The sequence below is a fragment of the Bombina bombina genome, chromosome 6, assembly GCF_027579735.1.
Source record: "Bombina bombina isolate aBomBom1 chromosome 6, aBomBom1.pri, whole genome shotgun sequence".
Lineage (NCBI taxonomy): Eukaryota > Metazoa > Chordata > Amphibia > Anura > Bombinatoridae > Bombina > Bombina bombina.
In genome coordinates, this window is record NC_069504.1 from 376,116,271 (window position 1) to 376,188,359 (window position 72,089).

The window sequence follows — 72,089 nt, forward strand, 5'->3', positions numbered from 1 at the left end:
CCAACGGGTGTTGAATTCTGTAGAGAGCTTAATACAGTCTGTCGGAGGCTTATTGGTACGTATACCTGTTCCTGATGATAATATAGACCGTCAGTGTGTAGGGAAAGATCTCCTGTAGGCATGGTTCTGTCAAGGTTTTGTTCTCTTAAGAAGTTTTGTGTTTGGTCAAGTGTTAAAGCAAGAAATTTGCAGGTATCAAAGAATTTTCTTCAGGTACTCTGAGTGGATTATCAAGTTGTCGAGATAGGGCATCTGCCTTTTTGTTTTTTATCGCAGGTCTGTAAGTTATGAGGAAATTAAACCTAGATAAAAATAGATTACAACGTACCTGACGAGCACTGAGTGTTCTGTTGGTCTTTAGATATTCTAAGTTTTTGTGATCTGTATAAATCAGCACTGAAATCTCTGTTCCCTCGAGTAGGTGTCTCCAATGTTCTAAAGAAGCCTTGATTGCCAATAATTCCTTGTCTCCGATGGGATAGTTTATCTCAAGTGTACTCAGTGTTCTAGAATAAAATGCAACAGGGTGTAGAGGATCTGTTGGTGTTAGTCTTTGGGAGAGTATTGCACCGAGTGCATAGTTGGAAGCATCTACTTCTAGTATGTATTGTAGTTCGGGATTAGGGTAACGAAGGATTGGAGCTGATGTAAAAGCAGTTTTAAGGTAATTAAATATTTGCTGCATATTATCATCCCAGGTAAAACGTCTATCAGACTTTGTGAGGTTTGTGAGAGGTCTTGTTAATTCCGCAAAATTCCTTATAAATTTCCTGAGGAAATTGGCAAATCCCATGAATCTTTGCACATCCCTCTTTGTCTTGGGAGCAGGCCAATCTAAGATGGCTGTTACTTTATTATTTTCCATTCGAATACCTTCTGGGGAAATTTCGTAACCAAGAAATTTGATATCTTTAGTGTGGAAGATGCATTTCTCCAACTTACATATAGTGAATTTTCTCTAAGTCGTGTTAAAATAATCTTTACATGTTTTATGTGTTCCTCAAATGTAGAGGAATAATGAGAATGTCATCCAAGTATATGACTACGAAGAGGTCCAATAAGTCCCTGAAAACATTGTTTATGAAATATTGGAAGGTCGCTGGAGCATTGCATAGACCAAAAGGCATGACGATATATTCATATAATCCATAACGGGTTCAAAAAGCTGTTAGCCACTCGTGACCTGATTTTATACGAACCAAATGATATGCACCTCTGAGATCCAGTTTTGTGTAGTAAGTTGCACCTCTTAACCTGTCTATGAGCTGTGGAATCAAGGGTAGAGGGTATCGTTTTTTTATGGTGCGTTTATTTAATTCCCTATAATCGATGATAGGCCTAAGAGATTGATCTTTATTAGTTACAAAAAATATTCCTGCACTGACTGGGGAGGTGGAAGGACATATAAAGCCTTTCCGTAGATTTTCTTTTAAATAGATTTTAAGATGTATTAATTCAGGTTCTGACAAAGGGAATATATGTCCATAAGGAATGTCCACTCCAGGCAAAAGGTCTATCGGACAGTCATAGACCCTGTGAGGGGGCAAAACTTCTGATTCTTTTTTATTGAACACATCGGAGTAGGAGGAGTATTCTTTTGGTATAGTTTCAGGTTCAATAAGTAGTAACCGTTCATGGAACAAACAGGTATCCTAACAGTACTGGGAATTGAACTATACAATCGATGATGACCAAGTTATAACTGGGTCATGTTGCTTGAGCCATTGGATACCTAATATGACAGGAAACTGGGGTGATGGGATAACATCAAAACTAATGAACTCTGTGTGATATGTTTGTGTGGTGACTCATAATGAAATAGTGTGGTGGTGTATTGGACCTGAAGTAATTTCATTTCCATCTACAAAACGAAGGAAACTAGGCAATAACTTTTTAACAAGTGGTATTTTATTATTTTGGACAAAGTGTTGGTCAATATAATTGTGATTAACCTCTTGAGTCAAGGATTGCTTGAGATTCTATTCGGTGGTGTTCCCAATTGGAAGGGAACAGTGGTTAATATGTGTTTGTTTAGCTGACAAACATATTTGTGTCTTTCTTTGCTTACCATTCCGACGTTGGATAAAATTGGGAAAAATCTCTCACGGAATGGTCCAACCCCCCACAATATATGCAGAGGTCATTGGCTTTTCGCCTCAGCTTCTCTTGTGGGGTTAGTGGGCCTCTGATGAATCCAAGCTCCATAGGAACAATGGTAGTCTTAGTGGGTGCTTTGTTTGTGAGGAGAAGGTGGTGTTGGTATGCGGTGTTCTTAGAGTGGCATCTGTGTGCTGTTTCTCTGTGCGTCTTTCTCTTATGCGTCTATCTAAAGTAATGCATAAGTCAATCAGTTGATCTAATGTGTCTGGAAGGGGTTGTCTGGCGAGCTCATCCTTTAGAGCATCTGAGAGCCCTAAGCGAAATTGATTTTGCAGGGATAAATCGTTCCATAGCGTATCAGAGGACCATTTTTTAAAATCAGTTATGTACTCTTCCACTGGTCTCTTATGTTGGCTGAGTGAGCGCATAGCTGTCTCAGCTGATAGTTGTTTAAATGGGTTGTCATATAGCCATGCCATTGCTTTAAAAAACTGATCAAGAGATTGTAAAATTGGGTCATCTGTTTCAAAAAACATGTTTGCCCAAATACAAGGTTCACCTTTTAGGTACGAAATAGTGGTGAGAACTTTTACATGATCATTGGCATAGGTTTTGGGTTTAAGTTGAAAATATAAGTAGCAAGAGTTTTTAAATTCTCTAAATTCATGCCTATGACCAGAAAATGGCTGATGAGGGCATGGTTGGGGCTCAAGAACACTAAATGATAGTCTTAATGTGTCTATCTTTTTGTCTATGTAGTGTTTGAGGGAAGTGTTTTCTAGCTGTAAAGCTGTCATTCCTTTAGCTAAATTGTCAACAGTCTGTGTTAGGGCTTCCACATGGGAAATCAATCCTGCTGGGTCCATTGTACAGGCTTGAAATTAATGTCAGGATTTATATATGCTTTTCCTGGAATGCAGAAAAGAACAAAAGTTTGGACCTCAACTGCAGGGTTAAATTTATTTCTCTTAAGTGTTGATAGGCAGAATGTCAGATACAGTATTCAACTGAGATGGCAGCAAGTTTTAGACTGTATCAAGACAATTGCCTGGCAGATATTATAGGTTAAAGTTGAACAAGCATCTGAGTAACATGAGTGTGAAACTCTGCTCAGTGTAGTTCAATATACCAATGACTAAATGCAATTGCAGGAATTGAATATATTCAGTATTACAGAGGTTAATGTAATTTGTTTAGCAGGGGTTAAGTTTTAACCAGATTGAGCCTTAATGATTTTATTCCTAAGAGAGATTGAATAACTAAGTTTATCTTTTTAGCAATTGATATATACATGTGAGTAACAAAGAAGCCAAGCGTTTAAGTATTGCAAATCTGTAGGGCAATATTGTTACAAAAGTTAACAGATGGTAACGTAACTGTCTTTGTATTCTTACCAACTTGGAGTAGCAAGTGAGTCTCTTTGCAGAGTATGACGAGTGGCTGCTAGAGTTGTTAGCGGTTACCGGAGGAGGTTTTGCAGTAGTCAATCCGGAATTGCAGCGGTAAGTTCCGTTGGCGTGTGACGTCACAACCGCTTCGGACTGAGGAGAGAAAGGAAAGTCCTTCAAGTGTAGTGCCTGATAACGAATGCTTGTTCCTCAATGCTGTATTGCGGCAGAACAAAATTCCAAGCAATTAGCAATTGGCTTGTTGAAAACTTTATACGGTGGAAAGTGAGTGGAGTTTTAAGATAGGTGCAAGGATATGAACTTCAAAGGATAAACAGAGAGTTAGGACAACATAGAATTATGACAATTAGGCTATAACACTGATACCCATGTAATATAGATACCGTCTTGGAGCTACTGGGCCAATGATGCTTTGACAACACATCCTCTGAATTCCCGAAAAATAACCAGACACAGGAGCTGCACATATAAATACAGAATCAATAGACAGAAAGATGCAATAAAAGATCAGAAAAAAGAAGTGACAAAACACTGACTAATGCAAGTGGTATAATTCACCATTAGTTATATGACGGGTTGGCTACATGATACGTAGATCTGCCCTCTATTTGGAAATCCCCTCACTTTTCACCTGCTGTCTCCCAGAACACCAACTTGTTATGAACTTGGAGCTGCAAACACCTCTTTCATTTACTAGCTGACCTAAATGAACATATCCTGCTAGCGTGGCAATTGCATGCACATTTTTCTGAGGATGTATAATATTGTGCTTTTAGGGAATACAGTCTCTGGGGTTTATTTATTTGATTAGCATAACTGAACAGTTATATGAAGTAAAGTATCTATGTGATTAAGAAATGACTGCTGCCAACATATAGGTAAATAGACTGTTATGTATTGTTGTCTCACCCCAGCTTATATTATTTGTTGCTCCAATAACGTTTTATCAAACGTTGATGAATGAATCATTTTCATTTTTAATACAAAATGTAATTTATTTAAAATGTTTAAAATATGTAAAGTATTAAAAATAATTTGAAACCATTACACTAATCACAGAGAGTCAGAAGGAATTGGAAATGACAAGAAAATCTGAGTGGAGAAGGCTTATAGGAGAGTAAACATTTTCTAGGTGTGTTTCTCGAGGGCTGAAGTTATTAAATAGACTTATGCTGCACATGATTTTCTCACCAGCAGAAGGTTTGTTTATAATTTGTACACAGTGTATTGCACCACTATTAATGTGAATAAAGTCAGACAAGTTCCTAGAATATATTGAAGAACAACCTCATCTGCCAGCAGTAAATAACTTGTCAAAGTATTGTATATCAAAAGAACATATAAAGTAAAAGGAGCGATATACTGTTTTCTTTTTACCTTTTCTCAAATGTGCTCCCAGTCTCTATGTCCTTTTGGTCGGGCCTATGGTAATCGACCATGAAACATTGCAAGTCAGCAGGCGTAATCCATCAGTAAATGCTTATTACATTCTGCTTAGGAGGAAGAACACAGTCCGGCTACCTGGGTGTTTGGAAGAAATGTTAATCTATGAATACTTTTATACAAACTGCAGATATCATGTTCCCACCGAAGAAACTGCAGCAAAATGTTTTGATATTTGCGGACAGAACAAGGTTTTGGCTATTAAGGCTCACAAGGTGATAAACAGTATGTAACATGACATAATATTTATTCAATGTAAAATAGACGGCCTGCCTATGAATTTAGGTATGTAGCTGTATATCTGTCTGGTCTGTCTGTCTGTCTGTCTGTTATGCATTCTATGAAGAACATTACATCATAAATCTGTTTATATTGTAATCATTATCTGTAGATAATTAGATATATAGATATATGTGACTACTGGGATGGAATTCCATAGGTAATATCTGTGGATTATTAGTGGTGTATGAAAAATGGTTCTCTAATGTACTAATGTCAAAAGATATATGGATTTTGCGCTAGTGGGTATAGGCTTCTTTCACTATTAGAAGCTTCCTCTATGCTTCTCAGGGGAAATTTATGAAAAATATGTAAATATAAAAAATATAGGTGTCTCTTGTATTAATTAGTATTTAAAGGGAGGAGCATTCTGTAAAGAGCTCGTACCCTATCATGAATTATGAACATCAACATTTTATGAATTGCATTTTATTTTATAATATCCTCTTTTGTTTTATTTTTTTTGTTATTTTTGATATTCCCAAATATATGGCTAGATTTAGAGTTTTGTCGGTAACGACCCGCGTAGCTAACGCTGGCTTTTTCCCCCCGGCACCTTTTAAATACCGCTGGTATTTAGAGTTCACAGAAGGGCTGCGTTAGGCTCCAAAAAGGGAGCGTAGAGCATATTTACCGCCACTGCAACTCTCAATACCAGCGGTGCTTACGGACGCGGCCACCTTCAAAAACGTGCTCGTGCACGATTCCCCCATAGGAAACAATGGGGCTGTTTGAGCTGGAAAAAAACCTAACACCTGCAAAAAAGCAGCGTTCAGCTCCTAACGCAGCCAAATTGTTTCCTATGGGGAAACACTTCCTAAGTCTGCACCTAACACCCTAACATGAACCCCGAGTCTAAACACCCCTAACCTTACACTTATTAACCCCTAATCTGCCGCCCCCGCTATCGCTGACACCTGCATATTTTTTTAACCCCTAATCTGCCGCTCCGTACACCGCCGCCACCTACGTTATACCTATGTACCCCTAATCTGCTGCCCCTAACACCGCCGACCCCTATATTATATTTATTAACCCCTAATCTGCCGCCCCCAACGTCACCTCCACCTACCTACAATTATTAACCCCTAATCTGCCGACCGGACCTCACAGCTACTATAATAAATGTATTAACCCCTAATCCGCCTCACTAACCCTATAATAAATAGTATTAACCCCTAATCTGCCCTCCCTAACATCGCTGATACCTAACTTCAAGTATTAACCCCTAATCTGCCGACCGGACCTCACCGCTACTCTAATAAATGTATTAACCCCTAAAGCTAAGTCTAACCCTAACACTAACACCCCCCTAAATTAAATATAACGAAATAAATTCGGAAGAAAGAAGATTGAAGATGCCGCTTGATAGAAGACTACAAACAATGGGGCTGTTTGAGCTGAAAAAAAACCTAACACCTGCAAAAAAGCAGCGTTCAGCTCCTAACGCAGCCCCATTGTTTCCTATGGGGAAACACTTCCTAAGTCTGCACCTAACACCCTAACATGAACCCCGAGTCTAAACACCCCTAACCTTACACTTATTAACCCCTAATCTGCCGCCCCCGCTATCGCTAACCCCTGCATATTATTATTAACCCCTAATCTGCCGCTCCGTACACCGCCGCAACCTACATTATACCTATGTACCCCTAATCTGCTGCCCCTAACACCGCCAACCCCTAAATTATATTTATTAACCCCTAATCTGCCCCCCACAACGTCGCCGCCAGCTACCTACAATAATTAACCCCTAATCTGCCGACCGGACCTCACCGCTACTATAATAAATGTATTAACCCCTAATCCGCCTCACTCCCACCTCAATAACCCTATAATAAATAGTATTAACCCCTAATCTGCCTACCCTAACATCGCTGACACCTAACTTCAAGTATTAACCCCTAATCTGCCGACCGGAACTCACCGCTACTCTAATAAATTTATTAACCCCTAAAGCTAAGTCTAACCTTAAGACTAACACCCCCCTAAGTTAAATATAATTTAAATCTAACAAAATAAATTAACTCTTATTAAATAAATTATTCCTATTTAAAGCTAAATACTTACCTGTAAAATAAACCCTAATATAGCTACAATATAACAAATAATTATATTGTAGCTATTTTAGGATTTTATTTTTATTTTACAGGCAAATTTCAATTTATTTTAACTAGGTACAATAGCTATTAAATAGTTATTAACTATTTAATAGCTACCTAGCTAAAATAAAGAGAAATTTACCTGTAAAATAAAAACTAACCTAAGTTACAATTACACCTAACACTACACTATACTTTAATAAATTATTCCTATTGAAAACTAAATACTTACCTGTAAAATAAATCCTAAAATAGCTACAATATAATTATAATTTATATTGTAGCTATATTAGGGTTTATTTTACAGGTAAGTATTTAGCTTTAAATAGGAATAATGTATTTAATAAGAGTTAATTTATTTCGTTAGATTTAAATTATATTTAACTTAGGGGGGTGTTAGGGTTAAGGTTAGACTTAGCTTTAGGGGTTAATACATTTATTAGAGTAGCGGTGAGGTCCGGTCGGCAGATTAGGGGTTAATACTTGAAGTTAGGTGTCGACGATGTTAGGGAGAGCAGATTAGGGGTTAATACTATTTATTATAGGGTTATTGAGGCGGGAGTGAGGCGGATTAGGGGTTAATACATTTATTATAGTAGCGGTGAGGTCCGGTCGGCAGATTAGGGGTTAATAATTGTAGGTAGGTGGAGGCAACGTTGGGGGCGGCAGATTAGGGGTTAATAAATATAATATAGGGGTTGGCGGTGTTAGGGGCAGCAGATTAGAGGTTCATAGGGATAACGTAGGTTGCGGCGGTGAACGGAGCAGCAGATTAGGGGTTAAAACATTTTAATAGAGTGGCGGCGATGTGGGGGGACCTCGGTTTAGGGGTACATAGGTAGTGTATGGGTGTTAGTGTACTTTAGAGCACAGTAGTTAAGAGCTTTATGAACCGGCGTTAGCCCAGAAAGCTCTTAACTCCTGACTTTTCTCTGCGGCTGGAGTCTTGACGTTAGATTTCTAACGCTCACTTCAGCCAAGACTCTAAATACCAGCATTAGAAAGATCCCATTGAAAAGATAGGATACGCAAATGGCGTAGGGGGGTCTGCGGTATTGAAAAGTCGCGGCTGGAAAGTGAGCATTAGACCCTTTCCTGACTGACTCTAAATACCAGCGGTAGCCCAAAACCAGCGTTAGGAGCCTCTAACGCTGGTTTTGATGGCTAACGCCAAACTCTAAATCTAGCCGATAGTAAATACCTGTTTTATTTGGGTACTCTAGTTAAGACTATATGCACTTTTAGTGTCATATATATTTGATAGTATTAGTACATATATATATATATATATATATATATATATATATATATATATATATATATATATAAAACATCCTTTTTAATAAGCCCCCATGAAAACCTATTCTAATAGCAAAGTGTTTTTTTTAAAAATAATATGGAATTTTAAAAATAATATGAATTTATTTTTTAACTAAATATATTATTTTTTGTGTAGTTGTGTGTAGGATAACAATGGTCTATTTACTGACAGGTATGATGATTTATGTATTTTTTATATGGTGTTAGGGTTTTTTTACAAGTTGTTTATATATGGAGCTTTTAGCAATTTGAAGTATTCTAAATTATATTATGGTATGTTTTTATAAGTGTTTTATAAGCATGGATTTAGGTGTATATTGTTATTAAACCAGTATTATACGTGCATATTAATAAGTGATTACTTAGTTCAAAGGATTGAACTGACAGGCAATGAGATCGGAAGTAACATGGACATTTGCGGTTTTGAAATCACAAGGTATATAATCAACCTATAACATGAAAGATAGAGAAATGTGAATGAAATAAAAAGGGCTTTGACAAGCAATGTGGGCATTGCCTCTGACGAAGCGAGGAGGAGCCTCGCGAAATGGGTAAGGCAACGCCCACTTGACGATACATCTGCATCTGCACTGGAGCCGGCTTTTTACAGAGCAGTGTCTGTCAGATCAAAGCAGAGAGGGTCCTAAGGATTCATGTAAAACTCATCCGCTGGCTCTCGAAAATTACTGAAGGGAGAGAGGAGGAGACCGGTGGAGTGAAGCTCCCACGAAATAACATTTATATGCATGTACATACCTCACATGTTTGAGGATATCGATGTGAGTGTTTAACTTGATGTTTGGACGTCTGTAATTTTGTGTTTACCAATAAATTGTTTTTAATCTACACTTAGATCATCCGTGTACTATTTGATGCACGGAGTTGCGCTCCTGTTCTCTTGTTTTTTACAGGGACTTGTCTCATATATAAAAAAAATATATTTATAAAATGTAAATAGAAATCTATTCTATGACACCAGATTAGAATTTGAAAAGAATTAAAATTTATTTTATTTTAGTAAAAACAAAAAAGTTTTTTTGAAACATGTGAGTTTAAGATTCTTATGTACAAATGAATCTGATAGGTCGGCCAACCTTCTAATCTAAATAATCTTAAATTGATCTAATATTGATTTCTTGCGTATCAGTATCAATAGTATCAATATTTAACAGATTTCAATACAGCAATATTTGACAAATTTCAACAAAGCAATTTTTGAAAAAGCAATTTTAAAACCCACAGTTATATGATAGGCTGCTGATCTAGTCGGGAGTTTTTAGGACTATATACCTGAATTAAAATTGTATAAACACAATTACAATTTTCAAATGAAGTTTATAGAGTATGTATAAAAAAGTAATTTTTTTTACAAAACGTGATTAAAAGTCCCTCTTGAGGTAACCCTTAGGTAATACCCAATATGAGAGTCTATGATGTTTCTAAGAAATTTTCTTGGCTGCAGCCTAAGTTTATAGATTATATTTTTTAAGGTACTATATAATCACCCTAGACTGTTTTTTCTTAACTGCCTGTGACTCTGGGGACAGCACAGCTTCCTGTGAGTGCCAGTGAGCACCCAGGGCTGAGCATGTTGCAGGGTCATGGGATGTGTACCCGGTCTGGTATGAGTGTGCAGTCCGCTTCCGTGTTTTGTATATGTCTGGGGTGATTACATAAGCCTGTGCACCCTTCCTTTGTTCCCAGTTTGTTTTGATTTGAGAGCTTGCATTGTGTGGCTGTTTTAGAGTCCTAGGTATTGGAAAGGACCATGACATGGTACCCGGGCTTGTCCCATTTGGCCAGATGCGGTAACTAACCTTTCCATTTTTGCTTTTAAATCTTTGCTGAGAGCTTGTAAGTGAGTGTTGGACTTTCTCTGTGTGTTGTATTAATTTGCTTTGTAATTTTCCCTATGGTCCTTGCACCCAGATCTGTCTGGGGTTAACTGCCTGTGACTCTGGGGACAGCACAGCTTCCTGTGAGTGCCAGTGGGCACCCAGGGCTGAACATGTTGCAGGGTCATGGGATGTGTACCCGGTCTTGTATGAGAGTGCAGTCCCCTTCCTTGTTTTGTATATGTCTAGGGTGATTACATAAGCCTGTGCACCCTTCCCTTGTTCCCAGTTTGTTTGGCTTTGAGAGTTTGCATTGTGTGGCTGTTTTAGGGTCCCAGGTATTGTAAAGGACCTTGATGTGGTACCTGGGCTTGTCCCATTTGGCCAGATGCGGTAACTAACCTTTATATTTTTGCTTTTAAATCTTAGCTGAGAGCTTGTGAGTGCTGGACTTTCTTTGTGTGTTGTATTAATTTGTTTTGTAATTTTCCCTATGGTTCTTGCACCCAGATCTGTCTGGGGTTAACTGCCTGTGACTCTGGGGACAGCACAGCTTCCTGTGAGTGCCAGTGGGCACCCAGGGCTGAACATGTTGCAGGGTCATGGGATGTGTACCCTGTCTGGTATGAGAGTGCAGTCCCCTTCTGTGTTTTGTATATGTCTAGGGTGATTACATAAGCCTGTGCACCCTTCCCTTGTTCCCAGTTTGTTTGGATTTGAGAGTTTGCATTGTGTGGCTGTTTTAGTGTCCCAGGTATTGGAAAGGACCTTGACGTGGTACCTGGGCTTGTCCCATTTGGCCAGATGCGGTAACTAAACTTTCCATTTTTGCTTTTAAATCTTAGCTGAGAGCTTGTAAGTGAGTGCTGGACTTTCTCTGTTTGTTGTATTAATTTGTTTTGTAATGTTCCCTATGGTTCTTGCCCCCAGACCTGTCTGGAGTTAACTGCCTGTGACTCTGGGGACAGCACAGCTTCCTGTGAGTGCCAGTGAGCACCCAGCGCTGAGCATGTTGCACGGTCATGGGATGTGTACCCGGTCTGGTATGAGAGTGCAGTCCCCTTCCGTGATTTCTTTTTACTATGTTATGACTCAATCAGGTGCAAAAAATATTATGCAAGCAATCGCCTAGATTACGAGTTTTGCGGTAAGGTGATAAAGGTCCTAATGCTGCTTTTTCACGCCAGCTGCTATTATGAGTCTTGCGGGTATAGGTGTACCGCACACTTTTTTGGCCTTACCGCAAACCTACTTACGTAAATTTCGTAAAGGCTTTTTTCTATGGGACTTCCATATCGCCGGTATTACGACTCTGCCTGGGAGGCCAAAAAGTGAGCGGTACACCCTCTACCGCCAAGATTTCTAATGCATTTTAAAGTCAGTAGTTTTGAGTTTTACGCTACAAAGCTGTAGCATAAAACTCATAACTAAAGTGCTAAAAAGTACACTAGTACATAAACTACCTATTAACCCCCTAAACTTAGGCCCTCCCGCATTGCAAACACTATATTAAAATTATTAACCCCTAATCTGCCGCTCCGGACATCGCCGCCACTAGAATAAACATATTAACCCCTAAACCGCAGCACTCCCACCTCGCAAACACTAGTTAAATATTATTAACCCCTAATCTTCCGCTCTGGACATCGCCGCCACCTACATTATATTTATTAACCCCTAATCTGCCGTCCCCAACGTCGCCGCCACTATTCTAAATTTATTAACCCTTTAAACCTAAGTCTAACCCTAACACCCCCTAACTTAAATATATATATATATATATATATATATATATATATATATATATATATATCTTAAAATTCCTATCATTAATCTAGCTTAGGGTTTATTTTTATTTTACAGGCAAGCTTGTATTTATTTTAACTAGGTAGAATAGTTACTAAATAGTTATTAACTATTTACTAACTACCAAGCTAAAATAAATACAAATTGACCTGTAAAATAAAACCTAACCTGTTACAATAATACCTAACACTACACTATAATTAAATAAATTCCCTACATTAAATTCAATTAAATACATTAAATTAAATTAGCTAAATCACAAAAAAACAAACACTAAATTACAGAAAATATAAAAACAAATTACAGAATATTTAAACTAATTACACCTAATCTAATAGCCCTATAAAAATAAAAAAGCCCACCCAAAATAAAAAAAACCCTAGCCTAAACTAAACTATCAATAGCCCTTAAAAGGGCCTTTTACGGGGCATTGCCCCAAAGAAATCAGCTCTTTTACCTGTAAAAAAAAACACAAACACTCCCCAACAGTAAAACTCACCACCCACACAACCAACCCCCCAAATAAAAGCCTAACTAAAAAAACCTAAGCTCCCCATTGCCCTGAAAAGGGCATTTGGATGGGCATTGCCCTTAAAAGGGCATTTAGCTCTATTGCTGCCCAAAGCCCTAACCTAAAAATAAAACCCACCCAATACACCCTTAAAAAAATCCTAACACTAACCCCCGAAGATTCACTTACCGGGAGAAGTCCTCATCCAAGCGGCAAGATGTCCTCAACGAAGCCGGCAGAAGTGGTCCTCCAGACGGGTAGAAGTCTTCATCCAGACGGCATCTTCTATCTTCATCCTTCCGACGCAGAGCGGCTCCATCTTCAAGACATCCGGCGCAGAGCATCCTCTTCAATCAACGTCTTCTTCGGAATGAATATATCCTTAAGTGATGTCATCCAAGATGGCGTCCCTTAGATTCCGATTGGCTGATAGAATTCTATAAGCCAATCGGAATTAAGGTAGAAAAAATACTATTGGCTGATGCAATCAGCCAATAGGATTGAACTTCAATCCTATTGGCTGATCCAATCAGCCAATAGGAATGAGCTCACATTCTATTGGCTGATTGGAACAGCCAATAGAATGCGCGCTCAATTCTATTGGCTGATTGCATCAGCCAATAGGATTTTTTCTACCTTAATTCCGATTGGCTGATAGGATTCTATCAGCCAATCGGAATCTAAGGGACGCCATCTTGGATGACGTCACTTAAAGAGATATTCATTATGAAGAAGACGTCGATTAAAGAGGATGCTCCGCGCCGGATGTCTTGAAGATGGAGCCGCTCCGCGCTGGATGGAGGAAGATAGAAAATGCCATCTGGATGAAGACTTCTGCCCTTCTGGAGGACCACTTCTGCCCGTCTGGAGGACCACTTCTGCCAGCTTCGTTGAGGACATCTTGCCGCTTGGATGTAGACTTCTCCCGGTAAGTGAATCTTCGGGAGTTAGTGTTAGGATTTTTTTAAGGGTGTATTGGGTGGGTTTTATTTTTAGGTTAGGGCTTTGGGCAACAATAGAGCTAAATGCCCTTTTAAGGGCAATACCCATCCAAATGCCCTTTTCAGGGCAATGGGGAGCTTAGGTTTTTTTAGTTAGGGTTTTATTTGGGGGGTTGGTTGTGTGGGTGGTGGGTTTTACTGTTGGGGGGGTGTTTTGTATTTTTTTTTTTACAGGTAAAAGAGCTGATTTCTTTGGGACAATGCCCCGCAAAAGGCCCTTTTAAGGGCTTTTGATAGTTTAGTTTAGTTTAGTTTAGGCTAGGGTTTTTTTTATTTTGGGGGAGCTTTTTTATTTTTATAGGGCTCTTAGATAAGGTGTAATTAGTTTAAATATCTTGTAATTTGTTTTTTATTTTCTGTAATTTAGTGTTTTGATTTTTTGTGATTTAACTAATTTAATTTAATTTATTATTTATTAATTGTAGTGTAGTGTTAGGTGTTAGTGTAACTTAGGTTAGGTTTTATTTTACAGGTCAATTTGTATTTATTTTAGCTAGGTAGTTATTAAATAGTTAATAACTATTTAGTAACTATTCTACCTAGTTAAAATAAATACAAGCTTGCCTGTAAAATAAAAATAAACCCTACAATGTACTATTAGTTATATTGTAGCTAGCTTAGGGTTTATTTTATAGGTAAGTATTTAGTTTTAAATAGGAATTATTTAGTTAATGATAGGAATTTTATTTATATTTATTTAAATTATATTTAAATTAGGGGGTGTTAGGGTTAGGGTTAGACATAGGTTTAGGGGTTAATAAATTTAGAATGGTGGGGGTGAGATTGGCGGCGGCAAATTAGGCGTTAATAAATGTAGGTAGGTTTTGGCGACATTGGGGGAGGGAGATTAGGGGTTAATAAAAATAATGTAGGTGTCGGCGATGTTGGGGGCAGTAGATTAGGGGTTAATAAATTTAGAATAGTGGCGGCGATGTTGGGGGCGGCAGATTAGGGGTTAATAACATTATGTAGGTGTTGGCAATGTTGTGGGCAGCAGATAAGGGGTTAATAAATATAATGTAGGTGTCGGCGATGTCGGGGGCAGCAGATTAGGGGTCCATAAGTATAATGTAGGTGGCGGCGATGTCCGGAGCGGCAGATTAGGGGTTAATAAGTATAATGTAGGTGTCGGCGATGTAAAGGGAGGCAGATTAGGGGTTAATAAGTGTAAGATTAGGGGTGTTTAGACTCGGGGTTCATGTTAGGGTGTTAGGTGTAAACATAAATTTAGTTTCCCCATAGGATTCAATGGGGCTGCGTTACTGAGTTTTACGCTGCTTTTTTGCAGGTGTTAGACTTTTTCTCAGCCGGCTCTCTCCATTGATGTCTATGGGGAAATCGTGCACAAGCACGTATAACCAGCTCACCACTCACTTAAGCAGCGCTGGTATTGGAGTGCAGTGTGGAGCTCAATTTTGCTCTATGCTCACTTCTTGCCTGTTAACGCCGGGTTAGTAAAATCATGTAATACCAGCAATGCAGGGAAGTGAGCGGTGAGAAAAAACTGCACGTTAGCACCGCACAGCTCATAACGCAAGACTCGTAATCTAGCCAAATATTAGTTTACTTAAAAATTGTAAAATAGTTGGAAAAGTTTTTTTTATTAATTTATTTTGGAAAAAAGATTTTTTGGATAAAAAATTTAGGAAGAAGATGGAATATAAAAAAAATTTTGGGGACAAGTTTTTGAAACAATAAATTTTAAAACAATAGATTTTTGCAAATGTTTTTAATTAAAATTTATTTTTAAAAGATTTGTGTCATGATGAAAAATATATAAATATAAATCATAAAATATTTGTGATTTTTGAAGTTATAGATCTGGGTTTCACAGACCCATGCAACATATTCCTTATGATCTCTCTAATGTACTAAGCAATTTTTATTGTTTTGATTAGGGGTTAATAAATATGATGTAGGTGTCGGCGATGTTGGGGGCAGCAGATTAGGGGTTAATAAATTTAGAATAGTGGCGGCGACGTTGAGGGCGGCAGATTAGGGGTTAATAACATTATGTAGGTGTCGGCGATGTTGTGGGCAGCAGATTAGGGGTTAATAAATATAATGTAGGTGTCGGCGATGTTGGGGGCAGCAGATTAGGGGTCCATAAGTATAATGTAGGTGGTGGCGATGTCCGGAGCGGCAGATTAGGGGTTAATAAGTATAATGTAGGTGTCGGCAATGTAAAGGGAGGCAGATTAGGGGTTAATAAGTGTAAGATTAGGGGTGTTTAGACTCGGGGTTCATGTTAGGGTGTTAGGTGTAAACATAAATTTAGTTTCCCCATAGGATTCAATGGGGCTGCGTTACTGAGTTTTACGCTGCTTTTTTGCAGGTGTTAGACTTTTTCTCAGCCGGCTCTCCCCATTGATGTCTATGGGGAAATCGTGCACAAGCACGTATAACCAGCTCACCTCTCACTTAAGCAGCGCTTGTATTGGAGTGCAGTGTGGAGCTCAATTTTGCTCTACGCTCACTTCTTGCCTGTTAACGCCGGGTTTGTAAAATCATGTAATACCAGCCATGCAGGGAAGTGAGCGGCAAGACTCGTAATCTAGCCAAATATTAGTTTACTTAAAAATTGTAAAATAGTTGGAAAAGTTTTTTTTATTAATTTATTTTGGAAATAAGATTTTTTGGATAAAAAATTTAGGAAGAAGATGGAAACAATAAATTTTAAAACAATAGATTTTTGCAAATGTTTTTAATTAAAATTTATTTTTAAAAGATTTGTGTCATGATGAAAAATATATAAATATAAATCATAAAATATTTGTGATTTTTGAAGTTATAGATGGGGGTTTCACAGACCCATGCAACATATTCCTTATGATCTCTCTAATGTACTAAGCAATTTTTATTGTTTTGATAGTGTGGTTTAATATTGAAGTAATAAAAATAAATGTCACTTTGATTTTCAGCTAATAAGAGAGATAAGAGAGCTTCATTGTGTGTATGTACATGCTGTTTTTATTTATATATATATACAGTATATATATATGTTTGTGTTTAAAAATATAAATAAAGAAACATTAACTATTATTTTCTATTTGATCTCTGAATTTCAAAATAGATTATCTCCAAGAATGTCTACCTTTTCTAGTCAGGTTAGAACTGCAACCCATTTTTTTTTTTTTTTTTTTTTAAAACTTACGTCATGTGAATCTAATGAATCATGTTTTGTACTTTTAGCACTGAAATAGAAAAGTCACAAATATGTTTCTGCTAAATATTCTTCATAAATTACACATGTATTTCAATAGAGAAGCTTTGGTTAAAGTGACAGTCTACACCAGAATTTTTATTGTTTAAAAAGATAGATAATCCCATTATTACCCATTCTCCTGTTTTACATAACCAACACAGTTATATTAATATTAGCTTTACATCTGTGATTAACTTGTATCTAAATCTTTCTAGACTGCCCCTTATCTTGGTGCTTTTGACAGACATGGAGTTTATCCAATCAGTGCAGACTCCTAAATAACTCCACGGGAGTGAGCACAATGTTAACTATATGACACACATGAACTAGTACTGTCAAACTGTGAAACACTTTCAAAATGCCTTGTGCTAAGAGGCAGTTTTCAACGGTTTAGAAATCAGTTTGAGCCTACCCAGGTTTAGCTTTTAAAAAATACCACAAAGGGAACAAAGCAAATTTAAAGGGACAGTCTAGTCAAAATTAAACTTTCATGATTCAGATAGGACAAGCAATTGTAAACAACTTTCCAATTTACTTTTATTATCAAATTTGCTTTGTTCCCTTGGTGGTATTTTTGAAAAGCTAAATGTAGGTAACCTCAAACTGATTTCTAAACCATTGAAACCCGCCTCCTAGCTCAGAGCATTTTGAAAGTGTTTTACAGTTAGACAGTACTAGTTTGTGTGTGCACTCACTCCCATGGAGTTATTTAGGAGTCTCCGCTGGTTGGCTAAACTGCATGTCTGTCAAAAGCACTGAGATAAGGGGGCAGTCTGCAGAGGCTTAGATACAAGGTAATCACAGAGGAAAACTATATATTAATATAACTGTGTAGGTTATGCAAAACTGGGTAATGGGTAATGAAGGGATTATCTATCTTTTAAAACAATAACAATTCTGGTGGAGACTGTCCCTTTAATAATAAAAGTCAATTGGAAAGTTATTTGAAATTTCATGCCCTATCTGAATTATTAAAGTTTAATTTTTACTAGACTGTCCCTTTAAGGTTGCTTAGCTTGACCACTGAATACTATTATTATTGCTTACATGTTGAGTTTTAATTTATTGGAAACACTGATATCTATTTCTTTGTGCAATGGAAAATACAGATCTTGTTTTTATATAGCATTATAATGCAAAACATTATTCTAGGAAAAGCCTTCAGGGAAATAACAATGTCTCAGACTGAACTTACCCATGTGACGTATTCCTTAAGGACTTGTAAAAGCTGCAGGAGAAAACTTCATACAATAGAACTTCAGCAGTTCCTTTTTTAGAATTTGGCAAAGGAAAGTGCTTCCTTTGGTTAATTTTTTTTATTATTATTTGAAATTATTTAAATGTTTTTCTTCAAAGAGAGATTCTGGTTCCTGTCTAATGTTTAGTAATGAAAGGTAAAAGCAATACAAGCATTTGCTCCTACTCTTACTGTGTGAGGACAATAATGAAGGTGATACCATGGGGTATTTAAAGGGACAATGCACTGAATTTTTCCCTTAAAGGGATAGGAAAGTCAAAATTAAACTTGTATTATTCCAATAGGGCATGTAATTTTAAGACACTTTAAAATTAACTTCTCTTTTCAAATGTGCTTTGTTCTCTTGGTATCCCTTGTTAAAAAATAATACGCACATATCCTACACCAATAGGAACTGCTGCTAATTGGTGCCTGCACACATTTGTCTTTTGTGATTGCCTGACTATATGTGTTCATCTTGCTGCCAGTAGTGCAACGCTGTTCTTTCAGCAAAGAATAACAAGAGAACAAAGCAAATCTGATAATGGAAGTAAATAGGAAAGTTGTTTAAAATTGTATGTTCTATCCAAATCATGAAAGAAAATTTTGGGGTGTCCTGTCCCTTTAAATGTGTTCATAATTAGGGTTTGTTTCATTGAGTCATAAATGGTTTTGTGCAAGGTCGTAAAATGAAAAAACTGCTGTTGAAATCCATTATACTTATCATTTTCATTGTTGAGTTTTCCATAATAAATTATTCGTCCTGAAGAAAATAATAGAAGCCAAAAAGTACAAATTTACACCCAGTTTCGATTGAATGCGCAAACAGGTAAAACACTGTCGGAAGCTGTTGATAATGTCTCAAACATTACTGCATGCTCAACTAGGTGTAAAAGTTAAAATAAGATATGGAATACTAAGACATAGTAAACACATTAGATGGCAACATAGTTTATTGTGTAGAGTCCCTTTAACAAGTTTAGGTTCAGCAATGGATTTACCTTAAAGGGACATTAAACACTAAATACATGCTAGATAGAATGATGCATTCAAAGAAAAGATTAGTCCATGACTAACATGTAGATGTATTTTTTAAAGTTTCATTAGTTGTTTAAAAAGTGACAAAATAAGTGTAAAGTTTTAGTGTCTATAAAACACTGGGAGCTGCCATGTTGTAATTTGTGTTACCTTCTCTGCTGTGGCCAATTAGGGACAGTTATACATAGGTCATTAGAGTGTGCAGCCAATGGTTGTGCTGGATTTAACAGTGTTCTGCACTTCCATTTCTAACAGGAACTGAAAAGCTCACAATTTCAGAATGGAATTACAGGCAAAGAGGACAAAATAAATAATGAAAGTATATTGCAGAGTTGTTTTATATATACAATTTATCATTTTATATTACCATCTCAAAGTGTTTAATGTCCCTTTAAGCAACTTTAAAGTGAGACTCTTTAAAGGGACACTAAGCCATACATTTTGCTTTAAGGAATAACAGCAAAGACTATAGAATGCTTTCCTGCAGCTTTTGTTTTGTTTGGCTTACTTACTTACTTGCTTGCCTACTGTGGTACAGTAAATCGGATGCCATACAGTGCACTTTATTAGCATAACACTCTGCATTGTATCTGTCCTGGTGATACCCCTTTGGTTTCTACTGGGGGGTCCAGGTGTCAGATGGGGTGTAGCTAATCTCATCTGTGTTTTATATGCCAGCTGTTTTGTACAGTGTTTAGTACACTCTCATTATTTGGTGATTATAATGTCAGTGACCGGTCACTTGGTTTTTATGCATAGACTTTTATATTAGTTTATGCTATCTTGAATGTGTTTTACTTTGAACTTTCTGTATATTGTGTGCTTTCAAGTGGGTTTGATACCAATCTCAGGTGTTGCATCAGTTCTATCACACATGAAGTATATATTGTATCTAGTCTGACCCTTGTATAAAATTATACTTTAAAAAGAGTGTTGTAGTCCCTGTCTTATTGTGATACATATATTAATGTATCACAGAGAAAAAATATCCTGTAGCATATCAGTCTGATCCTGCCCAATGACAGTCCAGCACCGAAATACCAGGCAATTCTTCTCTGAATAAGAGAACCAACAACCCCAGACGATTGTTTCGTAATTCTTTTATTAGAAAAATAATCATATATGCATATATACAAAATAAAATCATAATAACAAATGCAAACAAAATATCTCTTGTTACAAAACTGAAATATTGACCCAATTTTTTGTCATCAGAAAAAAATCAAAATGCAAACATTAAACTTAAATAATCACACAAAATAAAATTAAACATATTTCAAATACAGACAAAAACAAACTGGAGAAAAAAAACAACTAAATAATCCAATCCTTCCACTTCTTTGTCTTCCAGATGCCTTCAGAATCTAATTCCCCATATCGCCTCCTATCAAAAGAAAAATACAAAAACAACTTCCCACGGATCATACCCACACAATTACCTACAGAAACTACCTCTTTCTTAAAAATCAAAATATTACGCACATCCCACAACACCTCCTTCACACAACATGCCAACAACCATATCAATCTTGCTTTCTCCTTTTCCACACCACTTCCACACAAACCATACATCATCATATTAAAAGTAAAAAACTACACTCCAGTCAAACCCTTAATCATCCTTTCCAAACTTCTCCAAACATCCCTAGCATACTCACAATTCCAAAATAGATTAATAACACTCTCGCTTTGACAACAACCATCTCTAGGACACACTTCTGAAGCCACTAAACGACACATTCTCTGAAAATCCCTTGTTGGCAAACACTTATGCACACTCATCCAACTAATATCTTTCTGCCTATTCATCAAATACTTATTACACACATTTTTCCATACCAACACACATTCATTTTCATTCAAACCCCAATCAACTCAAGACCTTCCTTACATTTTTCCTTACAAAATTCCTACATTTTCAACACCATTCTGTTTGCACACCACATCTCCCTACTATCATTCTCCAAACCATATTTTTTAATCCAACATTCCACCCTTACATAAAACCATGGAACAGCAAAACATACTGGTTTCTTTCTATCAATCTCAAATAAACCATATCGTCTTAAAACATTTCCACAAGCATACTTTACCATACAACCAGCCATGCTATCCTTAACTCTCAGAACCACATACCTATTAACATATTTCACAGCCAAAAATCTCTCCACATTTGGAAAACCCTTACCACCAACATTCTTACTCTTAACAACAACATCTCTTTTCAAACGCTCCATACCAGAACTCCAGAAAAAAGAAAACAACACTCTCAAAATTCTCAGAAAAATCCTCTCAGGTGGCGGAAAAACTAACGCCAAATATAACATAATAGGGATCAAAACCGATTTAATAACTAACATTTTTCCTTCCAAAGATAAAGTCCTTAAAGACCAAACTCAATTTATCAAAAACATTCTCCCAACTTTCCAAGCCTTTCAAATCCACATCAAATTTCACACCCAACACCTCAATTGAAACTTCAGTCACAGGCCATCCACAGGAATCAATCTCCCTATCATTACCAAAAACTTTAACTTTACACTTATTCCAATTAACTCTGAAACCACTTGCCATACAAAAACATTCAACTAAAGTTTTCACCCTCCTCAAACCAGCCTGAGTCTCACATACCACACTCACATCATCCATATACCCAATCACTTTTAAACACCTTCCATTACTACCAGGAACACTCACACCTCTAACTAATTTATCCTTCCTCAAACTAGTTAATAATGGCTCAATGACACATACAAATAACACAGGAGACAAAGGACATCCTTGACGCACTCCAGATTTAACACAAAATTCCTCAGTCAAAAAACCATTAACCTGGACTTGACTCACAATATCACTATACAAACATTTAAACCATCCAACAATCTTACCAGAAAAACCTAAACGTTCTAAAACATGAAACATAAAATCATGCACTTCCCTATCATACGCTTTTTCAAAATCCACAATAGCAACAGCAACAGACCTCATCCTCTCCCTCACATACCACAGTACATCGCGTAGTAACAACAAACTTTCAGAAATCTGACGCCCAGGAACACACTTGCTCTTCACCCACAACCTTATCAATCACTCCACGCATTCTATTTGCTAACATCTTTGCAATAACCTTATAGTCAACATTCAACAATGTAATCAGCCTCCAATTCCTCAAATCTCTCTTATCACCCTTTTTAAATAACAAAACAATCAAACCTTTCCTCATTGAAACAGGCAAAACATTCATTCTAAAAACAAACTTACAAACATCCAACATATCCAGGTACCTTCCCATTCTTAAAACTTCTAACAACGTCTGCAATCTCATCCAAACTTAGATCCCTTTCTAACAAATCATTATCATATTTTTCCAACTTAACCTCAATGTCCTCCAACAACTCATTTTCCAATAAAACATCTCTTGTTTTTTCTTTATACAGCTCACTGTAAAACTCATGAACTTCACGCAAAACACCATCCATACCATTAACTTCACACTCAACCTTATCAAAAACACTAACAAAACCAGTCTTTCCTTCAAAAGCTTTCTTAAAAAAAATATTTACTAGAAGACTCATCCTTTTCCATTTTCTCCAATCTTGCCATAAAACAATTTTCTTTCCTTTTTCATGCATACACTTTTTAATTATCTTTCTTGCTTCAGCAATTTCCTCATGCACATCAATACCACAATTTCTCAATTCATACAAATACAACAACCTCAGATACCAATTATCATACAACTCCCTTTCCATTCTAGATTTCTCACAGCCTTTCTTAATAAAAAAACCTCTTTATTTCCACCTTCAACCATTCCCACCACATAAGCACATTACTAAAATCACATTTTCTTTCACGCCACCTTTCATACATCCAAACAAACTGACGCTTAAACTTCTCATGTTCTAACAAATCCACATTCAGTGGCATGATCCGTAAAGGGCATCCGCTTTAAAGAAAAATCATCAACACATAAAAATTTAGATAAAAAACAAAAATCAATTTGAGATTTTATCCCACCACTATCACTAAAGAAAGTAAAACCCTCCCCTGAAAAAGAAACAGACCTGAAGGCATCCTTCAAACCGAAAGATTTAAGCAAATCAAGTAAAAACTTCCCTGAGCTATCCACCCTACAATCACTCCCACCCTCTCTGTCCCCATTCTTAATAATACAATTAAAATCCCCAACCAAAAAAGTTGGCTCTCGACCTGGCAGAAAAAACTTTAAAGTTTCAAAATTAAGCAAATTTTCTACCCTATTTGGAGAAGCATATACATTAAATAAACGAAAAACAGTCCCACAAAAACTAAAACTAACCAAAAGTACCCGACCTGGGACAATATGAACTACATTAAGGATAGAAAAACTAAACCCCTTAAACAAAACTCCCACCCCCCATTCCTATCAGAAGAACAAGACCATACTTTAGGACCATATTCCCAGTCAGCACATTTAGGATGTTCAGAGAGACCACATTCCTGCAAACAAAAAATATTAGCAGGACATACAGATAATTTAAAAATTGCAGCTCTCCTTGCTATAGTTGTCATACACCTGACATTAAGTGAAGAAATGGTCAGAAACATCACAAAAATAAATTAAAGAAAAACAAAAAAAAAATAACATCAGTACTGCTTTCCTTTCTTTTTCTTAGGACTCAAAGGAGATCCTTTAAATCTGCCTCTGTGATGTTCCGACCTCCTAGGCTCCCCCTTGCCAGCCTCATAACCAGTAACTTCAGCAAGTTGGTTCACATCTCTTTTATCTAGATAACCAACAGAAGAGGCATCAGAAAAGTCACCTATACACTGGCTTGAGTCAGAAGGAACGTCTTTAGTAGAGACAGAAGGAAACTCTGAAATTAAAGAGTCAGCATCACTTGTAGTATCTGGATCTGCACCCTTAACTACTGGAAGATCCAAATCAGGACTCTCCCATCCATCAGAATCTGCATCTTTTTTCTCTTGGAGGCAGATTTTTTCCCTTCAGTGTCCATATCCTCCTCAGAATTAGAGGACACAAGAGCAGACCAATCAATGTTCTCCCCTTCACCAAGAACAGCATCAGGAGCAGGATCACAAGATGACTCAGTGAAGGAAAAATTCTCTGTCCCAGGAACAGCAACAGTATCATCCACAGAATTGGGCAACAGGGCTTCAAGAACATCTGAAGCAGCTATCACATTAGATGTAGCAAGATCCACCTCCTGAAGATGAGATTGGGCTTCCTCCACCTTCTCAGCCACAGGAACCACCACAGGAGCATCAGACACCTCTCCGACAGGGACCCCAACTGCAGATTTCTTACACAAAAGAGGTAATATAGAGTTCAATGCCTCATCAGAGACCTCCACCTCATTCACAGATGGCTCAACTGCAACTGAAGATGTTTTTTTTTGCAACATCAGCATAGGAAGGCTTCACTCTATCAAGCCCTTGAAACATCTTCAAAGGACACATCCTGCACAGATGACTTGAAGAGCCACACAGGTCACAGGTCCGGCGTTTACTACAGTGGGCAACAAGATGATCCTCCTCACCGCAATTTCGACATCTGGCACCTTGGCAATTTTCAGCAATGTGACCAAACAGGTTGCAACTACGGCAAAAAAGAGGCATGTCATCATAGTATAGGAAACCTCTATTTCCACCAATGGCGAAAGTCTGTGGAGGGTGTTTCTTTCCACCAATACCTAATTCATCTGGCACAAACCACACCCAGAACCTGCGCTTTCCATTGAAAGTCCCAAACTGATTCTTCAGATTGCTACCTCCTTGAACATCATCAAAGTAGCGACAAAGAAACAGACGAATTTCCACATCAGTGACCTAAGGGTTGTACATATGTACTGTCACCGGGATTCTTCTCTCCCTCTGCACACAGGCAACAAATTTCATGCCAACCAACTCTGGAGCAGCAGCCATATCAATAGTCCGTTGATAGCAGGTCTGTAAATAATGCTCATCGGTGAAAGCCACATCAAAAATCCCTCTTGAAGGGAATGACTGAACACAATGCAAACTTGCTCTTGGCATCTTCAAAACACCCTCCAAAACCACCTGCTGGACATGAGCCAAACCAATCTTTTCTCGAAAGTCCTCAGAAATCAACACCCGAAGTGTATGGGGAACATTTGGCACATTGGTAGCCATATTTGCCCTATTGCCTCTTTAGGCTGGATTTCAGAGCGCCCCCCCCCAAAAGCAGCATGTGGCTGAAGTCCAGGGACGATGCCACAAGGCCAAGGGGATGGCCCTACTACCCAGTTGCTCTACGCCTAAGGAGTAGCCACCCCCCCAATAGCAGCAGGAGCCCAAACCCCAAAGGGAAAGGACCCCAGGCCGAAGGAGCAGGTCTCCAGGCAGCAAACCAAGACCAAGACCAAGCACAGAAAACTGCACTTGATCCAAGCCAAAGGCCCGAGAAGCAACCTCAGCTGATCATTTTGGCCTATTGTGGGCCTCGTCAGTGAGGTGCAGTTGCATCTCTCTAAGGGCATGTGTGCAAGGAGTCCACGTCTGGTTTCCCCCATTACTCTTAGGGAGACCCAAGAGCAATTTGCATAAATATAAAAAGAGAGACTCACTCAACTGAGACAGAACAAAAGTTAGAAAAACTTCCGTGCTTGTCCACAAGGTCAGTGCCACTCAGGGTGCAGTCTCTTTTAGCACACTATGCCTTTTCACAGAGAAAAAATATCCTGTAGCTTATCAGTCTGATCCTGCCCAATGACAGTCCAGTGCGGAAATACCATACGTTACGATCGTCTGGGGTTCTTGTTTCTCTTGTTCAGAGAAGAATTGCCTGGTATTTCGGTGCTGGACTGTCATTGGGCAGGGTCAGACTGATATGCTACAGGATATTTTTTCTCTGTGAAGGGGCATAGTGTGCTAAAAGAGTATGCACCCTGAGTGACACTGAAAATTAACAGGCACGGAAGTTTTTTTTAGCTTTTGTTCTTTCTCAGCTGAGTGCATCTCTCACTCTTTTTAAATTTATGCAAATTGCTCTTGGGTCTCCCTAAGAGTAAAAGGGGAAACCAGACATGGACTCCTTGCACACTTGCCCTTAGAGAGATGTGACTACACCTTACTGACGAGGCCCACAGAAGGCCGAAACGATCGTCTGGGGTTGTTGTTGATCTTGTTCAGAGAAGAATTGCCTGGTATTTCGGTGCTGGACTGTCATTGGGCAGGGTCAGACCGATATGCTACAGGATATTTTTTCTCTGTGAAGGGGCATAGTGTGCTAAAAGAGTATGCACACTGAGTGACACTGAAAATGAACAGGCATGGAAGTTTTTCTAGCTTTTGTTCTGTCTCAGCTGAGAGCATCTCTCTCTCTTTTTATACATATATTAATGTATCTGTCTTCACATAGCAGAATAAGTAATCTATTTCTTTGTGGGTGCAAAAAGGCGATATAGTAATTGCATCAGATAGAAAAGTGGCCTCAGCAGATAGACTGTGATTGGCCCAATTATTTGAGGAGTAATATAGGACCACACAAGAGAAAACAATACACTTAAACACTAAGGGCCAGATTAATATATATATATATATATATATATATATATTAGATATAGGTGCATTCTCACTAACTGAAAAAACACATGCCAGGGTGCTAAGAGAGAATCATAAGGTTAATTAGATGAAGCACTCACTGGTCTTATCAAGTGTTACCAAAAATGTATTCCATAGTGACGTTTCGGAGTGTTAAACAGTGTTTGGCCCCTCCCCCAACAAAAAACCCGCCAAAGGGTTGTCATAGTGGTATACAACAATACAAAACAAAGTAAATACCTGAATGTACACATCAAATACATAAACCAATAACAACAATATGCAATGACATTAGTGATGTACATAATATACCACAAGTAATAACACCATGTGTAAATATATAAGAGCCTGTAGGCATAGTGTGAATAACGTGTATAGGAGTTCATAACGGGACATACTAGGTAATAGAAAAATATACCTGGATGAAACGATGTGTGGACATATCAGTCTGACCGAACCTGTGGGAACCGGTATGCTTACCATAATATCTGCTTGCTAAGAAGATTAGACATCCACAGGACTGAAAAAACTTCATTGCATATAATGTACGCTAAACCACCACCGGAGTAAACATTAGAGGCAGGTGGTGAGTCTGGATTTGTCAACTGATGCATGTGACATCCTGAATAGGCCCATAGTAAGTGTGTGTATGTAGCAACAGAGACAAGTGTGTTATGTTTCATTAGTCTCTGAGTGTGGATACATAAAGTCTCCTGCCAAATCTCTATATCAGCAACTGCTAAGTGCTAAATACTCAATGTGTGTGTGCATTGGAATTTACATGCTAGAGAGGGGGAAGCATCATAAAACAATGTGTACCGCCGCTCAGATATCATAGCAGTGGAAACACAAACACTTGTCATGATGAATATGTCTGCAGATACGTATGACGCCTAGAATATGCCCATAGTAGGCGTGTGTATGTGACATCAAAGATGGGGGTGTTAACATGTAACCAATATGTTGTCACAAAGGGGCCCATTTATCAAGCTCTGTATGGAGGGCCCCTGAAGGGCATGAAGACTGCTCCATAACCTGTCCACCTGCTCTGAGGAGGCGGACAGAGATTGCATGAAATCAACCCGATCGAATACGATCGGGTTGATTGAAACCCCCTGCTAGCGGCTGATTGGCCGCAAATCTGCAGGGGGCGGCGTTGCACCAGCAGTTCACAAGTGCTGATAGTGCAATGCTGAATGCGGAGAGCGTATTGCTCTCTGCATCCAGCGATGTCTGTCGGACATGATCCACTGATTGGAGAATGTCGGACAGACATTTCATAAATAGGCCCCAAAGAGTGCATGTAATAAAAAGTCTGCCGTACCTGTTACATCAATGTTTGCTATGTTCAAAAGAGTCAATGTGTGTGCATATTGTACGTTACAAGCTGGAGAGAAGGCGGATGCATATAATGATATGGGGTACCACACAGTTGTATAAATCATGACTCTCATGGTATGAACAAATGAAACACATAAGGCAAAAATTGAACATAATGCATAGACGATCCTATGGTATTGAAGGGCCTTATATTGTCCACAGTACATGTGTGAAACTAATGTCAAACTTATGGGTACAATATATCTTGAAGGCAGACTAGACATTCATAGAAATTCATTATTTTGGTGTCATCCTTGACTAGAGGTGATATCTTCCACACTATAGTGGAGGAGGAACTTACAAAACTTACAAAACTTCATCATAATACCTTTAGGAAGTTTAGTAAGAGAACAACAGGTAATCTAAGTAGACATGAAAGATAAGCTTTAAAAGAATTACAAGAGTGCAATGATATTGTAATACTAAATTCTGATAAAGGAGTTTCTGTTGTTATATTGAATAGATTTCATTATACAAAAGAAGCCTATAGACAATTAAATGATATTGAAATGCAGAGTACATTAACTTTTAATCCAACTGTTAAATTTACTTTAGAAATGGAGAATTTACTTAAGGAGGGACTTAGTTTAGTTTTTTATATATGGAAACTTGTGAGTATCTTCTGGTCAAGAGCCCTAAAGTGTCAACATTTAAACATCTCCCAAAGATACATAAAAATAGTAAACCCCTCCTGGTAGACCATTCATTTACGCCATAGGCACATTGGGTGAAAAGGTAGGGGAGTGGGTTGATGAGTTCTTGCATCCTATAGTCCAGAAAATACTAGGGTATCTAAAATATACAAAACATTTGCTAAAGATGTTGGACAAAGTGAAATGTAATGAGGAATACCTGCTATTAAATATAGATGTGGTTTCACTTTATTCTTGCATCCTCCATTGTAAGGGTTTATTTTCTCTTAGGGAGATGCTAAAGATTTTCACTTTGTATGACATTTTATTCATAGAGTTTTTGGTTGACCTGGTAAGTTTTTTTTGACACACAATTATTTAATTTTTGAGAATAAATTTTATTTACAGACCAAGGAACAGCTATGGGGGCAACATTTTCCCCCTCTTATGCTAATCTTTATTTGGGTTTTTTTTTTAATGGAAAAGATTTTTATACCATTAAACCCCTATAGGGATAATTTAGCCTTCTATACCAGATTTATAGATGACATCCTTGTGGTGTGGAAAGGAGATTCATCCTCTGTCTCTGAGTTTATGGAGTACGTGAATAATAATATAGGTCATTTGAAATTCACCTACCACTGTTCTAACAAGGATGTCACCTATCTAGATCTTAATATTACCAAAGATGAAAATGGAGAGAAACCTATTACAGAAGTATATCGTAAGAAGGCAGCAGGTAATACTATTTTACGATCAGATTCTTGCCATCCTGGTCACTTAAAGAAGGCCATACCTAAGGGTCATTTATTCAGGATATGCAGAAATTGTACAAGTGAAGTGAAATATGTAGAACATGCTTCAGACCTAAAGAACAGGCTTATCCTAGATAGAGATTGCTTCTGGATAAGAATACAAGAGATCTAACTAGAAAATATGATAGGTCAAATATGTTGACTTTCTCTACATCATATAGTCACCAATATCAGAGTATTTGTGAGATAGTTAGAAAATATCTTCCTTTATTGGATAAAGATTGGAAATTGAAATTAACTTTAAATCAAGGTGTCAAGGAGAGCTGATACCCTAGGAAATATACTAAGACTTGATTTCTCTCTAGGACACAAATGTATTAGTCAAACATCAAATTGGTTAACTAGAAAATGTTGCTTTAAATGTGGCGGACGCCCTTGTAAAAGCTGCCAACATGTTATAACAGGTGAACATGTATATAACTATAACAGAGAAAATGTATGATATAAGATCCTATCTATATTGTAATTCGAGCTATGTGGTATATCTGAATACTTGTAATGAATGCTACAGTCAGTACACAGGTAGGACCACTCGTCCTGTAAAGGAGCGCATAAGGGAGCACCTTTTGTCCTTGGAAAAGGAAGATCCCAAGACTCCGGTGGCAAAACATTTCTGTGAACATAGACCAGGGCATGTTTGAAATGACGAAAGTGCAGCTTATGTACAAGATTTGTTAAAATTTCAAGTTGTAGACAATGTCCCTAAAAGAATCACTGGGGGTGATAGACAAATACTGCTTAACAAAAAATAGGTTTTCTGGATTTACCATTTAAAAACGGGGAAGCCTGATGGAATCAATGACATTTCTGACTTTAAATTATTTACTGATTAATACCTGAAGAACTAATATACACTTTCTTTCTAGAGAACATTCTTCCTCTAATTTAATCCATATAAAATCTAGATAAATTCAGTGGTATATACTTGTAGGGGACTAACTGACAGTTCAGGCTTTGGGGTATATTATATATTTACATAACACTATTATATTATACTAAGATATATATATGTATACTCTTGGGCCCTTCCTGTTTTTTTCTGTTTATTTATATAACTGAATACTTTTATATAACTGTATAGTCCCTTTTTGCTACTACGGAATAGATCACTTGGTTTTTGCAATTGTTTTTGTTTTGTTTTTACTTTTGTGGTTACTGCACTTTGCTGGATGTGGAGACTATAAATATGAAATCAGGCAGTTGAATTTGTAAAAATATTTATATTTATATTTAAATCCTATTCAATAGTACTGTTCATTAACTTTCTGCATTGTGAGTTTTAAACATGAAACATATATATATATATATATCTATATATATATATATATATATATATATATATAACATACTAAAATCTTTCTGCTGTTTCTAAATATTATAATATAGTATACTGTATTATATCTATACTGTTCATTAACTCCTACTTCACTAATGGAATAAACATTATTTTAGCCATATTTACTTGTATTTGGAAGAGGATGTTATTATTGAATACAAATTTTTAATACAGTTTAATATTTATATTATTAAGAGCTTATATTTCAAAGTGTTCAAAATTGCTGTTTTTAATGTGTGTCTTTTTCTTTTTTATTCTTGTATTTGTAATTATTATCGTTGGTTTGAATATGAAATGTATAAATATATGGAAAGGATTAACTATTAATGACTATATCAAATGTTACAATTATATTTATATATCTTCAATTGTTACTTGAATTAATACTTAAACATTTAATCATTAAAGGGTTAATTCCTTTGGCTATTTAAAGAACACAGGGTAACAGCTGTGTATCCCTGATTAAGTGCCGTAATGGGCAGGAAACTGGTCGGATGTATGCTACTGTGGTAATGGAAAGCCTCACTGATGTCTGTGTGTAACAAACCTTGAACTTTTTAAAACTCTCCTTAGCATGAAATCACAGTCATTTTTTTCATCTGTATGCTCTCGTTGTCATCATCAGGTCCTTCTGTGTCCCTTTTATGGCATCATTCTTAGCCTCTCTAATATTGCCGTACTTATAACCCATTGCTGAAAACTTCTCTTCCATTAATTGTAGCTGTGCATTTTTTTGCTTGTTAGATGAGTCATTTCTCACTATCCTCAACATCTGCGCTTTGGGTATGGTTTTCACCAGAGATCTCGGGTGGCTACTGTTAGCGTGCAATATAGAGTTTCTGTCAGTCTCTTTATGGAACAGAGTTGTAAAAGTCATCACCCACTTGTTTAATGCCATCTCATCACCTCTCCATATAAGCAGTATGTCATCAATATATCAGCGATAAAACACGACACTTGGGTGTGTATAAACTTTTAGAACATTCTCTTTCACATGCTCCATGTATAGGTTTGCAAATGATGGTGCCATGTTGGACCCCATGGCTATTCCAGTAAGTTGTAAATAGAAAGTACTCTCAAACCTGAAGTAGTTATTCTTTAGACAGCATGTCAGGAGTTGACAGATGAACTCCGCCGGGGGTCAAACATATGGGTATTTCTGCAAGCATACCAGAATGACCTGTATACTTTCATCTTGGGGGATCACAGTGTAGAGACTGTTGACATCCATACAAACAAACAGGTCATCAGGTACTATTTCTGGCAGGTTTGTCAATATTTCAACCAAAACCCAAGAGTCCCTCAGATAGGATGTCTTATTGGTTACCATAGGTTGCCGTATGTAGTCAAGGAAGATAGCCAGAGGTTGTAGTAATGATTTTCTGGCCGACACAATAGGGCGGCCAGGAGGTGATTGTATATCCTTATGGCTCTTTGGTAAGGTGTATATGATGGGTCTCAATGGGTGTGCTACAGTAAGCCAATCCCTGATCTGTGTATCGATCCACCCTCTCACAAAAGCATCTTCAACCATTCTGTCTACTTGTGCTTTAAGTTGGTGTGTGGGGTCACCTGGTAAGCATTTGTACGTGTTATCCTTGGTCAGTTGTCTCAGGATTTCAGTTCTATAATCACAGTAATTCTGCAGCACCACTTCAGTGTTGTCACATGAAAAGATATAATAAAATATTTACAAAAATGTGGGGGTGTACTCACTTTTGTGAGATACTGTATATCATATGTATTTATATATTTATATGTGTATATATGTATTTACAGACATTTATACACATATAAACAAATAAATACTTATGTAAACATATATAGAAGTGAATTGGAGCCATTTTCAGTGAATGAAAACATGTAAAAGCATATATAAAAAAGCATATATATAAACATCTAAAAACATATACACTGTATATATTTTTTCAAAAATAAAATTATCCCAAATTTCTTTTTTCCCAGTCTGTAAGTCACAATCTTCTCTGCCGCTGTCTTTTGGTTTGATTTTTGTGTTCTAAAATGCAAATAATAATCTTTGTTTATTTAAAGCAACAAATATTACAGTTCTGATTACAGCACTGCAGTACAAAAAAGTATTAACAATGATATAAAACTACCTTTAGGTTACATGTATAAACTGTGTTATCAAAGGCAAATATTACCTAAATAACATAAGATATTGTTGTTTACACTTGGTCCCAAACTGTTCCATTTTACAGATACAAATATTACAAAATCCAAACTATTCCAAATCCGGTCTAAAGCAGTTTGGATAAAGGGTTTTACTATTTTATTTTAGCAAAAGTGGTTTAGTTTTGATTCAGTCATGTAAATGTTATTATGATTCGGTACTGTCTAAAGGGATCCTTTACATCAAGGGTCATCAACCTTGACACCACAGATATTTTGGAACTATATAGGCTATGATGCTCAGACAGCCTAAAGAGTATCTCAGCATCATGGGAAATGTAATTCCAAAACATCTGGGGTGCCAAGTTTGCTGACCCCCTGCTTTACATTAAACCACTCTGTAGATGACAATACTGCTTTTACCGTCACTTCCCACAGAAAAGTATAGTAAAATGCCTCTTTTAGTGACAGTTTGGTTTTTGTGACCTTTAAATAATGAATCCATTAAAAAGAGGGTTACTCTTAGGGCCAAATTAAAAGTGATGTGCTATTGTTTGCATGAGTTGCGATAAGCAATATCGCAATTGTACTAACTTGTGCTCTTATTACAAGGTAAAAGTAAACGCGTTTGCTCAGGTGCCAAAGAAATTTGCAAGCGTCGGGTTAGCTGGACTGAAAACCTAGCCTAATGGCTGAAGGTTAAAAAACACAACACAAATACATTAAAGTAAATTGTTACACTCATATTTACACTTGGTAGCTTTCCCACTCAAATATCTTAAAACATGAAAAATCATACATGAATAAGGGCTACGTGGGCCCGGAACATAGCTGTCTGCTATTTTTGTATCTGGGCTTTTTGTCATTCCAATAAAGGACTTTTTATATTGAAGAAACAGTGCTGTAACCAAAGTTTATTTTTTATTTTATGTGAGGGGCAAATTGGAAACGTGCACTATGAGGAGAAAAAGTGGAGATTAAAGGATAAACCTCCTCGTCAAGGTCCTTTCCAATACCTGGGACCCTAAAACAGCCACACAATGCAAGCTTTCATATCCAAACAAACTGGGAACAAGGGAAGGGTGCACAGGAATATGTAATCACCCTAGACATATAAAAAACACGGAAGGGAACTGCACTCTCATACTGGACCGGGTACACATCCCATGATCCTGCAACATGCTCAGCCCTGGGTGCCACTGGCACTCACAGGAAGCTGTGCTGCTCCCAGAGTCACAGGCAGTTAACCCCAGTCAGGTCTGGGTGCAAGAACCATAGTTCCCAGTTTGTTTGGATTTGAAAGCTTGCATTGTGTGGCTGTTTTAGGGTCCCAGGTATTGGAAAGGACCTTGACGAGGTACCTGGGCTTGTCCCATTTGGCCAGATGCGGTAACTAACCTTTCCATTTTTGCTTTTAAATCTTAGCTGAGAGCTTGTAAGTGAGTGCTGGGTTTTCTCTGTGTGTTGTATTAATTTGTTTTGTAATTTTCCCTATGGTTCTTGCACCCAGACCTGACTGGGGTTAACTGCCTGTGACTCTGGGAGCAGCACAGCTTCCTGTGAGTGCCAGAGGCACCCAGGGCTGAGCATGTTGCAGGGTCATGAGATGTGTACCCGGTCCAGTATGAGAGTGCAGTTCCCTTCCATGTTTTTTATATGTCTAGGGTGATTACATATTCCTGTGCACCCTTCCCTTGTTCCCAGTTTGTTTGGATTTGAAAGCTTGCATTGTGTGGCTGTTTTAGGGTCCCAGGTATTGGAAAGGACCTTGAGAGGTACCTGGGCATGTCCCATTTGGCCAGATGCGGTAACTAACCGTTCCATTTTTGCTTTTAAATCTTAGCTGAGAGCTTGTAAGTGAGTGCTGGGTTTTCTCTGTGTGTTGTATTAATTTGTTTTGTAATTTTCCCTATGGTTCTTGCACCCAGACCTGACTGGGGTTAACTGCCTGTGACTCTGGGAGCAGCACAGCTTCCTGTGAGTGCCAGTGGCACCCAGGGCTGAGCATGTTGCAGGGTCATGGGATGTGTACCCGGTCCAGTATGAGAGTGCAGTTCCCTTCCGTGTTTTTTATTTGTCTAGGGTGATTACATATTCCTGTGCACCCTTCCCTTGTTCCCATTTGTTTGGATTTGAAAGCTTGCATTGTGTGGCTGTTTTAGGGTCCCAGGTATTGGAAAGGACCTTGACGAGGTACCTGGGCTTGTCCCATTTGGCCAGATGCGGTAACTAACCTTTCCATTTTTGCTTTTAAATCATAGCTGAGAGCTTGTAAGTGAGTGATGGGGTTTCTCTGTGTGTTGTATTCATTTGTTTTGTAATTTTCCCTATGGTTCTTGCACCCAGACCTGACTGGGGTTAACTGCCTGTGACTCTGGGAGCAGCACAGCTTCCTGTGAGTGCCAGTGGCTCCCAGGGCTGAGCATGTTGCAGGGTCATGGGATGTGTACCCGGTCCAGTATGAGAGTGCCGTTCCCTTCCGTGTTTTTTATATGTCTAGGGTGATTACATATTCCTGTGCACCCTTCCCTTGTTCCCATTTGTTTGGATTTGAAAGCTTGCATTGTGTGGCTGTTTTAGGGTCCCAGGTATTGGAAAGGACCTTGACGAGGTACCTGGGCTTGTCCCATTTGGCCAGATGCGGTAACTAACCTTTCCATTTTTGCTTTTAAATCTTAGCTGAGAGCTTGTAAGTGAGTGCTGGGTTTTCTCTGTGTGTTGTATTCATTTGTTTTGTAATTTTCCCTATGGTTCTTGCACCCAGACCTGACTGGGGTTAACTGCCTGTGACTCTAGGAGCAGCACAGCTTCCTGTGAGTGCCAGTGGCACCCAGGGCTGAGCATGTTGCAGGGTCATGGGATGTGTACCCGGTCCAGTATGAGAGTGCAGTTCCCTTCCGTGTTTTTTATTTGTCTAGGGTGATTACATATTCCTGTGCACCCTTCCCTTGTTCCCAGTTTGTTTGGATTTGAAAGCTTGCATTGTGTGGCTGTTTTAGGGTCCCAGGTATTGGAAAGGACCTTGACGAGGTACCTGGGCTTGTCCCATTTGGCCAGATGCGGTAACTAACCTTTCCATTTTTGCTTTTAAATCTTAGCTGAGAGCTTGTAAGTGAGTGATGGGGTTTCTCTGTGTGTTGTATTAATTTGTTTTGTAATTTTCCCTATGGTTCTTGCACCCAGACCTGACTGGGGTTAACTGCCTGTGACTCTGGGAGCAGCACAGCTTCCTGTGAGTGCCAGTGGCTCCCAGGGCTGAGCATTTTGCAGGGTCATGGGATGTGTACCCGGTCCAGTATGAGAGTGCCGTTCCCTTCCGTGTTTTTTATATGTCTAGGGTGATTACATATTCCTGTGCACCCTTCCCTTGTTCCCAGTTTGTTTGGATTTGAAAGCTGGCATTGTGTGGCTGTTTTAGGGTCCCAGGTATTGCAAAGAACCTTGACGAGGTACCTGGGCTTGTCCCATTTGGCCAGATGCGGTAACTAACCTTTCCATTTTTGCTTTTAAATCTTAGCTGAGAGCTTGTGAGTGCTGGGTTTTCTCTGTGTGTTGTATTAATTTGTTTTGTAATTTTCCCTATGGTTCTTGCACCCAGACCTGACTGAGGTTAACTGCCTGTGACTCTGGGAGCAGCACAGCTTCCTGTGAGTGCCAGTGGCACCCAGGGCTGAGCATGTTGCAGGGTCATGGGATGTGTACCCGGTCCAGTATGAGAGTGCAGTTCCCTTCCGTGTTTTTTATATGTCTAGGGTGATTACATATTCCTGTGCACCCTTCCCTTGTTCCCAGTTTGTTTGGATTTGAACTTGCATTGTGTGGCTGTTTTAGGGTCCCAGGTATTGGAAAGGACCTTGACGAGGTACCTGGGCTTGTCCCATTTGGCCAGATGCGGTAACTAACCTTTCCATTTTTGCTTTTAAATCTTAGCTGAGAGCTTGTGAGTGCTGGGTTTTCTCTGTGTGTTGTATTAATTTGTTTTGTAATTTTCCCTATGGTTCTTGCACCCAGACCTGACTGGGGTTAACTGCCTGTGACTCTGGGAGCAGCACAGCTTCCTGTGAGTGCCAGTGGCACCCAGGGCTGAGCATGTTGCAGGGTCATGGGATGTGTACCCGGTCCAGTATGAGAGTGCAGTTCCCTTCCGTGTTTTTTATATGTCTAGGGTGATTACATATTCCTGTGCACCCTTCCCTTGTTCCCAGTTTGTTTGGATTTGAACTTGCATTGTGTGGCTGTTTTAGGGTCCCAGGTATTGGAAAGGACCTTGACGAGGTACCTGGGCTTGTCCTATTTGGCCAGATGCGGTAACTAACCTTTCCATTTTTGCTTTTAAATCTTAGCTGAGAGCTTGTAAGTGAGTGCTGGGTTTTCTCTGTGTGTTGTATTAATTTGTTTTGTAATTTTCCCTATGGTTCTTGCACCCAGACCTGACTGGGGTTAACTGCCTGTCACTCTGGGAGCAGCACAGCTTCCTGTGAGTGCCAGTGGCACCCAGGGCTGAGCATGTTGCAGGGTCATGGGATGTGTACCCGGTCCAGTATGAGAGTGCAGTTCCCTTCCGTGTTTTTTATATGTCTAGGGTGATTACATATTCCTGTGCACCCTTCCCTTGTTCCCAGTTTGTTTGGATTTGAACTTGCATTGTGTGGCTGTTTTAGGGTCCCAGGTATTGGAAAGGACCTTGACGAGGTACCTGGGCTTGTCCCATTTGGCCAGATGCGGTAACTAACCTTTCCATTTTTGCTTTTAAATCTTAGCTGAGAGCTTGTGAGTGCTGGGTTTTCTCTGTGTGTTGTATTAATTTGTTTTGTAATTTTCCCTATGGTTCTTGCACCCAGACCTGACTGGGGTTAACTGCCTGTGACTCTGGGAGCAGCACAGCTTCCTGTGAGTGCCAGTGGCACCCAGGGCTGAGCATGTTGCAGGGTCATGGGATGTGTACCCGGTCCAGTATGAGAGTGCAGTTCCCTTCCGTGTTTTTTATATGTCTAGGGTGATTACATATTCCTGTGCACCCTTCCCTTGTTCCCAGTTTGTTTGGATTTGAACTTGCATTGTGTGGCTGTTTTAGGGTCCCAGGTATTGGAAAGGACCTTGACGAGGTACCTGGGCTTGTCCCATTTGGCCAGATGCGGTAACTAACCTTTCCATTTTTGCTTTTAAATCTTAGCTGAGAGCTAGTAAGTGAGTGCTGGGTTTTCTCTGTGTGTTGTATTAATTTGTTTTGTAATTTTCCCTATGGTTCTTGCACCCAGACCTGACTGGGGTTAACTGCCTGTCACTCTGGGAGCAGCACAGCTTCCTGTGAGTGCCAGTGGCACCCAGGGCTGAGCATGTTGCAGGGTCATGGATTTGTACCCGGTCCAGTATGAGAGTGCAGTTCCCTTCCATGTTTTTTATATGTCTAGGGTGATTACATATTCCTGTGCACCCTTCCCCTGTTCCCATTTGTTTGGATTTGAAAGCTTGCATTGTGTGGCTGTTTTAGGGTCCCAGGTATTGGAAAGGACCTTGACGCGGTACCTGGGCTTGTCCCATTTGGTCAGATGCGGTAACTAACCTTTCCATTTTTGCTTTTAAATCTTAGCTGAGAGCTTGTAAGTGAGTGCTGAGTTTTCTCTGTGTGTTGTATTAATTTGTTTTGTAATTTTCCCTATGGTTCTTGCACCCAGACCTGACTGGGGTTAACTGCCTGTGACTCTGGGAGCAGCACAGCTTCCTGTGAGTGCCAGTGACACCCAGGGCTGAGCATGTTGCAGGGTCATGGGATGTGTACCTGGTCCAGTATGAGAGTGTAGTTCCCTTCCGTGTTTTTTATATGTCTAGGGTGATTACATATTCCTGTGCACCCTTCCCTTGTTCCCATTTGTTTGGATTTGAAAGCTTGCATTGTGTGGCTGTTTTAGGGTCCCAGGTATTGGAAAGGACCTTGACGAGGTACCTGGGCTTGTCCCATTTGGCCAGATGCGGTAACTAACCTTTCCATTTTTGCTTTTAAATCTTAGCTGAGAGCTTGTAAGTGAGTGCTGGGTTTTCTCTGTGTGTTGTATTAATTTGTTTTGTAATTTTCCCTATGGTTCTTGCACCCAGACCTGACTGGGGTAACTTCCTGTGACTCTGGGAGCAGCACAGCTTCCTGTGAGTGCCAGTGGCACCCAGGGCTGAGCATGTTGCAGGGTCATGGGATGTGTACCCGGTCCAGTATGAGAGTGCAGTTCCCTTCCGTGTTTTTTATATGTCTAGGGTGATTACATATTCCTGTGCACCCTTCCCTTGTTCCCATTTGTTTGGATTTGAAAGCTTGCATTGTGTGGCTGTTTTAGGGTCCCAGGTATTGGAAAGGACCTTGACGAGGTACCTGGGCTTGTCCCATTTGGCCAGATGCGGTAACTAACCTTTCCATTTTTGCTTTTAAATCTTAGCTGAGAGCTTGTAAGTGAGTGCTGGGTTTTCTCTGTGTGTTGTATTAATTTGTTTTGTAATTTTCCCTATGGTTCTTGCACCCAGACCTGACTGGGGTTAACTGCCTGTGACTCTGGGAGCAGCACAGCTTCCTGTGAGTGCCAGTGGCACCCAGGGCTGAGCATGTTGCAGGGTCATGGGATGTATACCCGGTCCAGTATGAGAGTGCAGTTCCCTTCCGTGTTTTTTATATGTCTAGGGTGAATATATATTCCTGTGCACCCTTCCCTTTTTTCAGTTTGTTTGGATTTGAAAGCTTGCATTGTGTGGCTGTTTTAGGGTCCCAGGTATTGGAAAGGACCTTGACGAGGTACCTGGGCTTGTCCCATTTGGCCAGATGCGGTAACTAACCTTTCCATTTTTGCTTTTAAATCTTAGCTGAGAGCTTGTAAGTGAGTGCTGAGTTTTCTCTGTGTGTTGTATTAATTTGTTTTGTAATCTTCCCTATGGTTCTTGCACCCAGACCTGACTGGGGTTAACTGCCTGTGACTCTGGGAGCAGCACAGCTTTCTGTGAGTGCCAGTGGCTAACCTTTCCATTTTTGCTTTTAAATCTTAGCTGAGAGCTTGTAAGTGAGTGCTGGGTTTTCTCTGTGTGTTTTATTTATTTATATATATATATATATATATATATATATATATATATATATATATATGTATATATATATATACTTTAAATAAAAAGAACATTTCTTTTATTTGAAGAACATTAGAATGTGAAATATAAATAACTTATGTCAGGTTGAGAGCACTTGGGCTAAAGCGTGCCAGGTTACTGCGCAAGTGATTAAAGTAAGTTTTTTTTTCTCCATAATGCAATCCATTGAAGATTTTGGGGGGTAGTTATCAACGTGTCTATTTTACCTGTCTTCGCCGGCCCAATACGCCCGCCTAAGCTCGCCTCACATCGCCACCGGGGACCTGCAAAAATTCAAGTTATCAAAAATTCAAGTTATCAAAAAAGCTGTCAAAAAAACGCGCTCCAAGTACGGGGCGATGAGCAGTGGACTGTGAGAGTTATCACTCATCCGATCTCTCTGCTCTTCGGCTTTTTTACAGCTTTCTTGCTAGCCTGTCACTAAGCACCCACACTAAACTACACTGTTCTACCCCCTATACCGGCACCGCCGGAGCCCCCCGCAACTAAATAAAGTTACTAACCCCTAAGCCGCCACTCCTAGACCCCGCCGCAACTGTTATAAATGTATTAACCCCTAAACCGCCACTCCTAGACCCCGCCGCAACTGTTATAAATGTATTAACCCCTAAACCGCCGCTCCCGGACACCGCTGCCACCTACATTATACCTATTAACCCCTATCCTGCCCCCCTATACCGTCGCCCTCTATAATAAAGTTATTAACCCCTATCCTGCTGATCCCGCACCTCGCCGCAACTAAATAAATAGTTTATCCCCTAAACCGCTGCTCACTGACCCCGCCGCAACCTATATTAAATGTATTAACCCCTATCCTGCCCCCCCTACACCGTCGCCACCTATAATAAATTTATTAACCCCTATCCTGCCCCCCACTACACCACCGCCACTGTAATAAAATTATTAACCCCTAAACCTAAGTCTAACACTAACCCTAACACCCCCCTAACTTAAATATTAATTAAATAAATCTAAATAATATTTCTATTATGAATTAAATTAATCCTATTTAAAACTAAATACTTACCTTTAAAATAAACACTAATATAGCTACAATATAAATAATAATTACATTGTAGCTATCTTAGGATTTATTTTTATTTTACAGGCATCTTTCAATTTATTTTAACTAGGTACAATAGCTATTAAATAGTTATTAACTATTTAATAGCTTACCTAGCTAAAATAAAGAGAAATTAACCTGTAAAATAAAAACTAACCTAAGTTACAATTACACCTAACACTACACTATACTTTAATAAATTATTCCTATTTAAAACTAAATACTTACCTGTAAAATAAACCTTAAGATAGCTGCAATGTAATTAATAATTACATTGTAGCTATTTTAGGAATTATATTTATTTTGCAGGTAACTTTGTATTTATTTTAGCTAGTTAGAATAGTTATTAAATAGTTATTAACTATTTAATAACTACCTAGCTAAAAGAAATACAAAATTACCTGTAAAATTAATCCTAACCTAAGTTACAATTAAACCTAACACTACACTATCATTAAATTAATTAAATAAATTAACTACAAATAACTACAATTAAATACAATTACATAAACTAACTAAAGTACAAAAAAAAAGCTGTTACAAAAAATAAAAAAAATAGGTTACAAACATTTTAAAAATATTACAACAATTTTAAGCTACTTACACCTAATCTAAGCCCCCTAATAAAACAACAAACCCCCAAAATAAAAAAATGCCCTACCCTATTCTAAATTTAAAAAGTTCATAGCTCTTTTACCTTACCAGCCCTTAAAAGGGCATTTTGTGGGGCATGCCCCAAAGAATTCAGCTCTTTTGCCTGTAAAACAAAAATACAACCCCCCAACATTAAAACCCACCACCCACATACCCCTAATCTTACCCAAACCCCCCTTAAAATAACCTAACACTAATCCCCTGAAGATCATCCTACCTTGAGTCGTCTTCACTCAGCCGAGCAGCGATGCAACCGAAGAGGAGACCCGGAGCGCAAGAACTTATCCTCCAAGCGGCACTGAAGAATTCTTCCATCCGATGAAGTGATCCTCCAAGCGGCGCTGAAGAAGTCTTCTATCCAGGCGATGTCATCTTCCAAGCTGGGTCTTCAATCTTCATCCCGCCGACGCGGAACATCCTTCTTTACCGACGGACTACAGACGAATGAAGGCTCCTTTAAGGGACGTCATCCAAGATGGCGTCCCTTCAATTCTGATTGGCTGATAGGATTTTATCAGCCAATCGGAATTATGGTAGGAAAAATCTGATTGGCTGATTGAATCAGCCAATCAGATTCAAGTTCAATCTGATTGGCTGATCCAATCAGCCAATCAGATTGAGCTCGCATTCTATTGGCTGTTCCGATCAGCCAATAGAATGCGAGCTCAATCTGATTGGTTTATTGGATCAGCCAATAAATTTCCTACCTTAATTCCGATTGGCTGATAGAATCCTATCAGCCAATCGGAATTGAAGGGACGCCATCTTGGATGAGGTCCCTTAAAGGAGCCTTCATTCGTCGGTAGTCCGTCGGTAAAGAAGGATGTTCTGCGTCGGCGGGATGAAGATTGAAGACCCCGCTTGGAAGATGACATCTCCCGGATAGAAGACTTCTTCAGCGCCGCTTGGAGGATCACTTCATCGGATGGAAGATTTCTTCAGCGCCGCTTGGAGGATAAGTTCTGGTGCTCCGGGTCTCCTCTTCGGTTCCATCGCTGCTCGGCTGAGTGAAGACGACTCAAGGTAGGATGATCTTCAGGGGATTAGTGTTAGGTTATTTTAAGGGGGTTTGGGTTATATTAGGGGTATGTGGGTGGTGGGTTTTAATGTTGGGGGGGGGTTGTATTTTTCTTTTACAGGCAAAAGAGCTGAATTCTTTGGGGCATGCCCCACAAAATGCCCTTTTAAGGGCTGGTAAGGTAAAAGAGCTTTGAACTTTTTTAATTTAGAATAGCGTAGGGCATTTTTTTATTTTGGGGGGGTTTGTTGTTTTATTAGGGGGCTTAGATTAGGTGTAAGTAGCTTAAAATTGTTGTAATATTTTTAACATGTTTGTAACCTATTTTTTTATTTTTTGTAACTTAGCTTTTTTTTTTTTTGTACGTTTGTTAGTTTATGTAATTGTATTTAATTGTAGTTATTTGTAGTTAATTTTTTTAATTAATTTAATGATAGTGTAGTGTTAGGTTTAATTGTAACTTAGGTTAGGATTTATTTTACAGGTAATTTTGTATTTCTTTTAGCTAGGTAGTTATTAAATAGTTAATAACTATTTAATAACTATTCTAACTAGCTAAAATAAATACAAAGTTACCTGTAAAATAAATGTAAATCCTAAGATAGCTACAATGTAATTATTAATTACATTGTAGCTATCTTAGGGTTTATTTTACAGGTAAGTATTTAGTTTTAAATAGGAATAATTTATTAAAGTATAGTGTAGTGTTAGGTGTAATTGTAACTTAAGTTAGTTTTTTACAGGTTTATTTCTCTTTATTTTAGCTAGGTAAGCTAATAAATAGTTAATAACTATTTAATAGCTATTGTACCTAGTTAAAATAAATTGAAAGATGCCTGTAAAATAAAAATAAATCCTAAAATAGCTACAATATAATTATTATTTATATTGTAGCTATATTAGGGTTTATTTTATAGGTAAGTATTTAGTTTTAAATAGGATTAATTTAGTTCATAATAGAAATATTATTTAGATTTATTTAATTAATATTTAAGTTAGGGGGGTGTTAGGGTTAGTTTTAAACTTCGGTTTAGGGTTTTAATAAATTTATTACAGTGGCGGCGGTGTAGTGGGGGGCAGGATAGGGGTTAATAAATGTATTATAGGTGGCGACGGTGTAGGGGGGGGCAGATTAGGGGTTAATACATTTAATATAGGTTGCGGCAGGGTCCGGGAGCGGCGGTTTAGGGGTTAATACATATATTATAGCTCCGGGAGCGGCGGTTTAGGGGGTAATAACTTTATTTAGTTGCGGCGGTGTAGGGGGGCAGATTAGGGATGTTTAGACTCGGGGTACATGTTAGGTTGTTAGGTGCAGACATCTCCCATAGGAATCAATGGGATGTCTGGCAGCAGCGAACTTGTACTTTCGCTATGGTCAGACTCCCATTGATTCCTATGGGATCCGCCGCCTCCAGGGTGGCGGATTGAAAACCAGGCACGCTGGGCCGTAAAAGTGCCGAGCGTACCTGCTAGGTTTTTTGATAACTAGCAAAAGTAGTCAGATTGTGCCGCACTTTTGTGCGGAACATCTGGAGTGACGTAAGAATCGATCTGTGTCGGACTGAGTCCGGCGGATCGAAGTTTACGTCACAAAATTCTACTTTTGCAGGTCTCTAGCCTTTGATAACTAAGGCGAATCAGCCTCGCCACAAATACGCTGCGGAATTCCAGCGTATTTGAGGTTGACGGCTTGATAACTAGGCCCCTTTGGGGCTAATGTGTTTGAATTCCTTAAATTAGCGTGCATCAGGTTTTGCTCACACGTAAGCATTTTTCTTTCAACTTGTAAAACATGTGCAAACCTGCACATGTTAAAAGCTTACTTCTAGTGGTGTTTGTGAGCGAAATCGCTAATTGGCACGTCACTTGTAATCAGCCCCTTAAAGGGACAGTAATCACTTTGCGATCGTAATATAAAATGATAAATTGAATATATATATAAAAAAATCTACAATATACCTTTATTATTTATTTTGTTCTTTTTTCCTGTAATTCTATTCTGAAATTGCGAGCTTTTCAGTTCTTGTTAGAAATGGAAGTGCAGAACACATTCATATTCCACACAGCTATTGTCTGCACCCTCTAGTGACCTATTTATAACTGTCCCTAATTGATCACAGCAGAGAAGGTAACCTAAGTTACAACATGGCAACTCCCATTGTTTTATAGACACTAAGGGCTAGATTACAAGTGGAGCGCTAATTTATTGCATGCACGCCCAGAAAATTGGCCCTTTTGCGGGCTCACGATAAATAACCAGCCATTACAAATGGCTAGTTATTGCTACTGCAAGCTGGCGGTAGTAATCAGCGCTTATACCATTTTTATTTTATAATAAAATAACTGCACTGGGCAGGATTTTGGGGGTAAAGTTGGCTGGAGTGGGGTGAAAGAAAAAAAAAGGCACTAAAAAGTGCCTTTACATTGTTGCCTATGGGAACCGTGTGTTCTTTGTAAATATATTTTCATATGCTTATATACATATATTTACGTGTTAATATATTAACACATAAATATATATGTATATAATAATATACATATATATTTACATTTGTTGCCATCGCTGCGCTACTTACCCCCTTTGCTTAGGTTCTGATTTTGTCTCTGACGGCATCAGAATGCTGCTCTCATTGGAGCCTATGGAAGCCTGCTCTCATGAGCGCAATGTTTTCTAGAAATGCAAATGCGAGCTCGCGTTCACGTTGTGCCTAACTTGTAATAGCAGCGCACATTGCTAGTAATATCTATATACTAATATCTATACTAATATCTCTTGCGCACAATCGATATTTAGCGATCCACTTGTAATCTGGCCCTAAAACTTTACACTTAGTTTGTCACTATTTAAACAACTAATGAAACTTTAAAAAATACATCTACATGTTATTCTTAGACTACTCATTCTATCTAGCATTTATTTACACCTAGATTACAAGTTTCGCGTTTGTGTTTTAACACTGAAAAATTGCCATTTCAGCGTTTAAACAGCAACGCAGCCATTATGAGTCTTGTCGGTATAGCTGTACCGCAAGCATTTTAGCCCGTAACGCAACGTCAGTTCCGCAATCTGAGACCAGTAGTTATGAGTTTTACGCAACAAAACTGTTACACAAAACCCATAACTAAACTGTTACAAAGTACACTAACACCCATAAACTACCTATTAACGCCTAACCCGAGGCCCTCCCGAATTGCAGACACTATAATAAACTTATTAACCCCTAATCTACAGCTCCCAATAAAATGTATTAACCCTTATTCCGCCACTCTCCGACATCATCACCACTATAATAAAGTTATTAACCCCTATTCCCCCGCACCCCAACTTCGCCCACACTATAATAAAGATATTAACCATTATTCCGCCGCTCCCCGACATTGCCGCCACTAAATAAAGTTATTAACCCACAAACCTCTGGTCTCCCACTTCACTGCCACTAAATAAACCTATTAACCCCTAAACCGCCAGCCCCCCACATCGCAAAAAAAATAAATTAAACTATTAACCCCTAAACCTAACAACCCCCTAACTTTAAATTAAAATTACAAGATCCATATCTTAAAATAAATAAAAACGTACCTGAGAAATTTAAAAACATAAGTTTAAACTATAAATTAAACTAACTTTACTATTATACTAAAATTAAAATAACTATCAATTAAATAAATTAAATTACTCATTAAAAAACCTAACACTGGGGCCAAGACCAAGATGGCCGCTAAACTGTGAGCTCTGCCATGCAGTTTTACATCCGCCTGTAATCTGCTCACCTATTAGGCATCCAGCAAGAATCTTTACCTTAAGATAAAGGGGACATTTGGCTAAATAGACTGTTATAAAAAATTCCTAAAACATAGCAGGACTTCCCAGTCTGGACCGCTGAGGGTCCCTGGCGGCTCATAAGGAGAGGGATCTCAGCTCCCCCCCCGGGAAACCGGGTAACCAAAGCAGACAGTGTTTTTCTGCTATATATGTATAACATGGAGGAGGACTTGCTTTCTACAATTCAAGCTTTTTTTGCAGAATCTGAGCGGCAGCTGCACCTCAGATTTGATCGCCTCATGAAACTTGTGGAGGCCCCTAGGATTCAACCTTGAGAGCTCAGAGGGGCGGAAGTGACAGCTTCAAGCTCTGTGAGCAGAGGCCCGCGGCTGCGGGAGGTCAGCGCCCATACCGGAGCCACCGGTGCTGGCAACATGGGAACTTCAGGAGTAATCAACCCGCCTAGAATGAAAACAACTGAGGCGGCGGTGGATATTGATGCTACACAGAGAGTTGCAGGGACCCAGGAGGGTTGCTCTGTTGAAATCTTCCAGATGGCTGTCGCTTACCTGGCCTCGTGGGGGAGACCGGCCGGCTCCCCTATGAGAGGCTTCCCGGGGGAGCGCTGGGTGCTGGGGGCTCGCTGTTCTCCCGCTGTCTTGGATTACTACAGCAGTTGTGGACTGGGGTCAGGGCGCAAGTTGGAGCGCGGGGTGGATTCGTTCCCGAGGTGCCCGGCAGCCTCCCGGGCCTAGGTGTTGGTGCAAAAGCCGGGGTTGGGTAAAGTAGCAGATCGTTAGCCTGTCAGGCCTGACCTAACCCCACCCCAAGACTGCTCCTTTTTTTTTTTGAACCGGGAACCTATTCCCTCCCTAGAGAACTGTCATATATGAGGCCGAGATGGAATACATACTTTTAATACTGTTGTGTTTTTGAGTGTTGTGAGCCGGGCCTATATTTAAATTTATATGTTGATCGTTACCTCATGAGATATAGGGGAAGATGGCTAGCCGCAATAGATTTTACTCAAACACCAGTGTAATACTCATATAGCGACCCTGAATAGCGCTTGAGACTCAAGTAGATGGAAAGGACGGTGTGTTTGATAAGGAACAGTCCTCCTCCCCCCATTTCACATACATTACATTGCAGGTCCGTTAGGGGCCTGCACCTCCCCCCCCCCCTTGGATTAGAAGGTAATGTTCATTGAGACCCTGATATAGATATATTGGATAAAGGGGAACAGTTAGTATTTATAAGATCCCTTTAGCCAACATAATTCGCTTTATTTTCTTTTGCTTTGGGGAAGACGTAGTTGGTCAGTTAGGCAGTTAAGTTGTTATAAATGAGAGTGCACAATTCCCACAACTTTCTGGTTATATTCTCTCTACTGGGGTTTACTGTTGGTAAGAGATCCAAAGGGGGACCTGAGATCTTTTTTCAGTGTTACATTTTCTGCTGAACTGATGTTATCTACTAATGTTTATTGGGGGGGATTATTGCAGACAAAATAATGACTGGTTTCATTAAACCCTCACAATATATGTTGTATATGTTTATGATGATATGCTGGATAAAACAGTATTACCTCATCAATTGGTGTTATTATGCAAATGTTGTACTATTTTATCCCTCATTTGTATACTTGGGTAGTGTGAGGTCCAAGAGTGGACTATGATATCCTAGAGGGTTAAATTAGAGGCTAGCAGTTTGCACCTTCAAAGCTTTCCTTGCTGTCCCTAATGTATTGGATGATACGTATTGCACTATGTAAATTCAGAGGAGATTGTGTTAGTATAGTTATATGAACCTCCGGAGATTTGTAAGTAACCTCTTAAGGCTGTAAGGCAGTTTTAGTATAGGATGGAGGTTAGCTTCTGTAACCACTCATACAACGTGTATTTGCCATCTGAGGCCTATAGACACCTATATTAGTTTAGAGGGCAAACTGTGTATAGTTTTCTTTACAGATGTTCAATGCCAATTCTGTTAGTAATTATATCTACTGTAATGAGCATATGCCTAGTTTACAATCGACCTTAGTTGTACAAATAATTTTTATCTTCCATATAAATTTCTCAAATGATAGATCTGTACAGCATTGTGTCTCATACCTTTAATAGGCTCTCTTCTGAGTTAAATTAGTACTGAAATTGTACGTAATATACGTTCTGCTGAAGATACCAAGGACAAGTACAAGCCTGCATGGGTTACGAATTGGTTATTGCATTTAGGCTTGTATCATGTTAGATGTGTGTTTTGTGTTATATGTTCTTTTGTTAATGTACTTATGCAAAATGAGGTAATATCCATGGCTGGAAAATGTACCTTTGGGATAAGATATGCTTTGATCTTGCAGATGTGAAGACATGCTTGTTTAATTAACTATGTAAACCCTGATGTATGACAAATGGGCATGTTGCCATGATGTTTCTTTCTGAAATTTTGTGTATGCTTGCCATTTTACCTCAATAAAAAACTATTTAAAAAAAAAAAAAAACCTAACACTACTAAAAAAAAATAATAATTACAAAAAATAAAAAATACTAAATTACAAAAAATAAAAAATACTAAAGAAAAAAAAAATAAGAAACACTAAATTATGAAAAATAACAAACGAAATTATCCAAAATTAAAACAATTACACCTAATCTAATAGCCCTATAAAAAAAAGAGCCCCCCCCAAATAAAGAAAAAACCCTAGCCTACAATAAACTACCAATAGCCCTTAAAAGGGCCTTTTGTAGGGCAGTGTCCTAAAGAAATCAGCTCTTTTTCCTGAAAATACAAATACCCCCCCAACAGTAAAACCCACCACCCAAACCCTAAAAAAACACACACGAAAAGTTTAAAGAAACCTAACACTAACCCCCGACGATTCACTTAAAGTTTTCTGAAGTCCTGACATCCAGGCGGCAAAGTCTTCATCCAGGCAGTGTCTTCTATCTTCATCCAGGCTGCATCTTCTATCTTCATCCCGGCGGAGTCTTCCGGAGGCGCAGAGCGGGTCCATCCTGAAGACATCCAGTGTGGAGCATCCTCTTCATACGGTCCAGTATGAGAGTGCAGTTCCCTTCCGTGTTTTTTATATGTCTAGGGTGATTATATATTCCTGTGCACACTTCCATTGTTCCCAGTTTGTTTGGATTTGAAAGCTTGCATTGTGTGGCTGTTTTAGAGTCCCAGGTATTGGAAAGGACCTTGACGAGATACCTGGGCTTGTCCCATTTGGCCAGATGCGGTAACTAACCTTTCCATTTTTGCTTTTAAATCTTAGCTGAGAGCTTGTAAGTGAGTGCTGGGTTTTCTCTGTGTGTTATATATATATATATATATTTAAATAAAAAGAACATTTCTTTTATTTGAAGAACATTAGAATGGGAAATATAAATAACTTATGTCAGGTTGAGAGCACTTGGGCTAAAGCGTGCCAGGTTACCGCGCGAGTGATAAGAGTAAGTTTTTTTTTCTCCATAATGCAATCCATTGAAGACTTTGGGGCTAATGTGTTTGAATTCCTTAAATTAGCGTGCATCAGGTTTTGCTCACACGTAAGCATTTTTCTTTCAACTTGTAAAACGTGTGCAAACCTGCACATGTTAAAAGTTTACTTCTAGTGGTGTTTGTGAGCGAAATCGCTAATTGGCACGTCACTTGTAATCAGCCCCTTAAAGGGACAGTAATCACTTTGCGATCGTAATATAAAATGATAAATTGAATATATATATAAAAAAATCTACAATATACCTTTATTATTTATTTTGTTCTTTTTTCCTGTAATTCTATTCTGAAATTGCGAGCTTTTCAGTTCTTGTTAGAAATGGAAGTGCAGAACACATTTATATTCCACACAGCTATTGTCTGCACCCTCTAGTGACCTATTTATAACTGTCCCTAATTGATCACAGCAGAGAAGGTAACCTAAGTTACAACATGGCAACTCCCATTGTTTTATAGACACTAAGGGCTAGATTACAAGTGGAGCGCTAATTTATTGCATGCACGCCCGGAAAATTGGCCCTTTTGCGGGCTCACGATAAATAACCAGCCATTACAAATGGCTAGTTATTGCTACTGCAAGCTGGCGGTAGTAATCAGCGCTTATACCATTTTTATTTTATAATAAAATAACTGCACTGGGCAGGATTTTGGGGGTAAAGTTGGCTGGAGTGGGGTGAAAGAAAAAAAAAGGCACTAAAAAGTGCCTTTACATTGTTGCCTATGGGAACCGTGTGTTCTTTGTAAATATATTTTCATATGCTTATATACATATATTTACGTGTTAATATATTAACACATAAATATATATGTATATAATAATATACATATATATTTACATTTGTTGCCATCGCTGCGCTACTTACCCCCTTTGCTGCGCTTAGGTTCTGATTTTGTCTCTGACGGCATCAGAATGCTGCTCTCATTGGAGCCTATGGAAGCCTGCTCTCATGAGCGCAATGCTTTCTAGAAATGCAAATGCGAGCTCGCGTTCACGTTGTGCCTAACTTGTAATAGCAGCGCACATTGCTACTAATATCTATATACTAATATCTATACTAATATCTCTTGCGCACAATCGATATTTAGCGATCCACTTGTAATCTGGCCCTAAAACTTTACACTTAGTTTGTCACTATTTAAACAACTAATGAAACTTTAAAAAATACATCTACATGTTATTCTTAGACTACTCATTCTATCTAGCATTTATTTACACCTAGATTACAAGTTTTGCGTTTGTGTTTTAACACTGAAAAATTGCCATTTCAGCGTTTAAACAGCAACGCAGCCATTATGAGTCTTGTCGGTATAGCTGTACCGCAAGCATTTTAGCCCGTAACGCAACGTCAGTTCCACAATCTGAGACCAGTAGTTATGAGTTTTAAGCAACAGAACTGTTACACAAAACTCATAACTAAACTGTTACAAAGTACACTAACACCCATAAACTACCTATTAACGCCTAACCCGAGGCCCTCCCGAATTGCAGACACTATAATAAACTTATTAACCCCTAATCTACAGCTCCCAATAAAATGTATTAACCCTTATTCCGCCAGTCTCCGACATCTTCACCACTATAATAAAGTTATTAACCCCTATTCCCCCGCACCCCAACTTCGCCTACACTATAATAAAGATATTAACCATTATTCCACCGCTCCCTGACATCGCCGCCACTAAAACTGCCAGCCCCCCACTTCGCAAAAAAATAAATTAAACTATTAACCCGTAAACCTAACAACCCCCTAACTTTAAATTAAAATTACAAGATCCATATCTTAAAATAAATAAAAACTTACCTGAGAAATTTAAAAACATAAGTTTAAACTATAAATTAAACTAACTTTACTATTATACTAAAATTAAAATAACTATCAATTAAATAAATTAAATTACTCATTAAAAAAAACCTAACACTACTAAAAAAAATAATCTACAATATCAAAAAATAAAAAATACTAAATTACAAAAAATAAAAAATACTAAAGAACAAAAAATAACAAACACTAAATTACGCAAAATAACAAACAAAATAATCCAAAATTAAAACAATTACACCTAATCTAATAGCCCTATAAAAAAAGAGCCCCCCCCCAAAATAAAGAAAAACCCTAGCCTACAATAAACTACCAATAGCCCTTAAAAGGGCCTTTTATAGGGCAGTGTCCTAAAGAAATCAGCTCTTTTTCCTGAAAATACAAAAACCCTCCCAACAGTAAAACCCTCCACCCAAATCTTTAAAAAACACACACAAAAAGTTTAAAGAAACCTAACACTAACCCCCGACGATTCTCTTAAAGTTTTCTGCAGTCCTGGCATCCAGGCGGCAAAGTCTTCATCTAGGCAGCGTCTTCTATCTTCATCCAGGCTGCATCTTCTATCTTCATCCCGGCGGCGTCTTCCGGAGGCGCGGAGCGTCTAGTGTGGAGCATCTTCTTCATACGTTCGCCACCGTATACTGAATCTTAAATGCAAGGGAGCCTTTTCAAAATGGCGTGAGAAATTCTGATTTGAATAGCCAATAGAATTTCAGTAGCTACAGCCAATAGGATTTCAGTAGCTCTCCTCCTATTGGCTGATTTGAATTTCAAAAATCAAATAAGCCAATAGGAATGCAAGGGACGCCATTTTGAAAAGTCTCCCTTGCATTGAATATTTAGTATATGGCGGTGACCGTATGAAGAGGATGCTCCGCACCGGATGTCTTCAGGATGGACCCGCTCCGCGCCGCCGGGATGAAGATCTCGGGGGTGGCAGATTAGGGGTGTTTAGATGTGGGGTTTATGTTAGGGTGTTAGGTTTAAACGTAACTTTTTTTTCCCCATAGACATCAATGGGGTTGCGTTACGGAGATTTTCATTCAGCGATCGCAGGTGTTAGTTTTTTTTTTAACACTTTCTCCCCATTGATGTCTATGGGGAAAGCGTGCACAAGCATGTCAAAGCAGCGCTTGGATTTTGTGTGGTATGGAGATCATCGCAACCATATCGCACGCACAAGGCGGCTTTTCCAAAACTCGTAATGGCAGCGCTATGGAGGGTGAAATAACACAACTTTTGTTGCGTTCGTTTCGCACCCTCTATAGCGCAAAACTTGTAATCTAGGTGAATGTGTTTAATGTCCCTTTAATGTAAAAACAAAAACTCATAAATGTAACAGAAATTTTACAAACCACTCACACTGTAGATTGTATATCGGTGTCCAAAGAAACTGGAAAATGCAGGTGTTACATGATAAAATAACGTATTAAACAGATTACCAGAAAAAATAATGTGAATAACAGTAAAGATGAAATTACAGTTATAGGCTACATCAGATTACCAGATAGAGACTCGAACATTCGGTATATGGTATATTCTGGAAACATTGCATTATATAAATTATCAGTGAAGCTTATTCCCCTGTGATATACTCTATTCTTGTAGAAAAATCTATAAATCATCAATATGGACATAAATTATATAATTAATTTAACAGCTGTATCACCCATTGGACTTAGCATAACTCATGTGGTGGTCTAGCCTGAAAAGAAAACATTCATATGAAGATATTGCAAATTATCTCAATGGAGTCATAAAACAGCAGGTTACTTCAAATGATGTTTAATGAAGTGAAATCACTAATTGCAAGATAATGGTGATAACAATTTTCTCAAGCACTGGAGATGTGGAAGGAAAGGTTTGTTCTTAATTAAAAAATAATGCTTTATGGAAAATAAAAAGATATAAAAAAATAGAACTGTTGTCAATGCAAATACCATGATCATAAAAAAAGATATTTGCATTAATGATTTAATACAAAGACAGAGGGCTTGAGCATTGAATAGAAGTAAGCTTTTTGTGCGTTGGGTAGCTTGTTTGCATGCTAACCTGACGCTCGTAAAATGCCAAACTTTGAATATTGTGTGCACGATAACCTATTCCCCTATAGAAGTAAATGGAGGGAAAAAAGTGGGGGAAAACTAACACCCTACTCGCAAACCCGATCGCATATTCTCAAGTGCCGACATGAAAATATGAATATTTCTTTGACATCCCAATCTTCACATAGCAGAATACATTATATTTATTCATGTATTCATCAATATACAGTTTTTATATATGTATTTTGGTACAGTATATGGGGCCGATTTACCAAATGGCTGGCGGACATGATTCACTGTAGCGAATCATGTCCACCCGACATCGATGAATGTTGACATCATATGCTGTCAGCATTTAACATTGCACAAGCAGTTCTGGTGCAGTTCCTGCAGATTTGCAGACAATCCCCCACTAGCAGGGGGTGTCAATCAACACAATCGTATCTGATTGGGTTGATTGCTGTTCGCAGCCTCAGAACCGGCGTACTAGTTAGGAAGCAGCCGTTTTCTGGCTCGCTTTATAACAGGGGCATCAGGGGCCATTTGGCTCATGATAAATCGGCCCCTATGTCTATATCTATATAAACATGATTATATCTATTTAGAATTACATAGAACATGTTCCTCTATGTGCAGAACATTGGTATGTGAAATATGTACAGTAAATATACAGTATAACACTTTCATCTCATCTCATCTTCATCCGCTTATCCGTGGTCGGGTCGCGGGGGCAGCAGTTCTAGCAGGGGACCCCAAACTTTCCTTTCCCTGGCCACATTAACCAGCTCTGACTGGGGAATCCAGAGGCGTTCCCAGGCCAGTGTGGAGATATAATCCCTCCACCTAGTCCTGGGTCTTCCCCTATACCTTCTCCAAGCCACCCTAGGGAGGTGCCCAGGGGGCATCCTTACAAGATGTCCGAACCACCACAACTGGCTCCTTTCTTCGCGAAGGATCAGCAGCTCTGATCTGCTGAGCTGCTGAGCTGCTGAGCTGCTGGTGCAATGCTGAATACGGAGAGCGTATTGCTCTCCGCATTCAGCGATGTCTGTCAGACCTGATCCGTTCTGTCGGATCAGGTCCGACAGACATATGATAAATAGGCCTCATAGTCTAGCCCAGGAAACCAGAGGGAAATATAAATAAACACAGACATTAAAAAAATTATACAAATTCATATAGCTAATTCTATAGAAAAACTATTTTGCTGACACGATTTGTTTCTACTTTATAACTTTATAAGACTTTTGACATTATGTCCCGCAATGAATGTCCTTTTCTCACATGAATAAAATATATATAAAACCATCTCTTGTCAATTCTTTATTGTCTAGAGATAATTATATTTTTTTGTATTGCAACAAATCAAATAAAAATACACAATATTAAAAAAGGGAGAGTTTATTGTTTATAGGGAAAACAAATGTAAAAGCAATTGAAATTTTAGAAATCACTAGTAATACAGAGCATATTATGGGTAACCATATATATTGGAAACGTGTTGTTTAAATAGGGGTTGCATAAATGCTGACAGGACACAATTAAATAATAGATGAGTTATTAGAAGAAATAACTTTAATGACAAATAGCTAGATTACAAGTTTTGCGGTAAGAGGGGTGCGGTGCTAACTTGCACGTTATTGTCACCGATCACTTTCCTTTCATAAACCCGGCGTTAATAGGCAAGAAGTGAGCGTAGAGCAAAATTGTGCTCCATACCGCACTCCAATACCAGCTCTGCTAAAAGCTGCGGGGAGCTGGTTTTACGTGATCCTGCCCGATTTCCCAATAGACATCAATGGGGAGAGCCGGCTGCAAAAAAGCAGCGTAAAGCTCCATAACGCAGCCCCATTGATTCCTATGGGAAAACAAAATTTATGTTTACACCTAACACCCTAACATAAACCCAGTGTCTAAACACCCCTAATCTTACACTTATTAACCCCTAATCTACCGCCCCCGACATCGCCGACACCTACATTATATTTATTAACCCCTAATCTCCCCCCCCAATGTCGCCGCAACCTACCTACACTTATTATTCCTATGGGGAAACAAAATTTATGTTTACACCTAACACCCTAACATAAACCCCAGAGTCTAAACACCCCTAATCTTACACTTATTAACCCCTAATCTACTGCCCCCAACATCGCCGACACCTACATTATATTTATTAACCCCTAATCTCCCGCCCCCAATGTCGCCGCAACCTACCTACACTTATTATCCCCTAATCTGCCACCCCAAACGTCGCCGCCACTATAATAAACATATTAACCCCTAAACCGCCGTACTCCCGCATCACAAACACTAGTTAAATATTATTATCCCCTAATCTGCCACCCCTAACATCGCCGCCACCTACCTACATTTATTAACCCCTAATCTGCCGCCCCCAACGTCGCTGCCACTATACTAAATTTATTAACCCCTAAACCTAAGTCTAACCCTAACCCTAACACCCACTAACTTAAATATAATTAAAATAAATCTAAATAAAAATTACTATCATTAAAAACTAAATACTTACCTGTAAAATAAAGCCTAAGCTACCTACACTATAACTGATAGTTACATCTAGCTTAGGAAAAAATCCTATTGGATCGGATCAGTCAATAGGATTGAAGCTCAATCCTATTGGCTGATTGCATCAGCCAATAGAATTTTTTCACCTTTAATTCCGATTGGCTGATAGAATTCTATCAGACAATCGGAATTAAAGGGACGCCATCTCGGATGACATAATTTAAAGGAACCTTCATTCATCGTTAGTCGTCGGAAGAAGAGGATGCTCCGCGCCAGATGTCTTGAAGATGGAGTTGCTCCGCGTTGGAAGGATGAAGATAGAAGATGCCGTCTGGATGAAGACTTCTGCCCGTCTGGAGGACCACTTCTGCCGGCTTGGATGAAGACTTCTCCCGGCTTCGTTGAGGACTTCTTGCCACTTGGATGAAGACTTCTCCCGGCTTCGTTGAGGATGGATGTCCTGTCTTCAAAACTGAAAGTGGATCTTTGGGGGTTAGTGTTAGGTATTTTTAAGGATTTTTTGGGTGGGTTTTATTTTTAGATTAGGGCTTTTGGGCTGAAAAAGAGTTAAATTCCCTTTTAAGGGCAATACCCATACAAATGCCCTTTTCAGGGCAATGGGGATCTTAAGTTTTTTTAGTTAGGATTTTATTTGGGGGGTTGGTTGTGTGGGTGGTGGGTTTTACTGTTGGGGGGGTTGTTTGTATTTTCTTTACAGGTAAAAGAGCTGATTTCTTTGGGGCAATGCCTCGCAAAAGGCCCTTTTAAGGGCTATTGGTAGTTTAGTTTAGGCTAGGTTTTTTTTTTATTTTGATAGGGCTATTAGATTAGGTGTAATTAGTTTAAACATCTGATAATTTATTTTTTTATTTTGTGTAATTTAGTGTTTGTTTGTTTTTGTAATTTAGCTAATTGTATTTAATTAATTTAATTTATTTAATTGTAGTGTAATGTTAGGTGTTAGTGTAAGACAGGTTAGGTTTTATTTTACAGGTAAATTTGTATTTATTTTAACTAGGTAGTTAGTAAATAGTTAATAACTATTTAGTAACTATTCTACCTAGTTAAAATAAATACAAACTTAGCTGTGACATAAAAATAAAACCCAAAACTAGCTACAATGTAACTATTAGTTATATTGTAGCTAGCTTAGGGTTTATTTTATAGGTAAGTATTTAGTTTTAAATAGGAATTATTTAGGTAATGATAGTAGGTTTTATTTAGATTTATTTTAATTATATTAAAGTTAGGGGGTGTTAGGGTTAGGGTTAGACTTAGGTTTAGGGGTTAATAACTTTAGTATAGTGGCGGCGACGTTTGGGCGGCATATTAGGGGTTAATAACTGTAATGTAGGTTGTGGCGATGTTAGGGACAGCAGATTAAGGGTTAATAATATTTAACTAGTGTTTGCGATGCAGGAGTGTGGCGGTTTAGGGGTTAATATGTTTATTCTAGTGGCGTGATGTAGGGAGCAGCAGATTTGGGGGTTAATAATTTTATTTTAGTGTTTGCAATGCGGGAAGGCCTCGGTTTAGGGGTTAATAGGTAGTTTATGGGTGTTAGTGTACTTTTTAGCACTTTAGTTATAAGTTTTATGCTACAGCTTTGTAGCTTAAAACTCATAACTACTGACTTTAGATTGCGTTACGAATCTTGCGGGATAGGCTGTACCGCTCACTTTTTTGCCTCCCAGAAAAAGCTTGTAATACCGGCGCTATGGAAGTCCCATTGAAAAAAGACTTAACGCAAATTGCGTAAGTTAATTTGCGGTACGGCCAAAAAAGTTTGTGGTGCCCCTAAATATGCAAAACTCGTAATACCAGCGGTAGTGAAAAAGCAGCTTTATGAGCCTTAACGCTGCTTTCTCACTCATACCGCAAAACTCATAATCTAGCCGAAAGTAAAGTTGGAATTATAGGGCACTTTAGAATACCTTATGTAGATCTAAATGGGTTGGTACCTATTGCTAGATATGGTATATTCTGGAATCATTATGACCTGTTGTTAAGGCCATACTTTCCTATCTTTATTTTGTTTTATAAATACTGTATTTTGCAATTATGTGGCACATGTGCTTTTCAATATTTAATTGATTACTCTAAAGGGACATTAAACTGTTGGGTACAACTACAGTATTGATGGTTACTACTTATATGTTATTATTTCCCGTCCTCTACCTGCAGCTTTCTTACAAGCCGTTCTTTTATTTTAATTAAAGTGTCAGTAAACCTTAAAAATAATGTTATATAATTCTGCACATAGTGCAGAATTATATAACATTATATTAGCGCAAACATTGTAAAACCTAATATTCCCTTATAATTTTTAAAAGAAACGGCTGTTTTACAGATCTTCTGAGCGGGTCTGTTTGTTTTACACAGCGCATCGGGCCAGCTGTATAGTCACAGCCCGGCCCGACCGCGCCATTATACTAAGTACAGCTCGCTTTTGCTCTGTCTGACAGCGGGAGCAAGCTGCACATAGAATCCTATCAGCCAATTGGAATTCGACGGACGCCATCTTGGATGACGTCATTTAAAGGTACCTCATTCGTCGTTCAGTCGTCGGCCGGGATGGATGCTCCGCGTTGGTGGAGCGAAGAAAGAAGATTGAAGATGCCGCTTGATGGAAGATGCTGCCGGATGGAAGAAGACTTTGCTGCCGCTTGGATAAAGACATCGCCGGGATGAAGACCTCTTCTTTGCCGCTTGGATAGACATCGCCCGGATCGGATGAGGAGTTCGGCCCGGCGTGGTGAAGATAAGGTAGGGAGATCTTCAGGGGGGTAGTGTTAGGTTTATTTAAGGGGGGTTTGGGTTAGATTAGGGGTATGTGGGTGGTGGGTTGTAATGTTGGGGGGTGGTATTGTGTTTTTTTTTCAGGAAAAAGAGCATTTTTGTTTGGGGCATGCCCCGCTAATGGCCCTTTTAAGGGCTGGTAAGGTAAAAGAGCTTTGAACTTTTTTTAATTTAGAATAGGGTAGGGAATTTTTTTTATTTTGGGGGGCTTTATTATTTTATTAGGGGGCTTAGAATAGGTGTAATTAGCTTAAAAATCTTGTAATCTTTTTTTTATTTTTTGTAATTTAGTGTTTGTTTGTTTTTTGTAATTTAGTTTAGTTTATTTAATTGTATTTTTAGATAGATATTTGTAGTTTATTTAATTTATTGATAGTGTAGGTGTATTTGTAACTTAGGTTAGGATTTATTTTACAGGTAATTGGGTAATTATTTTAACTAGGTAGCTATTAAATAGTTAATAACTATTTAATAGCTATTATACCTAGTTAAAATAATTAACAATTTACCTGTAAAATAAATATAAACTCTAACATAGCTACAATGTAATTATTAATTATATTGTAGCTATCTTAGGGTTTATTTTATAGGTAAGTATTTAGATTTAAATAGGAATATTTTAGTTTATAATATGAATTAGATTTATTTAATAAGAATTTAGTTAGGGGTATTAGGGTTAGATAGAGTTAATAAAGTTAATATAAATACTATAGTAACTATATTAACTATATTAACCCTAATATAATTAGGGTTAATATAGTTAATATATATAATGTAATAACTATATTAACTATAATATACTTAGGGTTAATATAGATAATATAGCTGGCGGCGGGGTAGGTAGATAAAATTAAGGGTTAATAATTTTAATATAGATGGCGGCGGTGTAAGGGGCTTACATTAGGGGTTAATACTATTAATATAGGTGGCGGCGGTGTAGGGAGGGCAGGTTATAGGGCAAAAGAGCTGTTTACTTTGGGGCAAAGCCCCGCAAAAGGCCCTTTTAAGGGCTGGTAATAGAGATAATTATTTTCGGGTGATTAATTATTAGGCGTTAATAAAATTAATATAGCTGGCAGCGGTATAGGGGGATTAGATTAAGGGGTTAATAATTTTTATATAGGTGGCGGCGGTGTAAGGGGTCAGATTAGGGGATAGATAAGGTAGATGGCGGCGGTGTAAGGGGTTCACATTAGGGGATAGATCAGTTAGATGGTGGCGGTTTTAGGGGCTCACAGTAGGGGGTTTGTTTATGTAGATGGCGGTGGGGTCCGTGAGCGGCGGTTTAGGGGTTAAACACTTTATTAGGGATTGCGGCGGGGGATCGCGGTTGACAGGTAGATAGACATTGCGCATGCATTAGGTGTTAGGTTTTATTTAGCAGATCGCGGTTGACAGGTAGATAGACATTGCGCATGCGTTAGGTGTTAGGTTTATTTAGCAGCTAGTTTAGAGACTCATTACGCTGTATATTGGATACCAAACTGCGCTGGTTTGGTATACCTGCCTATGGCCCAAAAAACTACGGGTGACGGCAGAAATATACACGCGTAACTTCTAGGTTACGCCGTATATGTGAAACCAAACCAGCGCAAATATTGGCGTCACCAGCTTTTGCGGGCGACGATTTTTATCAGATCGAGCCCCTAGAGAATAAGAGAAGTGGTTTGAGCGAAATATTTATATTTACAGTATTAATTCATTTAATTACATTCAGGAAGAAAGCATTTTCATAGAAAAGGGAGATGAGTGTCCGGGTAAAAACTATACCAGTTATTAGCAGTAGCAGCTCTTGAATAATTCATGCACAGAGTAGACGTCTAATTCACAAAGGCTTCTCATATGCATAAGGCTTGCCTAAGGATTCATTTAGTTTACCCTTCAGATAGGGAAATGAGCAAACTAAATCTATCATTAAAACCTAGGCATTTGTGTGAAGATACAGGTACCTGGTGACAGTATTACTTTTTATTGTAGCAAAGCAGATATTTGATACCCTACTGCCATTAAAGGGACATTAAACTGTTGAGTACAAGTACAATGACATGGTTATTACTCACAATGTTGGTGTTTTTCCTTCTGTTCTCGCATGTCTCATCAATGTTGTTCTCTTATTTTATCTCTTTAAAAATTTTGGTTAGTAAAGTTCTGCATCTTCACACTGGGCGCTGCCATCTTGGAATTTTATAATTCATGCACATTCACAGATCAGTGATATTGTTCTCTTCTTAACAAGTCATACCATGCAATTGTGTTTAGCATGCACAATACAGAGAGGAAGCTCAACAGGGGTTGTATTTCTCCATATTATTCATGAGGGCTCTTTGCATTTGTTATGTAATTTTTAAAATGTGTAAAAACTGCCAAAATTTAACTTTTCTGATGTCTATTGTGCAAGCTAATCCAACGTGCAAGACACAAGATCACTGATCTATAAAAGCGCACTGCTTCTGTCATAGAATGCAGCAATAGATGCTTCCCAAGATGGTGGCGCCCAGTATAAATGCATAATGGGTTAAAATAAAGGAACAGTGTGACACAAAGTCTGCTGCTTTTTCTACAGACACTTAAAAAGAAGATTCATACCCACAAGTCAATTTCATTTCTTTTAATCTTTCCTATTTTGAACTTTTTAATAATGTAAAGCAAAGTTTGTGCCACATCCTCTCACAAAAGTGCCCTTTTTAAGGTATTTTTCCCGCTGCCTGGATGTGCTTTACTGAACCTGCAATACCCATACCTATCCTGGCTACACTACCCAGTAAACACAAACTGGCTTGTCGCTTCTGCACCACATGAATGCAATGCACAAAACTTTCACCAAGTGGCATCCTGGACAAGAGCTTTTGAATGATAACGTTACTGGACCTAAATGGGGCGGTTATTTGCTATGCCCTGGAAAGTTTATCTCCCAGCAGGATCTGGACACAAGGCGCACAGAATGTAATTGGCTTTTGCATGTTAACATTTCACACCTTGTTTAAAAACCCTGTGCCTTGAACATTAAAAAGAGTTACTCTCTACTGTACTAAGCCTTTTTTGTTGCTTGTATGGGTGTTGGGGGGTTTCTTTCACTATAGAGCTTAATCACTGTGGAAAGGTCTACTAGCTGAGCAGCACACCCAAAAGCAGGAACGCTGGTCCCCTGGAGGTCTCTGGTGGCACTTGAAGAAGGATATACAGTATGACGGGACTGCTCTGGACTTCACATAAGGGTCCAAGCTCCCAGGTCCCATCTCAAATGGCTTTTTAAAAGAGCCGCAGGTACAGGAAGATAGGCAATACCATGGTGTGTAGTAACCATGCTACTGTAGTTGTACTTAGCAGTTTAATGTCCCTTTAAAGGAGCATAAAAGTCAGTTCAGTTAAGTATGCATAATGTATAATAAAATAAACAAACAAAAAGACGTTTAAAACACTTAAAAATGAATCCAGAGCAGTTCTCAGATATACCCCTTATAAAGCCTAGTGAGATAAATGCCCCTGGTATCATTTGCTGTGCCCAATCAGAGGCCTTGTTCTAACATGAAATCTTAGTTGCACTGCAGCATTGTCCTATAAACGTAACTGCATTATGCACTACATGTCTCCAGTTCCTCTGAAGTTTGCTAAGGTAAATTACAGCAGTAACAGGGGAAATAAATAATCATGAAAGTACATTTTTTACACTTAATCAAATGTTTCAGTGGGAGTAAAGTACGTATATAACTTCCCTTTTATTCATTCATGTGGCCATGTGCAATGTATGTTGATAGGATCTAGCCATCTATACTCAACTGTGTGAATGTAGGCCGATATTTTGTGCTCAGAAAACAATGTTATACAAGATAATTAAATTCAGATCCGGATGTCCATTCTCGGCAGATGGGCTGCATGAACTGGAAAAAATGTTAAACAAAGTAACAGATGTGGTTTAACACAATAATGTATAAATTTACATTTGTAAAGTAAAATAATCTGAGTTCATATAACCTTAGAAAGGACAAGGAACTTTATCATTTTAACCATGCATTAAAATAGTGATGTTTATACTAACTTTTCTATCTAGTTGATTGACAGTGGTGCTAGATTTTTTTTTTCTAAGTCTGTGGGATATCATGCATTATATCCTGTTTACTTCACAGTCCATTTTCCTGTATTAATATTAAACAGTGATTTGATATTAAGAAAAAGAGAAGTATGAACTGGAGAGTGGAAGAAAGAAATGCACAGAGGGGGTGTGAAAGAATCATTGTACAAAAAGCATAAGGTGGATTTTGAATAGAGAGAGAAGGTAGGATATGGTATGCAAAGTAGGCGAAAGAGAGCAATACACTTATGTGTACATTTACACATATATTTACAGTTTACCATAAAAAACTGATGATATTCAGTATGTAATAGTGTAAACAAATAGGCTAACTGTGATTGGTTACAGGGCACACCCCAATAAGATTAAAGGTTTAAAACAGCATTCTCTCATTTGTAGCACCATGTGTTTGTACACAAAACACATTTACAGTTAAAAGGACAGTGAAACCCAAATTTTTTCTTTCATGATTCAGACAGAATATGTAATTTTAAATAACTTTCCAGTTTGCTTCTATTATATAAATTGTTTCATTCTTTTGGTATCCTTAGTTTAAAAGCATATATAGGTAGCCTCAGGAGCAGCAATGCATTACTGGGAGTTAGCTGCTGATTGGTGGCTGCACAAAAATGCCTCTTTTCATTGGTTCACCAGATGTCTTCAGATATCTCCCAGTAGTGCATAGCTGCTCCTTCAAAAAAGGATGCCAAGAAAATGAAGCAAATTGGATAAAATAAGTAAATAGGAAAATTGTTTAAAATCACATGCTCTATTTGAATTATGAAAAAAAAGAAAAAGAAAAATGTTGGGTTTAATTTCCCTTTAATTATTTTAAAGCAATATTAACTGATATATTTACAATGATACATATGAAAATAGAAAAATCAACTAATAAACATATTAACCATTTTATTTTTTTCAATGGAAACAACAGAGCTAAAAATATTCTAATTGGTACTGAAATTGGCAGGAGAATTCATGTTTGGCCATAGCTCATACAGTCAAATCAATTACCCAATGGAGTAGAAGACCAACTCCCAACTCTGGACTCGTTTCCATTGAGCCATTAAAAATAAAGGGGTCGATCCGATAAAAATCGTCGCCCGCAAAAGCCGGAGACGCCAATATTTACGCTGGTTTGGTATCACATATACGGCGTAACCTAGAAGTTACGCCCGTATATTTCTGCCGTCGCCCATAGTTTTTGGGCCATAGGCAGGTATACCAAACCAGTGCAGTTTGGTATCCAATATGCAGCGTAAGGACTTACGTGGCGAAAATGGAGAAATCTTACTCCATTTTCACCTCGCCACAAAAAGCAGCCGTAAGAAGCCTTACGCTGACTATAGGAGCCCCGTAACTCTCTAAACTAGCTGCTAAATAAACCTAACACCTAACGCATGCGCAATGTCTATCTAGCTGTCAACCGCGATCTGCTAAATAAAACCTAACACCTAATGCATGCGCAATGTCTATCTACCTGTCAACCGCGATCCCCCGCCGCAATCCCTAATAAAGTGTTTAACCCCTAAACCGCCGCTCACGGACCCCACCGCCATCTACATAAACAGCCAATCGGATTGAACTTGAATCTGATTGGCTGATTCAATCAGCCAATTAGATTTTTCAAACTTAATTCCGATTGGCTGATAGAATCATATCAGCCAATCGGAATTTGGCGGACGCCATCTTGGATGACGTCATTTAAAGGTACCTCATTCGCCGTTCAGTCGTCGGCCGGGATGGATGCTCCGCGGCGGCGGAGCGAAGAAAGAAGATTGAAGATGCCGCTTCATGGAAGATGCTGCCGGAAGGAAGAAGACTTTGCTGCCGCTTGGAGGAAGACGTCGCCGGAGGAAGAATTCTTCTTTGCCGCTTGGAGCAAGACATCGCCGGAATCGGATAAGGAGTTCGGCCCGGTGTGGTGAAGACAAGGTAGGGAGATCTTCAGGGGGGTAGTGTTAGGCTTTTTTAAGGGGGGTTTGGGTGGGTTTAGAATAGGGGTATGTGGGTGGTGGGTTGTAATGGGGGGGGTATTGTATATGTTTTTAAATGCAAAAGAGCTGAATTCTTTGGGGCATGCCCCACAAAAGGCCCTTTTAAGGGCTGGTAAGGTAAAGAGCTTTGAACTTTTTTTAATTTAGAATAGGGCAGGGAATTTTTTTTTATTTTGGGGGGCTTTATTATTTTATTAGGGGGCTTAGAATAGGTGTAATTAGCTTAAAAATCTTGTAATCTTTTTTTTATTTTTTGTAATTTAGTGCTTGTTTTTTTTTGTAATTTAGTTTAGTTTATTTAATTGTATTTTTAGATAGATATTTGTAGTTTATTTAATTTATTGATAGTGTAGGTGTATTTGTAACTTAGGTTAGGATTTATTTTACAGGTAATTGGGTAATTATTTTAACTAGGTAGCTATTAAATAGGTAATAACTATTTAATACCTATTAGACCTAGTTAAAATAATTAACAATTTACCTGTAAAATAAATATAAACCCTAACATAGCTATAATGTAATTATTAATTATATTGTAGCTATCTTAGGGTTTATTTTATAGGTAAGTATTTAGATTTAAATAGGAATATTTTAATTAATAATATTAATATTAGATTTATTTTAATAAGAGGTTAGTTAGGATGTTAGAGTTAGATAGGGTTATTATACTTAATATATATATAATATAATAACGATATTAACTATATGAACCCTAATATAATTAGGGTTAATATAGTTAATATATATAATATAATAACTATATTAACTATATTAACCCTAATATAATTAGGGTTAATATAGTTAATATAGCTGGCGGCGGTGTAGGGGGATTAGATTAGGGGTTAATACATTTATTATAGGTGGCCGCGGTGTAGGGGGATGTAGATTGTAGGCAAAAGAGCAGTTTACTTTGTGACAAAGCCCCGCCAAAAGCCCTTTTAAGGGCTGGCAAAAGAGCTGTTACTTTGGGGCATGCCCCGCAAAAAGCCCTTTTAAGGGCTGGCAAAAGAGCTGTTACTTTGGGGCAATGCCACGCAAAAAGCCCTTTTCAGGGCTATTTGTAGGGTTAGACTTAGGTTTAGTGGTAGGGATAGTTTAGTATTTTAGGGGTTGAATAATTTAATATAGATGGCGGCGGGGTAGGGGGATTAGATTAGGGGTTAATAATTTTAAAATAGATAGCGGCGGGGTAGGGGCTCACTTTAGGGGGTAGGTAAAGTAGATGGCGGCGTTGTTAGGGGCTCACTTTAGGGGGTTATAGATTTAATATAGCTGGCGCCGGTTTAGGGGTTAATAACTTTATTAGGTAGCGGCGGTTAAGGGGTTAATACATATTTTATTGTTAGGCTAGTGAGGGGGGATTAGCGGATAGAGGGTTAGACGTGTCGGGCTATTTTAGGGAGGCGTGTTAGACAGTGCGGGTGATTTAGACTTTAGTCAGGTTTTGTAGGCGCCGGCAGTTTCTAACGTGCCGCAAGTCACTGGCGACGCCAGAAATTTGTACTTGCGCAGATTTCTGGACATCGCTGGTTTGTCAGACTTACGGCACGTTAGTATCTGACGGCGACATATATGGGATAGCTTGAGTTGCGAGCTGAAACTGCGGGCGACGCGGGTTCCCTCGCTTGCGCCGCAAACTGCGATCTATATCGGATCGCGCCCAAAGCCGTATTGCATGTGGTTGCTCTTTTCTTATAGGTATAAGTTAGCATTGGTTTAACGCTTCCACCCGATGCCAGGTTTCTAAAACATTAATAGGTTAATATGGTAACCCGACCTTACACTACACTCGATCCTATATGCGGCGCGTATATTTTCCCCGTCGGTCACTGTTAAAATAAAATCAAACACCTAACGCATGCGCAATATCTACCTCTCAACCGCAACCCCCCCACCGCAATAACTAATGTATTAACCCCTAATCCGCCAACCCCTTATCGCAAAGTATCTATTAAAATTATTAACCCCTAATCCACCATGCCCTCATATCACAAAGTATCTATTTAAACTATTAACCCCTAATCCGCCAACCCCATATCGGAAAGTATCTATTTAAACTATTAACCCCTAATCCGCCATGTGCCCATAACGTAATCTAGCTATTTAAACTATTAACCCCTAGTCCGCCATGATCCGACAACGCAAATAACTAATCACTTAGCCCCCTAATCTAACACCCCATAAATTAACCCCATTACATAGAAACATAGAAACATAGATATTGACGGCAGATAAGAGCCATAGGCCCAGCAAGTCTGCCCCACCTTACCTAACAGTATAAACTTATCTAGTTCGTAGGATAGCCCTATGCTTGTCCCATGCATTTTTAAAGTCCCCCACAGTGTTTGTTGCTACTACCTCTTGAGGAAGTTTATTCCATAAATCAATCACTCTTTCTGTAAAGAAGTGCTTCCTCAAATTACTCCTGAATCTACTACCCTTTAGCTTGAGCTCATGACCCCTTGTTCTTGAATTTTCCATTTTATGTAAAATACCCACAGCCTCAGTTTTACTAAACCCTTTAATGTACTTGAAAGTTGCTATCATATCACCTCTTTCCCTTCTCTCCTCTAAGCTATACATATTTAGGTCATTGAGCCTATCCTGGTAAGTTTTATTTTTTAGACCATGTACCATTTTGGTAGCCCTCCTTTGCACAGATTCAAGTTTGTTAATATCCTTCTGAAGATATGGCCTCCAGAACTGCACACAATACTCAAGATGAGGCCTAACTAATGATCTATAAAGTGGCATAAGAACCTTACTATTTCTGCTGCAAATACCTCTACCAATACATCCAAGCATTCTGCTAGCCTTACTCGCTGCCTTACTACATTGTTTACTAAGTTTTAAATCATCTGAAATAATAATTCCCAAGTCCTCTTCCTCGTCTGTAACAGTCAGTAAAGTGTCATTGAGTCTGTAATTAACATTTGGATTTTTCTTCCCTAAATGCATTATTTTACACTTTGCTGTGTTAAACTTTAGATCCCAGTCGTTTGTCCAATCCTCCAATTGTTGTATATCACTTCTCATTTTGTCTACCCCCCCTGGAACATCCACTCTGTTGCAAATTTTTGTATCATCTGCAAAGAGACATACTTTCCCCTGTAGCCCTTTGCTGATATCGCAGATAAATATGTTAAACAAAACAGGCCCCAGAACTGACCCCTGAGGAACACCACTAGTAACAGCCCCCTCTGCTGAATGAACTCCATTTACTAAGACACTTTGTTTTCTGTCCTTAAGCCAGCATTCCACCCAGTTCACAATTTTTGAATCTAGACCAAGGAGATATAGTTTGTGAATAAGTTTATTGTGTGGGACGGTGTCAAATGCTTTGCTGAAATCTAGATATGCTACATCAACTGCTCCTCCCTTGTCTAATACTTTTGTTACATAATCAAAGAAGTCAATTAGATTAGTCTGACATGATCTCCCTGAAGTAAAACCATGCTGATTTTGGTCCTCTAAATTGTTTGTCTTTATGTAAGTCATAATTCTTTCCTTTAAGAGGCTTTCCATTAATTTCCCTACTACTGAAGTTAAACTAACTGGCCTGTAGTTGCCAGATTCTTCTCTACTGCCCTTTTTATGAAGAGGTATTACATTTGCTATTCTCCAATCATCTGGGACAGCTCCTGTAAATAGTGACTGATTAAACAGATCAGTTAATGGGACAGTTAGCACTGAACGAAGTTCTTTTAAAACCCTTGGATGAATATTATCAGGACCCACTGCCTTTGTAACATTTATTTTTGATAATGCTAACAAAACCTCATCCTCTGTAAAAAGATTACTGTTAAGCTTGTTTCTATTTTGCATAGCATCCCTTAATGTAGACATTGTATCTTCACAATCTTTAGTGAAAACAGAACAGAAGTAATCATTGAGACAGTCTGCAATCTGCTTATCTCCTTCTATTATTCTACCATCAACTGATTTCAATTTTACTATTCCTACCTTATTTTTTCTTCTTTCACTGATATATCTAAAGAATGTTTTGTCCCCATGTTTTACTGACTGTGCTATCTTCTCTTCTGCATCAGCTTTAACCTTCCTAATTAACTGCTTAGTCTTTTTTTGTTGGAGTCTCCATATTTTCATATCATCATCTGCTTGTGTGTGTCTGTAATTTTTATAAGCTATCTTTTTTGTCTTTACAGCATGTGCTACTTCTTTGGAAAACCAAATTGGTTTCCGCTTTCTTTTACTTTTACAGACATGTCTAATACAGTGTGCGGTTGCATCTAAAATGGCACCTTTCACAAATTCCCACTGTTCTTGAACCCCTGTAATAAGATTTTTCCCCTTTAAATAGTTTTTTAGGTATTCTCCCATTAATGAAAAATCTGCCGTCCTAAAGTCTAAAACTTTTGTTTTAGTCTGGGTGTACAGTTCCTGAACATGAATACTAAACCAAACAGATTGATGATCACTGGATCCTAAGTTCTCACCTACAGACACATCTGAAACTGTATCACTGTTTGTAAGTATTAGATCTAATATAGCTTCCTTACGAGTTGGTTCCTTGACTAATTGTTCAAGTGATTCCCCTAGCAGAGATTCAAGAATATACCTGCTTCTAGCCGATCTAGCAGAAGGAATCTTCCAGTCTATATCTGGCAAATTAAAGTCCCCCAGTACTATAACCTTACCCTTCATGGTCATTTTGGTTATTTCATCTAATAACAGATTGTCCAGTTTTTCATCCTGCAATGGAGGCCTATATACAACCCCTATTCTAAAAACATTTTTATCTCCAATTTCCAAAGTCACCCAAATACTTTCCACCTCATCATTTGTTCCTACAATTTCAGTAACCTTTATATTTTCATTTACATACAAAGCAACTCCTCCACCTTTCTTTCCTACTCTGTTCTTTTTAAATAACCTGTATCCAGGTATGACTATGTCCCAGTCATGCAAATCATTGTACCATGTTTCTGTTATAGCTACTAAATCCAAGTTGTCCCTAGTCATTATTGAAATGAGTTCAGGTAATTTATTTCCTAAGCTGCGAGCATTTGTGCTCATGGCACGAAGAATTTTTCTACTAGAATTTCTAGAATTGTTACTTGGACTAACAGGTTTGGCATGCTGTGGGGGGCAGGTGGATATATTAATGCTACCCCCCTTTATTAGTTTAAATGATTTCTAATAAAGTATTTGAACTCCTCTCCCAGATACTCTGTTCCTTTAGCATCCAAATGCAAGCCATCTCTCCTAAATAACCTAGTATCTTTCCAAACAGAGCTATAATGGCCAATAAAACCAAATCCTCGTTCCCTGCACCACTTATCTAACCAAGAATTAAATGTTGTTATCCGCTCCATCTTTCCTGCTTCCTGGTCATACACAGGTAAAATAGCAGAAAATGATAGAGTTGATGCCACAGTCTCTAAATGATTACCTAGGTCACAAAACTCTTTCTGAACAGCAGCAACATGATTACTAGCCAGATCATTTGTTCCTAAATGAACAATCACATCCAACTCACTTCCCTTTCCTGCTGCCTTAACAATTCTCAAAATACGATTCCTATCCCTGTGAGCAGTAGCTCCTGGAAGACATCTAACCTCCCTTGTTTCTCCTTTACTTTCACCTAAATACACATTCCTCAAAATAGAGTCACCCACTAACAGTCTTTTTCTCAAAAACACATCTGCAGTTCTTTCCTGTGTTATGTTACCTGGAGAATCAGGTGCCAATAGATTTAAATTACCTGTTACAGCTTCAGAGGGCTCAGAAACAGCAATCTCCTCATCACAAGTGTATTCGGCAAGAGCAGCATAGGAGTTTTGCAATGGCAGAGGTTGTGGGCAATGCTTCTGGTCTACTGTTCTAATTCTTCCAGAGCCTACAGTGATCCATCTGCCTCTCCTTGCTGATCTCTGGGGTAGAGGGGCTTCTTTCAGAGGCAGCTTTGTAGAGGTAACAGGTATGTTACTTACCTTAGCTTGAAGTTTAGCTATTTCCTCCCTTAACAGGGAAAACTGCTTACAAACAGGACAGCCCCTAAATCTCCAAAAAGTAGAACGATTAAAAAGTGCAAAACACCCATTGCACTGTATCTGAGACATTTTAAACTATTCAACACTTTAACAATAAGAAAAATATAAGTATTATTTTCTACTGAATAAGCCTGAATAACCCTGAATAACTCCTGAAATAACTCAAATATCCTTATGTATTTAATCCTTTTGTAGTTTGATCTCTTTGCTAAGAAGCAGAGCTAAATGTTTAGCAGAGCTAAACAGATCTCTTTAAATACCCTCAGAAAGATAGGGTGGGGTCCCTCCTAATTGCTCACCTATGCAAACAATGTAATTGTTATCTAATTGCAATACTAAAAACCAGAATACAAAAGAATGTAAATTAACTCAAACCTTTAACTATTCAATTTCTGTAGTGAAACTAATTCACAGTTCAGGTCTACCACCTTTAACTATTCAATTTCTGTAGTGAAACTAATTCACAGTTCAGGTCTACCACCTATAAAAAAACAAAATATAAAGTTAATAGAAATACAAAATATATTATCTGAAAGTACAAACTATT